Genomic DNA, 72,089 nt, shown 5'->3' on the forward strand with positions numbered 1-72,089 from the left:
GACAACGCTTCGTACCACTGTAAGATCCTCAATAAAGCACCAACGCAGGCTTCCTTACCATAACCCTCCCCACATTCCGACCCAGGCCACTCCCATCCTCCATCCCTCCTCATATGGACCGATTTATGGGCACACACCCCCCCCTGAACTCAAAACATCATCCTCCCTGCCTTCCTATCCATCCCCATCCCCTCTCTTCACCTAGCTTTTTGCCCACATACACAACATTTGCACACACACACACACACACACACACACACACACACACACACACACACACACACACACACACCTGAGCTGGGATCGGCAATCCCTTTCCCATTTTGACCTCTATTTCCTTACCCAGCATTCTTCCCTCTCCCTAAGGACTTCCCACTTCACCTGTCCCTTGTTTCTCTCCGTCTTTGTGCCGTGATTAGAAATCTGGACATAATAGGGTTGAAACTTAATGGCTTGTTCTTTGTTACTTTGTTAAAACGATAAATATAAACAAACACGTTTGTTTAAATAACTGACAACCTACCAAAAAATCTATCATTCTAACAGAATATATATATATATATATATATATATATATATATATATATATATATATACAACTTAGAACTATAAAACTTATATGTAAACTTCAGGAAACTGGCAAATGGGGCCCTCCCCCTTAGAAAATTCCTTGGTGGGCCCCTGCTGGGCACTGATATATAAATAGAGGCTTCACATTGTTTTATTACTTAAGCGTCGTGTGTGTGTGTGTGTGTGTGTGTGTGTGTGTGTGTGTGTGTGTGTGTGTGTGTGTGTGTGTTTTCATAGTGATAGCTGAGTAGCCTAGGGAAGAGGAGGGATCGGATTAACGGGATGGGGGGAGGGGGATTCCACCAGTGAAGAAGAAGGTTTAGATGAGGGAGACATGAATATCGAGTGATAGATAGATAGATAGAGAGAGTGAGAGAAAGAGAGAGAGAGAGAGAGAGAGAGAGAGATTGTATTTTCAATGTAAATTTTAGAATATAATGAATATTTATAAAGGAAATGCTACTGTTGATCCTTTGATCAGTAATACTATTGTAAATCAGTTTATGTTTTTTCATAAAGAATAGTAATAAAACAATAAAATAAAATAATTTTTCTTCATCTTTCATGGCTATTTCATTGGCTTCCTTACCCTAACCCTCCCCACATTCCGACCCGGGCCACTCCCATCCTCCATCCCTCCTCATATGGACCGATATCTGGGCACTGATAGATAAATAGAGGCTACACATTGTTTTATTATTTAAGCGTCGTGTGTGTGTGTGTGTGTGTGTGTGTGTGTGTGTGTGTGTGTGTGTGTGTGTGCAGAGGAAAGAAAACGGAAGAGGGAAGGAGGAAGGTCCAGAATCCCGAGGGGACCTCTTAATCCTTCACACGGTCACTCGTGTTCCGATTTTGGCAAAGGCTTTGTAAAATTCTCTCCCTCATGTTTCCTGAGAAAGGGTAGTCAATATCTATTTGTCTATCTATATACAGTATATACTGTATATATCTATCTATGTCTATCTACCTATCTATCTATCTTTGTATTTATCTATATACATCTATCTATTCATCTATCTACATATATAGAGACACGCACGCGCGCGCGCGTCCCGCTTTTCACTCCAATGTCACCTTATAGTCGGCCTCGCGCCCGTTTGCGGCTGTGGTGTGGCCCGCACCTGTGTACAATGGTGCCACGTTTCCCCAACTTGCGATGTGAAACGGAAGCTATTTATGTACAAGGCATCACAAATTCGATAAATTCAGATGAATAAAACGTACACTTGTGTATTTTGATGGATGAATCAACAGTAATCTTATTATGCATAAAATATTTATACAGTAACACAGAAACATGGCAACAGTGTTGCTAAAAGAAATTGTAGTCACTTTTAATGTTTTTTAGCGTAGTTTTAGGGTGGGTAATAATATTACAGTTATGGATATAAGAGAATGAGCCTGAAAAAAGAAGAAATATGCCAATATCCAAAGTAAAAGAAATAATTCATATAATTCTTGTGAGTGGCAGCACTGACACACACAGTCTGGCTTAAGAAAAAGTACGTACCCCTCTGTAAACACAAGGATAGCTTGTACAGGTGTTGCTAGGGAAAAATGCTCACATTTACTGGCTTTTACCGTAATTTTAAGGGCGAGGAATAATCACATTTATAATCATAAGCTAATATGTAGGACAAAATAGTAGGCATATGCCAATACTGAAGTAAAAAAAAAAAAAAACATTATTCACTCGCGAGCGGCAACACTTCCACACCCAGTCGGTGGCCTTGACCTCAGGGGTGGTGTGGAGAGAGAGATGGAGGAAGGGGAAAGAGAATGAATGAATGAAAATCAATCATGATACTGCAATAACGGGTCATCTGTCGCCGTATACAAAAAATGATAAATATCACTAAATACAACAAAACCAAAATAACAAATGAAAGCACAATTATAAACAACTTATAAAAGAATCAAAAGTACTCAGGGTGGCTCACATCTCCCGCCAGGAGAGAGAGAGAGAGAGAGAGATAACGGTATAGAAAACGTGGCACCACTGTACACAGGTGCGGGCCACACCACAGCCGCAAATGGGCGCGAGTCCGACTATATTGGTAATAGGTCTCTGCTGGCTGTGGGAGGAGGAGGGGAGGAGTGAGGGAGGAGAGCGGGCAGGCAGCTTATCACCAGGCGCTCCTGGGGCGAGGCTATCAAACTATTAACTCATTTGTTTTTTCTTCACCACTGAACACTATATTCATCGTTTATGCTTTCTTTACACTATTCATTGTCTTCAATATCTTTTGCATGTGTTTTCTATTTTACTTGACCACTTATAACAACATAACTTACAGTACATACATATATACTGTTTTACTTGAACAAATATAACACTACATCTTATATATATATATATATATATATATATATGGACTCTGAAAGAACAATAATGGCCCCCAGTCCCGTGCAGCCCTTAAATGGGCAGGGGGTGCTAAGAATCTCACGGTTGCCTCAATTACAATCTAATTCCTTTGTCAATGCAAAAAATACAATTAAAATTGGTAACTGGAATGTGAGAATGCTAAATCATGACGGTAAAATCGATGAGTTAGTGAAGGTTTTTCAAAATTACAGACTTGATATTTGTGCTCTGACAGAAACTAGATTAACTGGAGTCGATAAGTTGGATTTGGAGGATGGTATACTTTTATTGATATCTGGTCGACAGGACGGAATGCATTATCAGGGAGTAGGATTGTTGCTGGAATGTAAGGCAAATAAGGCTTTATGTGAATGGGATCCTATAGATGAGCGATTGTTATACGCACGGTTTAAATCAAATCATGGCAACATCAGTCTGTTTGTGTGTTATGCACCTACTAATGATGCACTCGATGAAAGGAAAGACACATTTTATGAAAAGTTGCAAGAAGGAGTAGGAAGGGTACCTAGACATGATGTTTTGATCTGCGCTGGAGACTTCAATGCAGTAATGGGCTGTTCAAATGAGGGATTTGAGGCATGTATGGGTAAGATGGGTGTTGGTAGTAGGATGAGTGAAAACGGAGTGAGGTTTGGAAGCTTCTGTCTAGCAAATGACTTAGTCATCGGGGGCACACTCTTTCAGCATTGCAATATACACAAGACAACTTGGGTGTCGTCGTGTGGAAAATATAAAAATCAGATTGATCACATCGCTATCAGTAGGAGGCATAGAAGTTCTCTGCTAGATGTTCATGTTAAACGGGGAGCAGATATTGGTAGTGACCATCAACTCAGCATTGCAAAAATAAGGTTTAAACTTAAAAATCAGAAGAAGGAAAAATCTGGTGTTGGTAGATACAATATTGTTAAGCTTAGAAGGGAAGGAGAAGAAAAGGAGGAATTCAGATTAGAATGCAGAAATAGGTTTTTGGTGTTGGAAACGTTGGAAGAGGGGAAGAGAAGTGTAGATGAGATGTGGGAGGATGTGAACAAAGTTTTGCATGAGACTGCTGAATGTACGATTGGAAGGAGACATAGCTTCAGGAGAAAGAAATGGATATCAGAGGAAACGTGGGATATGATAAAAAAGAGAGGTGAGGCTAAATTGAGGAGTGAGATGCAATGCGTTGATGAACAAGAGATTGAATTAGCAAGAGCTGCGTACTGGAGTTTGAATTCAGAAGTAAGAAGGTTAGCTAGGAGAGATAAAAGAAGATGTGTGGATGAAAAGGTTGCAGAGACTGAAATCTTAATAAACAAAAATGATGGACAGAGTCAAAGAATAGCATATGAATCGATTAGAGAACTGAGTGGTAATGCAGGTAAACGCAAGGAAATACCAGTTAGAGACAGGGAAGGAAATTTATTGACCAAAGATGGAGATATTAAAAATAGATGGAAAGAGCATTTTGAGACAGTTCTTAATAGACCAATACCACCAGAAGAGGATATACCGTCTGCTCAGGAAGATTTAAATATAGAAACAGGAGAGTTGAGGTTTGCAGAAGTGGAGAAAGCAGTAAAACAGTTAAAGAATAATAAGGCACCATTGGAGGATGGTTTATTTCCGGAAATGTTTAAAGTGGAGGGGGATAGATTAATAATGATCTTGACCAAGCTATTCAATAAGATATGGGTGACGGGGTTACTACCATCAGTTTGGAAGAATGGTGTAATTGTTAAAGTTCCGAAGAAGGGAGACCTGAGTGAATGTGGTAATTGGAGGGGAATCTCTTTGTCACCGATAGCTTTGAAAGTTTTCAGTAGAGTGTTGTTAAATAGGTTGGAGCCAGTGGTTGAGGATATTCTGAGGGATGAACAGGCTGGATTTTAGAAAGGGACGTGGTTGCAATGATCAGATCTTTATAGTTAGGCATTTGATGCAGCAAGTTAATGAAATGAGAGTACCGTTAAGTCTTTGTTTTGTTGATTTTGAAAAGGCTTTTGATAGTGTTTCGAGAGAGACTATGGGGAAGATCATGAGACATTATGGAATACCAGAGGAGTTTGTGAGGGTCATTATGAACATGCATGAGGACACATTTTGTAAAGTGATGGTTGATGGTTGTCTGAGTGATTCGTTTGAAGTCAAGTCCGGAGTAATTCAAGGTGGTGTTCTATCGCCTTTACTATTTATATTGGTCATTGATTACATTATGAAACGCGTTGGAACAGAAACCGGTGCAGGTATACTTTGGGGAGAGAACAGGAAACTTTTGGATTTAGATTATGCAGATGATATAGTTTTGATTTGTGATGGGCCAGAAGAGCTGCAGAGAGTGTTGGACTGTTTGGTGAGTGAAGGTCGCAAGGTGGGTTTGGTTATTAATTGTGGAAAAACTGAAATAATCAATATGAATATGGAAAATGCGCAGGAATGTGTAATTGGAGGTATGGTTGTAAAGCAAGTTGATAGGTTTAAATATTTAGGTACTTATTTAGCCAAGGATGGTTCTCTGAACTTTGAATTCGAGGAAAGGTTAAAGAAAGCTAATCAGGCAATGGGAATGCTTAAAAATATTTGGAATAATAACAATTTCTCTGTGCATACAAAAATCAAACTTTATAAGGTAATGGTTAGGAGTATCTTAATTTATGGACACGAGTCTTGGTACAGCACAGTGACTATGGAAAATAAATTCTTGGTTTTTGAAAATAAAGCACTTAGAAGAATATTAGGAGTTAAGTGGTGGGAAAGGATACCAAATAGTAGAATTAGATAAATAACGGGAGTGCAGCCGATCGATGAATATGTTAGATTCTCACGATGGAAGTGGCTAGGACATGTGTATAGGAGACAGGGAATAGTACGAGGTACACCAGGGTGGGTGGCACTTGGTAGGAGAGGTAGAGGAAGGCCAAAAGAGACGTGGGTGAGGACAATGAGACGGGAAGCTGGAGATGAGTGTTGGGGAGATCTTGAGGAGTTAGCACAAGATAGGATGTGGTGGTGTGAGTTCATCGAGGCCCTATGCATCCCCGAGGGTGCCACAGGAAATGATTGATTGATTGACATATATATATATATATATATATATATATATATATATATATATATATATATATATATATATATATATATATATATATTCTATTTTACTTGTTTCAAGGCTCGGGAGAGTAGAGGGAAGGACAGTAGGTGACAAGGATGCCTCATAACCCAATTTCACCAATAAAGTAGGACCGAAAATGGCAGGACGTTAAGTAACGTCACCCACCTCCTCACGCACGGACGTTACGTAACGGCGCCCGCCTGTTAGGGGGTAAAACGTTGTGGAAAAACGCACAACTCCTAGTTAGAACTGACGGAGGAGAGTGAGACGGTGATGGTGAAGTTTTCGGAGTTTTCTCAAAGTCCCACCATGGACCAAACCCGAGTGGTCTACTTCTCCACTAGATTTATTACTGCTTATGTCATTTGAGTTACTGTCAACAAGATATTTTGCTGGAGAGTTACATGTGACTTTTGTAAATGTGTTACTGTACATAGTATTTATGCTCCACTAAATAAAAAGGAAAGAGATCTCTGGATTTCCTTCACTCCGGAGCATTTAGTCCCCTGTGAAATACTGACACTCGGCAGTTCGTGCTTCGGATGGTATAATGTTCTCTTTCCGTTTTGTGTTTCAGTTCACTGGAAATTGCAAAACATATTTAGTTCATTAATTTAAATGATTAATTATTATTTTTTTACATCTCACCATCCACTTACGTGAACTTTACCATATGTTATTAAGTTTACTCATAATACCTGACACATCAGTTCATTTATCTAATTATTTGTTAATGTATTTATTTATTTACTTATTTATTTGGGGGTTCATAAGAAGAAAATGTACCCTATAATAATCAGGGTAAAAAAATTTTCGCTGTGTGACGTCTAAGTGAATTGATTACTGGATGGACGGACCTGAGGGGAGGGTCTCGGAGTAGCCAACCTTAGTCAAATAGCTTACTATCATAGTACTCATGTCTGATCGCCTTCCCTGTCTCCTCACTTCTGGACTGACAGACGCTTGGATGTGACGTAGTGGACAAAGGTGCTTATTTTCTTCACCCACAAATGAAAGGAAATACACACCTTAGTCGCGTCTATGAGCCAGCGATGAAGGAAGGCAGGAGAGTATGACTATACCATGTCCCTGTGTCTGTAGAGGTGCACCAACTTTAATGAGCAACAGAAAGTACTATAGAGCGTTCACCTAAACTTGCCCCGGATTTTTATTTTGCAACTTACTTCACGTAGCTCAATAACTCAGCACTACGATTCTCTATCCTTTACATATACCAGTAAAGCTTCTTTACATGTATCATACTCTAGTGTTAATTTCTGGCTACAGCTTAACACTGAAGATGAGGACGTAGCACTTTTACGCCAAGTTAAGGTAAAAAGAATATGCCGACAATATCATTTTTTAAATTAACCCTCTCACTGTCAGCTAACGCCAGACGATATGCAGGTAAGAATGAGTCATAGGAGCCTAAATTAACCCACTCGTGTTTAGCTAACGCCAGACTATGTTATTCAGTTAAGAATGAGTCACAGGAACCTGATACCGTTAACTCTTATGGAAGGGCTCGAGTATTCTCTTCCATCTAACTCCAGACGACTTTACTCATCTGAGAGTGTCATAGAAGCCTGAGGAGATAAACACAGATTTAAAATTTGTGATATTCACCTGACTGAAAATACAGACCCATCTCTCTCTCTCTCTCTCTCTCTCTCTCTCTCTCTCTCTCTCTCTCTCTCTCTCTCTCTCGTAAGCTGCATCATTATAACAGATGATTATATATCACAAGAGTACATTTTTCATTATTCTTTTAGCTTGATGTGTTAAGAATTGTAATGGAGGGTATAAAAAGCCCGCGTTGCTTAGAGTGCGGCCACACTTGCTCCAAACACGTGCTGGCAACATGTTTCTAACTGTGCCCGGAACAATGTTACAGAACATGTATGAAACATAAGTGTCTCGAACATGCTGGCAACTCTGCTGGAATTATGTTGATAGCACCGGTGTGGACGAGGCTTTGAGTTGCGGACATGAATCTAACACAGCAGTAGACAATTACCTGCTACCGATCTGTCTTTGACATCCTGAAGAAATTACAAAATTCTGAAGTATCCCCCATTTGCACCGGTAGCAGTCCAGTGTCATTTCTAACGAGGTCGTTTACAAAATGATGTCCATCATCATAGGGGTTTGCCTTACGTGATGGACGCACCCAAAATCGCCGGCGAGCACGTATTTTTTGTCCCTGCTGTGCACATAATACAACCGTTGCGGCTGCGACAAGTAAGGCGTCCTCCCTCATCGCCATGTTGCTGGGTACTGTCTCTCACAAGTCTGGACCACACGACTACTTCACCTTTGTTTCGAACATGTCAGTGACTTTCTCGAAAACCATGCTCGTGACATTGCCCATAACATGTCTGTGACATGTTGCTAACATGTTCGAGGCATGAATCTAACATGTCACGAGCAATGTTTCCGACAATGTTCGAGGGCAAGTGTGGCCGTACCATTAGAGGCAATGCAGGGATCTTCTCTTTGGCTCAGTGGTAACGTGAGCGCTTATGAAGCGTGAGGGCCTGAATTCTAATCCCGGCCAGACCAGTGATTAAATTGTTAAGTTTCAGTTTGGTTACTACATTGGTTGGCAGCGGTGTGGGATGAGAGGCGAGGGCTTTGAAGGCAATGATGTTGACAGCTTTACATCCCGGGGGTAAGCTATCCGGTGTGGTCCGCAGCGTCCCCATTGGTGGCCTCCAGTGTGCTACGCTACCACGTGCGTTCTAAACTGACCAAATTACCAGGGGGAGAAAAGAGTGATGTAATGGGGTGTACAAAAGCCCGCGTTGCTTATAGGCAAAGCCTGGATCCTGTCTTTGGCTCAGTGGTAACGTGCGCGCGTATGAGGCGTGAGGGTCTGGGTTCAAATCCCGGCCAGACCAGTGATTAAATTATTAAGTTTCAGTTTGGTTATTGCAGAATAAGGATCAAGAAAGGGGTGGGCTAACAGAGTGCAGAGGTACATGAGTACGCAATCCGATCACAAATCCGCACTAAGTAATCTGACATCACACACTACAGACACTGTAGAATGCCTGGTACTCTAGGACTGCTTTCATAATGTTGGTCAGTTTAGCATGCTTGGGTTGCTGTCTTATTTATAGTAAACATTGTTCATTATTCACCTCTTCTTGATAAATCTATTAAACTTTCTTGGACAATCTTAGTTGTGCTGATTATTTAGCATAGCACCAGATCCGTCCTGTGGGATGATTTTTTACTGTAAATAAAATGACAATAAAAGTCAGAGGAACACTAACTTCTGATTCAAACTGCGGTCATTTACAGAGATGTTCAAGAAAAATTCAGAATGCTCCACAGTAGAATTGGAACTACGGGCCATATTCTTGGTGGTTTCGTAAAATCTCTCCTTTAGCGATTGTTTTGCATATTGCACCTTGACATTCTCCTGTTTATACTGCTTCTGCTTCAGTATCGACATGGTTTGCAATAGGAATATGTAAGACGATAAAGAGGTGTTACGGCTGGAATAAATAGCTGAAGAAGATGCTTTGCTGCTTCTTATGCCACCTAAAGGAACCCTAAATCATTTATAGTGTTACAAAAGGTCCCATGAAATGTGTGTGGTGATCAATGACAAAAAGGCCAGACATTTGGAAGCTCTACCTCTTCACCCCGATGATATTTTTTCATTCAATTCTTGCTATTTCTAGACAATTTTATTCAATTTGAGATAGTAATTTCGAACTAGAGGGGTTAATAATAATGTCCACTAACCCCCTCATTATCACGGAGCTCTCTTGTGCTTCAAAAAATCGTTTGGTAATAGCAGGAATAAGATAAATACTACATCATCGCACTAAACGAGTAAAATTATCTATCAGGGATCATATTCTAAGTGATTAAGGATATTATCATCCCTTACTATCGTAATTATTCTGCACATTACATTTGGAAATCCTCTTATATATTATTACCGCAAACGAAGTTGATATAAAATGAAATAAATAACATAAAGGAAAACATCAATCCGTAATATGGAAAACGAATCGTTCCGACTAAGGTGTTACGAAACCCCTTATTCACCTCGAGTACGTCACAGATTCACATTACTGGTAATGGTAAAAATGTGATGACGGGTCGCTGGCAGTATTAGACCACTCACATTGCTAAAACCTTCACTGTACGCTGAAAAATTGTTACAGCTACCCTCTCGTTCAACTAATGTAATGTTGGTATTATTTTTCCCAGGCTCCTTTATTCACTCTCAGCTTAATATAATCACCTGGCGTTAGCTGTTTTAGAATTCTGCAGTTCTCCTGACTATGAGAGGGTTACGGATACCAGTTTAAAAACTCGCAGGCCACTACACTCTAAGTCGGACAAAATTGTCTGGTATTGTTGGAATAAAGAGTCAGAGAAAACAACAATGAGAAGGCTAGGTATTCTCCCTGAAGCTCATTTACAGTCTTCCCACGAGTCATTCCTGCCACGGCTACCTCCAGTGTCAGCCCCCAGCAAAATGTGTGGTCTCCAGTCACTTGCCGGCAGTTTCTATTCACCATTTACCTGCCAACATTCCTTACAGCCTCCAGTCACCTGCCAAAATTTTCTAGTCTTCAATCACCTGCCAGTATTTGCTGCAGTCTCTGGTTACTTGCCAACATTTCCTTCAGCCTTTGGTTATTTGCCAACACTGCCTACAATCTCCAGCCTCCTGCTGACATTCTCTCGTTTCCAGTCATCTGCAACATCCCTGCAGTTTCCAGTCACCTGCCAATATTTCCAACAGCCTCCAGTCATCTGCCAACATTTCCTATAGTCTCCAGTCACTCGCCAACATACCCTTCCTATAGTCTCTAGTCACTCGCCAACATACCCTTCCTATAGTCTCCAGTCACTCGCCAACTTACCCTACTGTCTCCAATCACTCCAACATTTCCTTGTCTCAGTCGCTCGTCAACATATCCTTCAGTCACCAGTCACTAGCCAACATACCCTACAGTCCCCAGTCACCCTCCAGCATATCCTCAGACCACAGTCACTCACTAACATATCCTACAATTCCCAGTCACTCGCCAACATATCCTACAGTCCTCAGTCACTCGCAAAACTATCTTACAGTCTCTGGTGATGTGGCAACTTATCCTGCAGTTTCTGGCCATGTGCCAACATTTCCTACAAAATCCAGTCGTCTGCCAACATTTCTTGTCTCCAGCCTTCCTCCAACACTCTCGACAGTTTCCAGTCATCTGTCACAATTTCGTGTAGTTACTGTTCACTGGTCAACTTTTTCTCCAGCTTCTGGTCACTTGACAATATTTTTTACAAACTCTGCGTCATCTGGCGACATAATCCCTCAGTTACGAGCATCTACAAGTCGTGCTGCTTGTTTTCGTTAGAACATCCGAATAAAAGTAAACTTTTATACAATATCTGCTCATTTCAGTATATCCCAAAAGATGTTATTAGAATAATGTGTCAATCATATTTTTTACAGTATACTGTCATGTCTCATCATGACGTGAAATATTAAAATGAATGGCTTACACCTATACACAGAAACTTTTTTTTTTTTGTTCTCAGTCGTAAAGACTCTCACCTATTCTCACAATAAGAAAATTGTCCAGTATCTGGATGCAATATCCAGATCGAAAGACTCCATAATTCCAAGATTTCAAATAGCTATCCATCTCTCTCTCTCTCTCTCTCTCTCTCTCTCTCTCTCTCTATATATATATATATATATATATATATGTTACACCATAACACCATATCTTCTCTGTATCGGATGGGAAGGTCTTACCAAGATTAAGTAAATAAAAAAAGAACTATGCTACTCTATGACAAATTGGCCTACGTAAGATTTTTTGGTAAATTTTTAGAAGCAACCAACGTTTTATTTTATTATTATTTTTATGGTTTCCAATGCAAAATACTGTGTTTTAATTGGTTTTGACCCTCATTTTGGGGGGAAAATCCCCCTCTTGGAATTCTGAGCAAGATTTCCAAAAGTGGGTTTATCCCTCAAAATCAAGATCAAGATTAATTAAAAACTCACTATTTTGCATTAAACTAACCTAACCTAACCTAGGCCTAATCTAAGGCCTGACATAGACCGAATGCAAAAGCCTGCACCAGCCAATATGGCGCAACATTCATCCTTATCACCTTAACCTGTCCTATCACTCCGGTACGGCCTGTGGACCCTCCAAGGAAACGTCGTCTGTGGCATTTTGGAGCCGCGGACTGGGAGGCCCTCAGGCAGTACTTTTTTTATTTTCCCTGGAATGATTATTGCTTCCATGGCCGTGAGCCATCTGAGTGTGCCTTGCGCATTACGGAGGTTATTCTCTCGGGCATGGAAGCATACATTCCTTTCTCATATCCTCTGACTAACGCAAGAAAGCCTTGGTTTAATCACGCTTGTTCTAATGCTGTCCGCAACAAGGAGAGGGCCTACAAAAGGAACCGGAGCCAACCCACCCCTGAATCACATCATCTTTACGTTTCTGCCCGGAATCGTGCTAAGTCTGTTCTTCGCTCAGCTAAAAAAATTTCATTCGTACTAAATGCTCTCAACTCTCCAACTCGAATTCTTCCCGCTCCTTCTGGCACCTTGCCAAAAACCTTTCTAACAACTTTACCTCTTCATCCTTCCCTCCTCTTTTCTACTCTGATGGTTCTATAGCTACTTCTACTGATAAAGCAGATCTCTTCGCACAGACTTTCTTCTCCAATTCCACCTTAGACGATTCCGGTGCTGTTCCTCCATCACTTCCCCCCTCTGACTTCCTCATGGCTGATATTAAAATTTCTTCAGCTGATGTATTTTCTGCCATCACTGGCCTCAGTACTAACAAGGCATGTGGGCCTGATGGGGTCCCTCCTGTTGTTCTCAAGAACTGTGCTTCTGTGCTTACACCCTGCCTAGGCAAACTCTTTTGCCTTTGTCTGTCAACTTGTACCTTTCCTTCTTGCTGGAAGTTTGCTCTCATTCAGCCAGTCCCAAAGAAGGGTGACCACTCCCAACCCTCCAACTATCGTCCAATTGCTTTAACGTCCTGTATTTCAAAAGTTTTCGAGTCAATTCTCAATAGAAAAATTTTAAGACATCTTTCCTAACACAACCTTCTTTCTGATCGTCAGTACGGGTTCCGTCAGGGACGCTTCACTGGCGATCTTCTCACCTACCTTTCAGACTCCTGGTCATCCTCCTTTCGGGACTTTGGCGAAAGCTTTGCCATTGTACTTGACATCTCAAAGGCTTTCGATCGATTCTGGCATAAATCTTTAATTTCCAAACTCCCCTCCTACGGTTTTTATCCTTCTATCTGTGCCTTCATCGCTAGCTTCCTTTCTGGTCGTTCTATAGCCGCTATTGTAGACGGCCATCGTTCTTCTAGATCTATCAACAGTGGTGTTCCTCATGGGCTCTGTCCTATCACCAACTCTCTTCCTTTTATTCACCAATGATCATCTATGCTGTACATCTAACCCTATCCACTCATACGCTGATGACTCCACCCTTCACCTTTCCATTCGGTTCCCGCAACGCCCATCTCAACAGTTACTTCAACAAACAAGGGATGAGGCTATGGCACACCTAATGTCTGACGTGGCTCGTATCTCTGACTGGGGTAAAAATAACATGGTTGTTTTTAATGCATCAAAGACTCAGTTCTTACACCTATCAACCCAATAAAATCTTCCACAGGTATACCCAATAATGTTTAATAATATTCAGCTTAATCCTGCATCATCCTTGAACATGCTTGGGGTTTCATTTACTCGGGACTTATCTTGGAAAGATCATATTACATCTCTTGTAAAATCTGCTTCCAAGAGATTGGATGTGCTAAGCCGACTCCGCTCTTTCTTTACCCCTGCACAATTGTTGACTCTATACAGGGGTTTTATCCGCCCCTGTGTGGAGTACAACTCTCATGTGTGGGGAGGCTCCCCACATACAGCTCTTCTCAATAGGGTGGAGTCAAATGCTTTTCATCTCATTAACTCTCCTCCTCTAACTGACTCCCTTCAACCTTTGTCTCTTCGCCACACTGTTGCATCTTTATCTCTTTTCTATCGCTACTTTAATGGTCACTGCTCCTCTGAACTGTCTGCTTGCATTCCTCCACTTTTACGACAGGCGCGTAGCACCCGTCTGGCAGCAAACTCTCATACCTTTTCTGTCCAACTCTCTAATGCAAGAGTTAACCGTTACTCCCAGTCTTTCATTTATGCAATAGGTCAACTCTGGCACTGTCTCCCTCTGTCTTTATTTCCTGCTGCCTATGATCTCCAGTCTTTCAAAAGCAGTGTGTCCAGGCATCTCATAATGATCGGATCTTGAATTTGGCTCTCTATTGTATTTTGTTTTTCTCTTGGAGGGAACTGTTACTGCGGGCTCATGGCCTTTGGTTCCTTCTTCCTCGCATAAAAAAAAAAAAAAAATTCATCCGCTACTGAGCGATAGCCTAACCTAAGCCACTATATGACTACCCCTACAACATTTGCTCCCCCAACTCAAACTAGGCCTAAAAGGTAAGTCTTAGAATAGTTCAGGGACGTAATATAACGAAAATTGGTAACGTTGGTTACTTCTAAGTTATACCGATTTTTTCTTTTTTTTCAAAATTAAAATGCAGACGAAACAGGCAGAAGTCAAGCTTGACGACTGGTACCACCTGACCTCAGGATGCCAGCAACAGTATTTGTACGTTTAGACGCAAAACTTCCTTACATTTACTTAAGATGTAGGTGAAAATGCTCTCATCTCACTGTACCCCACGTAGATTCCAGTAACCAAGGAGCGGAGCCATGATGGGAGAGGTGTGGAAGTGAAGATGTGTGGCTGAAAGGACGCCGGGATGTGATGTGGAGTGAAGAAGTGGGCAAGAGTAAGTGTTGCAATGAACTGAACACACATACACACTGGGCTGGAGCAGACCACCATTGTTGCCAAGCAGAAATCTTCAAAAGCGCTAAGCTCAACTTTAAAACGCGCTAAATTATAGGTAAACAGTTCAAATTTTCACGCTAAATTGGACTTCAAAACGCGCTAGATATAGAAGAAAATCTAATAATTTTTGGCGCTAAATTATTATGAAAAGCACTAGATCTAGCGCCAAAAGCACTAAGTTGGCAACTCTGCAGACCACACCTCCCCAGTAATGGTGACTCCACAACAACCTCACCACCCAAGGACACTGCCTATGCAGTCAGTTGTTCTTTTTTTATGCCGCTTGATTACATCTAGGAGAAGAAAAGTAACAAACAATTACAAGGCTGATCTAGTTTCATGCTCAAGTAAATAGCAGTTAAATGGAGCCACAAAAAGCACAGATGTTTCCGTAGCATATGAAACTGAAAACTTGAATGAAAATATCTGCAATTTCCGGGTTATCAATGTTATGTACAGTAATTTTTGTGGCAAATTTAAGTAATAAGTACTGTTTGGATTCATATTCATGACTGGTAATTGAGATCCTAGTCTTGCCACGTATAATTAATAATGATCTTAATGTCTCAACTGCAACTTTGCCCATCAACACTATTGCCTTCCTGGCCTAATCCAGTCGTGGCCTTGGCTTCTAGCTTATGATCACCCTGTTTTTTTTTTTTCTTTACAGTTTATAGATAGATACATACATACATATATACATACATAGATAGATTATTTATTTAATTTTGTTTTACCAAATTATCCATTCAGTCTTTTTTCTTTTATTGGTAAGGAGGCCGAATATCCGCCCACATGACGCATTGCTGCCTTTATGTGACTCAGCACTGAATGCCAAGTGAAAATATATTCTCTTGTAGCAGCAGTATCTCATCATTCCTTGATCTGAGGTAAAAAAAAAATGGCAAATAGATTGTTGTGGGAAGGATTGGAAAAAGTTGCTAAGTTAGGTGGAGATCAAGGTCAAACTTTAGGCGCGGCGTCGTTTGTCTCGTTAAGCTCTTTTGATCTCGTTAAGCTTCGGCTGTAGCCACTTTTTTATGCGTCTCCATGCTGCGAGCCTGAATTACAGACTTATATCAGGATTTTAAATATTTCTCAGTAAATTTCAGGGGTAGCACAGTTCTAATGATTTCATGGAATGGAGAGAGAGAGAGAGAGAGACAGACAGACAGACAGACACTGAGAGCACCGGAAAACAGTGACTATCAAAGATGACCAAACAATGCAGAGAGAGACTGTATGTTGAGTAAAGGAGATAAGCGACCAGTGTTCAAATGATACAACATCTCGGGAGTCAGAAAAGGAAACCAGAGCAATAAACGTAAAAGAACAAGACAATGACAAGGTATAGAGCTCTGATGGTAGTGTGATGGGTGACGATCAAGTAGTTCACTGTCTCAGTCTCACAGTTTCTTCATAATCGATTCTCACCTGTCTGACGCTACCGAAGGCATCTCCTTTTCTTCTTCCTCTTGCTTCCTAAAATTCTGCATTTTATGATCTTAAAATTTAACATGTAAATAACTTTCTTTTCATCGCGACAATCCTGCCATTACGTTTCCTTGTAAGTTCAAAATTTAATCTTTTAAATACTTTACATTTTCACAACGATTAGCTTGTCAATCTCTTCCTCTGCTCAGTATACAGGATGTATGTATTTACTTATCACCTAACTCTACTGACTATCCAAAATTCACTGACATGTCCAACTACTCAAATGAAAGGCATTATTTCCGGTTTTCATTACTCATTTTTTTTTTTTTTTCCAGGATACTTTAATACTCGCCATTACTGTTTGTTCTTCTCACATATCCATCTGCTGAGTATACCTACACGTATCAGTCCTTAGCGACCTAAAGCAGCTTGTACTGCACCCTCCCAAAATATATTACCGTCTTGGCAAGAGTTCCTATATAACATTATTTTTCCCCTACAACTGATTCTCCTGCATACCTCTGCATTACTTTATTTTTTTATTAATTTTATTATTTTAAGCTCCTTTGAGCAAATCTTATCTCCTTATCTCCGTTTCATGTCCAATCAATCCAATAATGCCTCTGGACTCATAAGAAGCGGCATTTTTCTATACCTTCATGCCCTAGTGGCTGCATGTGCCCAAGTAAGCTCACCTGTTGTCTTAGGACCGTCCTCTCATGGATTTAGAAAGCTCCCCAGCACAATTGTATTCCTTAGCAATGTATTTATTAATGATGTATGTATATCTCGCGTATCATACGTATCATATTTCACCCAAAGCATATCGGAGTTATGAAGTTATGGATAACAGAAATGGGGAAAATAAGGTATAATAAGAGCGGTGCTATGAAGCCTCCTAAAGTGATGATAATGCACCCTGTAGTTTAGGACATTCGGAAGTAAAAAAGAAAAATCAAACTGTCCTGAACGTGGGATGCGAAGGACAATAGATAAAAGTATACCAATCTGGTAAAAGCGATTGTCAGGTAGACCAAAGAAAATCAGATGGCGAACAAAGTGCAAGAATTTATTTAAGGTGCCATAAGTACAAGAAACCACTAATGAACCTTATATAATTGTCCATATGATTTTATATTATCAATTAATACATATTTGTCAAACCAAAGTAATTCCTAAGTCACATGGAACGAAATAGCATATTAGATACACCGCATAGTATGAATTTAAATAAGAGTTTATCATAACTGTATCGACAAAATTCTTAAATATTTTTTCTTCAAGTAATGTGTACACTGTATTCACTTATTACCAGGCTGTTAAATGCACTAGTTTCACTGAATCACAGAATGTTTTAGATTAAAATTACCTTCAGCAAAAATGCTATCGGGAACTTCGAATTAATAAACAGAAACATATATCACTAACTTAAAGATTATCTGAAAATTTTATATCTGCGAACAGTTCTTGGATATGGCTCCAGTATATGGGCCATGAAATATACAACTGTTTATTTACTGCGAACCATATGGCCGTCACTTACCAAATAGGAGGTAAGCACGAGCTCGACTATGACAGTGTAGTTTACGAATTGTAATTCAGGAAGCAAAGTCATCGAGAGAACTATTATTAAGATTTTCAGAATGGCTTTCATAGATGACTGCAACAAATGACTTCTGTCAACATTTTATGAGTTCTACTCATTTTAACACTTATTTACATTGTCCTCGTTCCATTCATTACGTGCCTCAGATGGTGCCAGAAATTTTAATTCATTCTCTCCTCCGTTGTTCTGGGCCATGACTTCAGTGTTCCTTTTGGTAACGTGGCCGTGGATGAGTCTCCATACCAACCCATAGAGGCGCGTGCAGGAGCGACTTGACAGCCGACTTTCCAAAGCCCCGGGACGCAACGGACCTGTCAGAATTAACGCCTTCATTGACATTTGTGTTCCCCTTACCCACGCCATAGACGCAGACAACGACGATATTATAAATGCTGGCTAGGGACAAGACACATTCCAGCACCTTCCCCGGTTCAATGGCATAGAAAGTAATGGTGGTTCGAAGGAGACTCTAATATATGCCACTCTGGGGAACTTTTTCATACCAGCATTTGTATTTGTACCTAACATTATTCCACTTTCTATCATTTAACTTCCGTTCACCTGTCTCGCTCTCTTCTTACCTCACTCGCTTCTCTGTCACTCCCTCTCCTGGAAGCTTCTTCTGCACCTGCTTTCTCCACTCATTATCCACACATATGTGTCCTCATTGCATCTCCTACACCCTTAACCATTATGACTTATCCTTGCGGTTCAATTCGGCTACACCGCCTCCTTTTCCCATAGTTAAATGTAAACGATGGCCAGTCACGTCCACACTAGTACCGTACTTTCTTTTAGTCAGTCACGGCTGCTGTGTTCATTTGTCTTAACATGTGCAAAAAACTATCACTTATGTGAGGAAATGAGAGAAGAGGCTGTTTATTTCAACAATCCCTGTTGCATGCTGATTAGTAAATGAACTTAAGTGCTCTGAAAATCTGTCTGCCCCATTATCCTTTCCCTCTTCATCTAATATTGCTGCTAATTTACCTTTCGTTGACATATACTTCTCTCTCTCTCTCTCTCTCTCTCTCTCTCTCTCTCTCTCACACACACTTCCTACCTTTATTCCTTTTCGCTTTTCTCTTCTCACATCTCACTCATCCTCTTTACTCTTCTCCTTTTAGATTCCCTCCTACCCATGCTTCCTAGCCTCACTGTTACATTAATATCTACTTAACCTTATTGTAGCTATGCTTACCACTTTGCAGTTTTAAAGCTTTCTTTCATTTACCTTTCACACATCTTGGTAAATGCTGTCTATGTATAGTAAAGTTGTTGCAAACTCAGAAATTGTTGGAATCACCTCTTGCTGCCTGCAGTGAGTTCACTGCTGCTAGATGTATTATCACAGCTACCTAAGCTTGCCCATAATACCTATGGGTATTTCAGTTTCTCCTCAGTGTATGTAAGTATCACTCTATGTCTATGTTCAGTGATTATGTCTTTCGTTTGCCTTCCTTATCTAATATATTCTTTATTGACTGATTTGTTCAATTTTGCAGAGGCACTAAATCAGGTGTAAGTGTAGACCTACCCCTGGCAAGGCCCAAATTCTTTGATTTAATACGATACGATATTTAAGCTTACCAGTACAAAACGAGATGAGGCTGCTGAAAATTAGAGTGATGAGGATTCCAGACATGCCCACGTAGAACTCGGAGATGTCATACACGGTCCTTCCTTTGATTGTGTTACCCACTGGAACTGGTGTCATTGAGGCATCAATAGAATCACTGTCATGAAAGTAGATGTCAGCCGTGCCCAGTGTGGAGTTGACAAGGATGTTGTCGGATGTGGTTGAGGTGATATTGTTAAGTATGTTATCAGATGTGATCGAGGTGATGTTGGCGAGGTACTGGAGGGCCTCTGGGCAGCCGTCAGTGGACAGTGGGAGGCGGAAGTGTGATGTTCCGCCCCTCAATAACTTGCCCACTACGAACCAAAGGCTATAAGAGAGACCCGACAGGAAGCCCACCACGACACCCTGATAAAAATATACGTTTTTTAGAATAACGTCCCAGCTGAACACTCAATTTCTCTTTAACCACTGAACCAATGAAACTGTGAAGGTTAACATTACATCAGTATTTTGCCCTAGATATACTGGTGAAACATTTTGGTGTTATTATTTGTAACATATTATTACTATGCAGCATTTGTGATCGGAAAGCATTTAAACATTATTTTAATAAGACAACCCTTTTCTCGGTTGTCTAAGTTTAGTTTACCTTAGTTAGTGAAATATTTTATCTGATCTATATGTGAACGTAATCTCTACTTTTTTATGAAAGACAGAAGGAACCAAAGGCTAGAAGGCAAGACTGTTCCCTCCAAGGGGAAAAAAAAAAAAAACAAAGAGCCAAATTCATGATGTATTCATTTCAAGATGCCTGGACACACTGCGTTTCAATGACTTGAGGTCATAATCAATAGGAAATACAGACTGAGGGAGACGGTTCCAGAGTTGGCCTATTGCATACATAAAGGACTGGGAGTAATGGTTAACTTTTACTTTAGAAAGTTCGACAGAAAAGAGATGAGAGTTTGGTGCTAGACGGATGTTACGCGCCCGCCACAGTGATGGAGGAATGCAAGCGGGCAGTTCAGAGGAACAGTGACCATTGAAATAGGGATAGAAAACAGACAAAGATGCAACAGTGTGGCGAAGAGACAGAGGTTGAAGGGAGCCAGTAAGAGGATGGGAGTTAATGAGGCGAAAAGCCTTTGACTCCATCTTGTTGAGAGGAGCTGTATGTGGGGAACCTTCCCACACATGAGAATCGTACTCTACACAGGGGCGAATAAAACCCGTGTATAAAGTCAACAACTATTCAAGGGAAAAGAAAGCACGAAAAAGGTTTAGCACACCTTCTTGGAAGCAGATTTTACAAGCGAGGTAATATGATATTTCCAAGATAAATCCCGAGACACTGAAACCCCAGGTATGTTTAAAGATGATGCTGGATTGAGTTGGATATTGTTAAAAATTAGAGGATACTCCTGTATAAGATTTTGACGGGTTGAAAGATGTAGTACTCTGAGTTTTTGAATAATTAAAAATATAAAGATTACTTTACCCCAATCAGAGATATGAGCCAAATCAGACATTAGGTACGTCATAGTCACATCCCTTGTTTGTTGCAGTAACTGCTGAAATGGACGCTGTGGGAAGTGATTGAAAAGGTGAAGGGTGGAGTCATGAGCATATGAGTGGATAGGGTTAGATGTAAAGATGATGAAGGTAAAAAGAAGACGACTATAGTAGAGCTATGTTATTGTGTCATTTTTTGCTGTATTCTGAATGATTTTGTGAATTTTATACTGGGGTATAGTATTTTAACGGTAAGACGGCCCTGAGAAAGTAAATACAAACATGTGAAGTGAGCAGTTATAACAATAGAAAGCAAAACAGATGTCATGACCAAACGTCAACAAAACATGGCGGGTGGTGGCGCCAAAGATAGGAAAAGAGTGATACACAAGTGCGGGACCTGCAAGGATAATGTGAGTGGGGATGATGATGTAGTGAGGTGTAATTTTCGTGAAATTAGGTACCATATTTCTTGTGAGGGCTTAGATAAGGATATTTACAAGTTTTTGAAGTCATGAAGAGATAAAATCACCTCACTGGTATTGTAACGAGTGTAATGGTATATCAAGCAAGATTTTGTCCCATGTAGCAAGTTTCCAAGAGACAGGATGAAATGGAGGCTAGGCTGACAGTTCTTGAGGAGGATTCAGAAAAGAAATACTGTATGAGAAAGTAATGAGGGAAATATCAGAAGTGAAGGCAAAAGTTAGTAATGGGAATACACCAGATTTGGAGACTTTCAGGGATGTTCTGCAAAAAGAAGACCCCCCCCCAAACAAACAAACAAGCAAACAAAACAGCAACAAAATGTACAAAAATCCCACGTTACAGAAGGTGAATTAATCAATAAAACTGCAAATCAGATTCAAAGTAGGATTGATAGATAGAACAATTTGATGATTTATGATGTACCAGAGCAGGTAAGAAATGACTTAAACTTTAATCTTAGATCAGAAAAAATAAAGCATGACACACTGATTTTTCCGTGGTGTGAGGTGAAATGGGAGTAGAGATTTATGGAGATGATGTCACTGAGGTAAAAACAGTTGGGAGGTATGAAAGTGCGAGCGGTGAAGCAAATGCATGGGTTGCAGGGAATTCTAAGCCTAGAGAGAGGTTTATACTGGCTACCCTTAGAAATGGAGTGAAGGACAAGATGCTGAGAAATATAAGTTAAAAGAATCTTAAAATGAAGTAATAAGGTAGAGTTCTCTCCCATGACATGAATTAGGAAGAAAGAGAGATAAAGAACTCAGGGAGGAGGTAAAACATAAAAATAAGAGAACGGGGAATTTAGTTAGGAAATTACAGTATTATGTAGCGAAAGGATATCCCTGGGACAGATATCTGGTGAGGGTGAGGAGGAAAAATTCGGAGGACAGGACAAAGACATCTGCAGGAAACAGGGTGAAGTCGAGATCAGTCGCAAAGAAGGGAATGGGGACTGATACAGAAGGAGAGCAAGAGCCAGAAAATCTTGATAGCCTGAAAGTTTCATGCTGATAGCTCAAGCCGTTCATAAGATATCTTGTTTACCCACACACGAACAAAGCCAGCCAGCCAACCACACAACTGGAAACATTACCACTCCTCTCGCTTACCAACCGCGTTGCGAAGCGAGCAGAGTGGTAATGTTTTCAATTGCGAGGTTGGCTGGCTGGCTTAGGTTGTGTGTGTTTTACATCCTGAATTTGCGTGAAATCAGAAATGAAGGTGCAAAATTATGTGCCAAGGAAAAACTTTCCGGGTATGCGGGTAGTGAGATCCCATCATGAGATGGCTTCTAGTTGTAATTACTGTTCATTGTTTAATGTAGTAACTATCTGGCAGGTGTATGTCGCGTTTTTACCCTCCACCTGAGAAAGTCAGAGGAGGGTGTTGTTATCACTGAGATCAGTTAATGTCCGTCCATAGAGTTGGGCGGCAGGGCAGTTGGCTGGGCATAGAGATTTCATTTCCAGGCCACAATCCAGAAAGTATTCATTATAGAGTCATAAAATTTCACATAGTTATGTGTCTTGTAGTGAACTGGTGCCTTTTGATAGGTAGAATGCTGTGTCTTAAGTAGTTTTTTTTTTTTAATAATAATAAAAAAAATAGTTTCCGGGCTAGGACTCAGAAACCAATACAGCTATAGTCTTCAAACTCTCCAGGAATGTGTTAATATGCCTTCTGGTACAAAATGCCATGAAATTTTATAATGTTATGAAATTGCAAAAATACATTAAACTGATTATTTTAATGCATTTTTCTATTATAAATTTGCAACTAATTTTTTTGCTTTATATTTTCTTAATATGTCCGACTCTGGACATAGGCTTCACAGCCTGCTGCCAAGGTCCAGTAGTCCTCCTACATACCATACGCCTCTTCATGTCATCGCTTCGGCGCTAACACCCACCGTCCATATTGAATACATGCTAGGGCTGTCTCATACAGGAGTGGTGTATTAGTATTTGCGGGAGTATTTTTACGACTTGTCGGCGGGTCTTCTGGTAGATCAGTAAAGTCTGATTTTATGAAATTCAAATCCTTAAACTGTTCCCTGCCTCAGCAGGGAATTGAACCTGGGTTCGTTAGGACTGCAGGCCACCTCTCTACCCCCGTCCCCCCGGGTACCCCTTTTAGAATATAAGAGAGAGAATATATATATATATATATATATATATATATATATATATATATATATATATATATATATATATCATCTCTCATCAGCCGCTTGAGTGTCCACTGCAGGACCGGCCTATCCCGACCGAAGTGGGGACGATACAGCCAATGTATCTCTACCAAGTGGCTTAGGCTGTCTAGGAGAGATTGTATGTAGGGTGAGAAGTGCTTGTAAGTGTAACTGTAGTGTTGGAGTGGCATTGGATGTGAGTGTAGTCTGTGAATCAAGTGTAATCGGACCGCGCAAGCTGACTGAGTGCAAGCATACTGCAGAGTATGCGACACTGGTTCAACCACAGCACCCCTTGTGTCCGCCAATGCAGTACGTGGCCAGAAGAACGCTCCCAAAGTTTATTACCCTGGAGGGGCGCGAACCCTCGTTCTTCAGTGTACGAAAACGCACACTTTACCACTGAGGCTCCATATATATATATATATATATATATATATATATATATATATATATATATATATATATATATATATATATATATATATATATATATAATGTGCGTGTGTGTGTGTGTGTGTGTGTGTGTGTGTGTGTGTGTGTGTGTGTGTGCAGCGACAATTGGAGAAATGAATTTGATCAAGCTTATCAGGATTATTGGAATTGGGTCCCGTACTGTCCAGTTTAATTTGAAGTCAACTGATGTTTTCTGAAGTGGTGTTTTAAACCCTATTAATATTCCCCACTAGTACCACAAAACACATGTGGAAGAGGAAGTGTGGAATTTCCGTGGAGTGTCGTCCATCTTTAGAGGAGAGAGAGAGAGAGAGAGAGAGAGAGAGAGAGAGAGAGAGAGAGTTGTACAGCTACAGTACAGTGGTTAATACTTCACTGATAATAAGAACAGGCGATTTTCTTCAGAAGTAGATGGTGATAGCTGTGGTGGTGGTGATGGTGGTGGTGGTAACTGTTACGGTGATGGTACTGGCCGTCATGATGGTGATGGTGGTGATGGGGGTACTAGCTATGATGATGGTGGTGGTATTGGGAATAGTAGCTATGATGATGATGGTGGTGGTGGTTGTAGCTGTGATGCTTGTGGTGGTGATGGTAGCTGTGATGATGGCTGTGGTGGTGATAGCTGTGGTAGTGGTACTGGTGGTAAATGTGATGATGGTGGTGGTGGTGGTAACTATGATGATGGTGGTGGTGGTAACCATGATGATGGTGGTGCTGGTGCTGGTAGCTGTGGTGCTGCTTGTGGTGTTGGTGGTAGTTGTGATAATAATGGTAGTGACAGTAGTTGTGATGATAATGGTAGTGGCGGTATTTGTGATGATGATGGAGATGGTGGTAACTTTGTTGGTGGTGGTGTTGGTGCTAACTGTTCAGAAATGGCTTTGGTTTGAGCAAGTGCTTTGGGGCCCGATGCACTTGCTCGAATGTGGTTCAGAGACACATCTAATTTGGACAAATGCGAGCTGCTCGATAGGGCCGTGAGGCTAATATATATATATATATATATATATATATATATATATATATATATATATATATATATATATATATATATATATATATATATCCTGATTTTATGCACCTAAGCAATAGGAGGAATGAACGCAAAGATAGTACATATCTCTGTGTATTAAATACTCAGAGAGAGTGACGGTGACATGAGGGTGTAGGTTTTATACACACACCTACAGCAGGGATGGGCACACAAAACAAAAGGGGACCTGACGACCTAATCTGACATGACCTCACCTCTGATCTCACCTCGGCTGAACTTACATCCTACACAATTGCATGCCTACACAATGACTGTTAGTCTGGGGGTACTGATCAATAATAATTTCTATCAACGTTTAGTTACACTTAAAATGGCCATAGCTCAGGCTAAAATTATTCTCTTATATCCCAGTTCCGTTGCATTTCTTTCATCGAAGCATTTTGATCTAGCAGGTAGGTGGGGACGCCCATCATCCACCCACTTAGTGCAGTGTTGCACTGTTTTTTTTTGTTTTTTTTTAGGGTACCTCTACATTGATTGGCAAGCTAAATGTTTTCCTGTAAACCAGGAAAGCATTTACAACGCTGGGTGGCAACCTTATAACCAACCAATACGTGTTCCCTAAGTGACAACAAGTGGGTTGGCGGAGGGTTAGTGCCCCTCTCCGGAAAACTATCTAAAAATACGAACAAGAAGCCTCGGACCAGAACTGACCAAAAGGTGACGACAAAGGACCGAACGAATGACATGGTACGGATATCTACATGGAATGTAATGGGTGCGGATGATGAGGTGAAAAAGTGAGAGATTGTCCAGGTGCTTGAGGGTGCGAAAGTGGATGTATGTGGATTAACTGAAACTAAATGGCGAGGTGAGAATGTGAGAGAATGGAAGTATGGATGGGAAGTTTGCGCTGGAGTAGGTGAGAATGAGAGGGCAAAAGAAGAAGTGTGTATTGTTGTATGTAACAGATGGAAGGAGAATATAAAAGAGTAAGGACCAGTTGGCTCAAGGAATGTATGGGTAAGTTTGAAAGTTGAACTACAAATGTGGGCAATTGTGTGCGTGTATGCGCCAACGCAAGATCGTGCAAGCAAAGTGAGAGAAGAGCTCTGGACAAATGTGGAAGTGTGCATGGAAAAGTTTGAAAGGAAAGGATGAGAGAGTGTTTTTGATTGGAGATATGAATGGAAAATTAGGGAATATGAAGGAGGATGGAGTAGTTGGTGAGAGGGGTGTGCCTGCAGAGATGGGTGAGAATGGCAGTGCTTTAGTGGACATTTGTGCCGGGAGGGGGTTGGTGATAGCCAATACCCTCTTCAGGCACAAAATGATCCACAGGTATACGTGGCGAGTGATGAGAAGGGTGGATGGTGAACTAAATGAATGGATGGCAATGACTGATTATGTATGTGTGGATGACAGGATGAGAAGGTGTATAATGGATGCAAGAATGTAAAGAGGTTGGGGGTGTGGACTCTCTGACCACCACTTCGTGATGGTCAGAATCAGTGTCCAAACGAAATGGAGAAATAGAAGAAGGGAAGGACAGGAGGAGGTAGCTCATACAAGGAGTGTGGAAAAGTTACAAGAGGATGAAAAAAGGGCAGAATATAAGAGGGAAGAGGAGGAGCAATTGGGGAAATATGGACTGGAGCAGTTGGGGGACATGGAAGGTGTGTGCAAGATATTCACAGAAGAAATCTGTGCAGCATGTAAGGTGGTGTATGAGATGAAGAGAAGACGAAAGGGGGTGCAGGGAACAGCATGGTGGAATGAAGTGGTGAGAGAGGCTGTGGCACAAAGAAGAAAGCATATAATGAGAGGATGAGAAACAATGGCGTGGAAGAAGTTGAGAGACAGAAGAGAGAGTTGTATGTAAAGAGGAAGAGAGAGGTGAAAAGATTAGTAAGAGAGAGTAAGAAGAGAGTGGATGAGGAATCTGGAAGGGATTTGAGTGTAAAGTGAAGGGAGTATAAGAAAATATTCTGGAAAGAGGTAAAGAGAGTTAGACAGGGTGTCAAAGAAGTAGCTGGGGAGTGAAAGATAAAAATGGTAGATTACTAGTGGAGATTGGAGAAAAAGTGAGTAGATGAAGAGAACACTTTAACGAATTGTTGAACACAGAGAATGAAAGTAATGTGAGTATAAGTGGCTGGGGAATGGCTGGGAGACGGAGGGATGTGAGAAGAGAGGAAGAAATCAGTAGGATGGAAGTTGTGGAAGCGATGAAGAAAGTTAAAACGGGGAAAGCCCCAGGAATTGATGAAGTGTGTGGTGAAGTGCTGAAGCATGGGAGAGAGATAGTAGTAGAATGAATGTGGAAGATGTGCAGATTGGCCTGGGAGGAAGGCAGAGTCCCGGAGGATTGAACGTCAGGGAAGATTATTCCCCTGTACCAAGGAAAACAGCAAAAAGAAGTATGTGGTAATCATAGGGGCATTTGTCTTCTTAGAGTAATAGGAAAAGTATGTGGTAGGATACTTATTGATAGAATTAGGGAAATAACAGAGGAATTAGTTGGAGAATAACAGGGAGGTTATAGGAAGGGAAGAGGTTGTGTAGATCAAATATTCATTCTTAGATCTTTAGTGGAAAAGTTTCTAGAAAAGGGAAAAAAGTTGTATGCGGCCTTCATAGATTTGGAGAATGCATATGACAGGGTGATAGGCAAGAATTGTGGAAAATATTAATAATATATGGAGGAGATGGGAAGTTGTTGAAGGCCGTGAAGAGTATGTATGAGGGTGCTAAGGTTGCAGTGAGTGTAGATAGTGAACTGAGTGAATTTTTCTATTTGAAGGTTGGATTGAAACAGGGATGTGTCATGTCTCCATGGTTGTTCAATCTGTATATGGATGAGGTTATACAAGAAATACAAGGTAGGGCAGTGGATGCTGGAGCGGCCTTAATGAGAGAGGACAGTGTTTGGAAACTCCCTGTACTGTTGTTTGCAGATGATACTGTGTTGTTAAGTGAAAACGAAGGAGAGCTGCAAGGCTTGGTGGATGAGTTTGGGAGAGTATGTAAGAAATGGAATCTATAGGTGAATATAGGAATGAGTAAAGTTATGGTCTTCGAGAGAGATGAAGCCAGTGAATGTATAGTGAGGTTGGATGAGGAGGAAATGGAAAATGTGGGTGCGTTTAAGTACTTGGGTAGTGTGATGAGTAAGGGTGGAAGTTTAGAGGGTGAAGTGCTTGATAGGGTACAACAAGGAAGAAAGGTTGCTGGTTCCTTGAAAGCAGTGATAAGAAACAGGGAAGTGAACATGGAAGTGAAAAGGTTACTACAAGACAGTAATGTGATACCAACTCTAACGTATGGAAGTGAAGCTTGGACCTTGTTGGATGGACAGAAGTCAAGAGCGAGAGCTGTGGAAATGAGTTATTTGAGAGAAGCATGTGGAGTCACATGGAGAGACAGACTGACAAATGAGGAAGTGAAGGATCGTTGTGGTGTGGATGTGGATGTGATAGGAAGCGTTAGGAGAAATACACTGAGGTGGTTTGGCCATGTGGAGAGGATGGAGAGTGAGAGACTAACGATGAGAGTGTATGTGAGTGAGGTGGAGGGGGGAAAGGGATGGGGAGGCCAAGGATGAGATGGAGGGATGGAGTGGAGAGGTATATGAGAGATGAGAGAGGGGGGTGAGAACTGGGAGCGGGGCAGTGAAATGGCGGGAGGCAGGACGACGTGGAGGCGATTTGTTTGTGGCCACCCCTTACGGGATTAAGGCGTCTGGCAACAGAAAGATAAATGGATAGGAATCTTAGAACCTGCCCAATAAACGTGATGATCACTGGATGCTTTGTGGTGCTGTGTCTCTGTATCACCATGAAAGGATTTAACAGGGATTGGGAAAACCGTTTCATACATGCTTGGTAATGCAGAATGAGATAAATTTACATTATTCACAAACGTTCTTGGGTTCATCTGTATATAAAAGTTTTTTTCTAGATATCCACAACTCGCGTGGGCTCCAAGCATCTTGCAACGAAACTAGAGTGAAAAATAACATAAATACAACAACAAAGAATAATGATGATGTGTACAGGAACTATTGTATTGTCTTGTGTATTCCCCTCATGAAGACGACGTCTTTCGTGTTCTTGCCGTTTTCAGATTTTTAAAAATTAAACTTATGAATGATTATTGCGAATGAAGTTATATATAGGCATTTAACCCCTTCACTAACAGAGTTCCTTCAGCAGTTGAATAAGGTCAACTGTTGGCATCCTGATTAATATTATAATAACTTCATTGCAGACGGGGAGGAGGTTATGAATGGACTGTATATTTTTTGGGGCAGTCTGACCTTAGCGTTGACCCAGGGTGTGCAGATGCCGGCCAAGTATATGCCAATCAGTGGCCCCTTGACGGCACCCAGTGCAATGATGCTCCCAGTGAAGAGATCACCAAAGTTCTCAAACAGGAATGCCATGCCGATTGCAGAGAGTCCGGCACCAGTGGCTGAGACAAGAAAAGACAATCTTTGTCGTGATATCCAGATATGCTTATATATATATATATATATATATATATATATATATATATATATATATATATATATATATATATCCCATTGGATGAGGCATTGCACTAGGAGGGTACTAAGCGTACCACCTTCCGCCTATCGGCTCATAGGCGCGAAGCTCATAGGTCCCTACCCGGGGTTCCCTACTTTATAGAGACCTGAAAAATCCCAGTTCTGTCCAATTCTCGGGACACTGGGTTCCAATGGGTTAAATATATATATATATATATATATATATATATATATATATATATATATATATATATATATATATATATATATATATATGTATATATATATATATATATATATATATATATATATATATATATATATATATATATATGCCAACATTTCGCTGTCTGAGCAGCATCAGTGACTGGTGCTGATCCGAGCATAGTATCTTAAACATTATAATCTTTTACACCCATACTTAAATTCCCAAGTTCAGTTGGGAATCAGGGGTCTAGAGTTACCTTTTTCATTTCACTGATGATACAGATCACATATAAAGCAAAGTACCGGGTAGTCTTTCTCCGTTTTGTGCAAACCTGCTTGCAACGTCACTGTTGGACTGTGAATCTACTACAACGTCAGAGTAAATGAATTGCCATCTCCATACTTTGCCAGTTTTGCAAAGTGCAAGGAAAACGAGATTAGGTCTCTTCTCTAACCTGACGTATAGTGTCAAAAGATATATTACTTACATAGGACTCTGAGAACATTAGTGGCTGCGACGTCACTCATCTTCCTGAAGTAAGGCAAATCCTTCAACAAATCCTCCCACACCAGACACGCTATCGAGTTGCTAATACTCGATAGTGAACTGTCGAGGAGAACGTTGTCAGTGAGATCACAATCCACATTCTCTGGTATATAACTTCTCGCAAACAACATGAGAATCGTAATGCATCTGCGCAATATATAATAGGAATGGTGCAGGCATGGCTCGAAAAGCTGTGCGACCCGGAGTCAAGCAGCATTCTCCGTCACCAGAAGCAGCCCACATAGCAGCACACCTTAAGCTAATGGTTGGCTGGTGGTTGGTCCATGGTTTGGTTAGATTTAATGGTATGCAGACGCTACGTTTACCATGAGTTTTACCTAGAGTTCGTGGATTTGGGGCAACCTTAAAGTAATGGTTGGGTTGTGGTTACTACATGGATTGGCTATAACAAACGGTGTATAGACGTTAGGTAAAATTTATATACCAAAGTCTAGACTTGGTAAAGTTGAGATACTTATTGTAAAGTTGAGATACTTATTGTAATAAGTCCTAGATAATATACGAGTAAAAATTTGTATGTTCTGTTGATCGTATAATTTATAATATTTTATGTTTCCATTGCTCCTGGGTGTCAGTAATTTTTTATGAGAATCAGTCAACCCCTAAAAGTAAAGAGCTAACGTCCTCATTCTAGCCATTGAATAACTATTACCATTATTTGATAACTGACATATGACGTAATTGGAAATTTGAATCCTACAAAAATTATTAACAATTGGTTACTCGTTCTCTTAGATTACATTAAAAGAAACGCCAGAAAAATATACTGTAATAATCTTCTGTGAGGTGGGCGCAAGTCGATGACATTGCATATGCAGCCCCTACGATCATAATTTTGCAGGTATCTGTCGATGCAACTTGATCTCATCATTCAGAGTAACGGGAATGTACTATGTAATTAAGTTCATCAGATAGTGCGATTGGTAGAGCACTGAGACTGAACAATAGCCTACAATGCCAGACGTATGCGTTTTCGAATCCACGAATCGGTCGTGACTTTTTTTTTTTTTTTTTTTTTGTACGTAGACACTATCAGGGGAAGCTTAACCTTGGCCTCTACTCTCAGAAGTGGGTAAAATTTGATATGGTAGTTTGAGCAAAACGAAATTTATGTTTTATCGGTATCTGTAAATACTCTGTAGTCATTTCGACGATTGCACAATAAAAGAGACTAAATCAACGTCAGTGTCAGACAGTTTTATCCAAATTATTTTCATCTTTGAACATCTAAGCATCATTATGTTCCCAGCCAAATACTGCTCACCTGAGATTACGACCATATGCAAAACCCATAAGCAAAACCCACGAGACTCCATGTAGAACTGGGAGGTGACAATGTCTGAAATCTAAACATTCTGTTTATGGCTGCCATCAGAACTTAATGTCCTACTGTCAAGTGGCCTTTCATCACCTAGATTTCGGTATATATTTGTTCTGAAACACTGCTTACCTTTTAATATTTCCATAAACACCAACAACATAGACCCCAGGCAGATCCATGATGCTACCCAGGTGATTGACTGTAACCTGATTTATATTATGAACAGCCTCCCAAAATTATAGTCACTTCTGCAGTAGCCAATATTTGATGTGCCTTCGTTCAACACACAACTGACTACATAATGCCTTTAAAAACACCGGCCACAAAGACCTCTGTCAGATCTGTTAGGCTACCTAGGTGATTATGGACGAAAACTGAATTGGTTTATTATGGCTAACGATTATGCCCGCATCTCCGCTGTCTCAATATAGATATGCCCTTATTCAAAACATAACTAACCTTAGAACGCCACCATAAACACTGGCTACAAACACCCCAGGCAAACCCGTGAGATGACCCAGTTTGTCCATCACCAGGTAAGGGATAATCTGGTCGGGCTTCTGTATCCTGGCCGAGGTGAGCGGGTCACACTGGTGGTAGGCTGCGTACACCACCAGTCCGGAGAAGTAGCCCAGGCCATACATTACCAATATCCCCACAAAAGGGCTCAGACACATCCTACAAGATAATCAGTTTTAAAGAGAATACTGTGACTTGAAATAATGTGTCACTAGAGGTGTGGGATAGAGCAATGCAGAGTTTCTGTTATAAATCAATACATGTGATTTACTTTTTCTTTCAATCCTGAGTACATCATGTATGCAATAATAAACACATTATGGTATTATGGATCCTCCCAAGATCTAAAACATAGTGTCTGAAATAATATAGTGTAATACGTGTTCATCTGTATAATTTAAGAAAACATACAGCTTCTGCTGCATGTGCCGTACCATTGTGCTTTTGTGAGACTGTTGACAGAAGCTATCCTTTGGTAGGTTGTTTGGTTAACGCCAATTGCTCTTAGGCAGAATGACACTCCCAAGACAAAGGTGGTCCAGAAGGTGCTGCGGGTGAACGGGCTCGGGTCAAAGCTGGGGATGGATGAGAATATTTGAGATATCTCTTTAAATACAACGGCGTCTTCATTATTTCGTTCTTCCTGCCTTCAGACGGTTTTAATCGGCTTAGGAGATATTTTTCAAACTGGCAGAAGTAATTATAACCTTTGTAAAATGCCTGTGAGTTACAACTTTGCCTGTGAGCAATCGCACACTTAAAGTACCACCTTACACACCCTACTCCATGTGTCATCGCAAGCACAATAAGATGTTCGTTCCACATAGCCCACTAACTTTCAAGGTTAAGAGTGACTCAGATCAGTCACTGAAGCTATATCCCTGTTTCCTGGCCAAGCAGTGGAGCTTTGATGCCCGCCCCACCAGATGGGACATCTACAGACGTTTAACGTGGAAGGACAGTGCCAGGAAAGAGACATCCTTCAGTCCTTATTTTTGTTACTGTCTCAAATTTTTCCATAAATCTGGTATATTGCCAAAATCAGATGCAGATGATCCACTTCTTATACAGCTGTATTACAGTAACCAAGGCATCGCCACTGAAACAGAAGCTAACAATGAAAGTTACACTTGCAGTGAATGTATCATGCAAAGCTGCTGTGCATGTCCATCACACCTAAAATTATATAAATGTGAATGTGGCTGTGGTTTCATCATTGGATGTGACATCCAGACTGACTTACTTAAAAAACTGGATCCTGGAGCCCTGATCAGCAATGGTCCAAATACTGGCAACACCTCCAAGGTCGACGCAGCAGAGTATGACCACCACCATCACTCCCGCGTACATGACCAGCGTCTGCAGCACGTCAGTGTACACCACAGCCTTTACTCCACCCTGGATCGCCAGTATCAGTCTCACATAAGCACAAGACACCTGAACTTACATCGCCAAGTAGGGCATCAATGTACCCTATCCTTGGGTATCAATAAAACTATTATTTACTGTGAGATGCAACAATGATGCGCAGGCTCACTCTAAGAAATCAGATGAGATGATAAATGTTCCCACACCAACCTGTCATGAGCCAATATGTGTGATGTAATCCTCAACTGTCCCTGCCAACAAGGCTGATATGTCAATTTGGAGCCCCTAGTTTCTTGCAGCAAAGGAAAAATTGTCCATATCACTGATCAGACTGGCTGAAGACTAAAGGGTGCCATGAATCGCTTGGGTACAACAAAGGGACCCATTTTTCTCGGATGAGGAGGTTCATATTTCTGTTTAGCCTGTTAATGAGCCCGCATAAGCTGTTTTTAAAATCTATGCTGGCTATAAAATGGCATGAATAACATAAGAGGATAACATGTTGAAAAAGAACATTCATAAATTTATTCTGAACGTCGTTAATGTGGTTAGTAAAGCAAACTATGCTTTTCTTAACGCTGGACAGTGATAACAAGTACTATCATCATAGGTCTTCTTAAGATTAAAGGACCAGGTAAGCTATGCACATTATGCAGTATAAAGAGGTTACATAATGTACTGCAGATGCAAAAATATGAGTAGGAAAGAAGGAAGGAATAATGAAGAACTAGCACCAAGCCATTACTTGGCTACAAGGCACTAAAACTGGAGATGAAGTGGTTTTGGCGATGCAGCGGCTTGTTGATGAAACAGTCTGGCGTTAAAGGACAAGGAGGAAGGGTCAGTGTAAGTAGGAGGTCCTTCTAATACCTACTCGCATGTCAGTACTGAATGTCTAACCTGATAGGAGTAGAGGGAAAATTAAGACTGGATGGAACATAACACAGCACGTCATCAACCAACATTGGCTCGAACCCTTGGCTTTTTCTCACTCTTTCTCCATCCAACATTACAGTACATTATATTTGGGGATTTTTTTTTTTTAATGCAAGGAAGAAGGAACCAAAGGCCAGGAGCCCGAAACCGTTACTTCCAGGGAAAAAACAAACAAACAATACAATAGACAGCCAAATTCAATTTCCGCTCATTTCGAGATGCCTGGACACACTACGTTTGAAAGACTAAAGATCATAGGAAGTAGGTAATACAGAGAGAAGTATACAGTTCCATAGTTGACTTGTTGCATAAGTGAGGGGCTGGGAGTAACGGGTAACTCTTGCATTAGAGAGCTGGATAGAAAAGGGATGAGAGTTTGTTGCAAGACGGATGCTGCGGGCCCGTCGTAGTGGTGAAGTGGTGCAAGCAGATAGTTCAGAGGAGCAGTGACCATTAAAGTAGCGACAGAAAAGAGATGAAGATGCAACAGTGGGGCGAAGTACAGAGGTTGAAGGGAACCAGTAACAGGAGGAGAGTTAATGAGACGAAAAGCCTTTGAATCCATCTTGTTGAGAAGAACTGTATGTGGAGAGCCTCCTCACACATGAGAGCTGTACTGCACAGTCTAATTATACACAGTCATCGCACTCTAGGCTCAAATTTTGGAGTAGCCCTTGCATGACATCACAGGGTCCCGCAAGCCGCAGCCGTCACTTGGCTCGGGGCAGCGGCAGGGGCAGATGTGCCTCCCCTCAGCCTCTTCTCGTGCGAAGCTCAGCTGTGCGGCATTTGAAAACGTGCCAGTTTAAATATGAAATAATTTCCGAGGCTAAAGAGGTCAAAATTAGCTTTAAAAGTTTACCTTTATGAAAAAAATCAAAGATGAATATAAAGTTTTATTAAGCCACGAGTGACGTTTGACGTAAATTATCCACCCTCGGTGTACATCTACGCCCGCATGTTGCACTGTAATACATGACTACATTTACTTCAAACACTCTTATCGTTTTATGAAGCTATAATCAACTGTACAGTAATTTTCTTTGATAACGGTAAACTTTTAAAGCTAATTTTGACCTCTTTAGCTTCGGAAATTCCTCCATATTGAAACTGGCTGCTTATATTGCGAGCAATTTACAAATATATGTTTTAAAATGAGAAGAGCTGTAGATTTACCACATTCCTCAGTGTTGTATTAACCCACCAGCTCCCAGAGCTCCTGTGCAAGGGATTTTGCTGGAAAGGTGCTAGGTGTACTGCCCTCCGCCTATCGGCTCATAGTTCCGAAGCTCAAAGGTCCCTATCCTGGGGTCCCCTTCTTAATTAAGTTCTGGAAATGCCCAGTTCTGACCTATATTGATGACACTGGGTACTAATGGGTTAACCAGTGAGTAGCCATAATTCAAACGTTTCTTAGCTCCAGCTATCATAGCTAAGTGAACAGGGTATACTTGTCACACTTGAGTTATCCCTTTACTTCTCCTTTTCTCTCTATGGGAGACCTTGTGACGTCATCATCTTGCACGTGGGATGACTTGTATACTGTGTTGTACTCTTTCTCAGAGTGCTGGGTCTTATACTGAATGGTAAACAAAGAACTTAAATAAGAAAAAAAAAAAAAAACTTCACAGGGGCGAATAAAACAACTGTGCAGGGGTAAAGGAGGTATGGAGTTGGGTTAGGACACCTAATCTCTTGGAAGCAGATTTTACAAGAGATGTAATATGATCTTTCCGAGATAAATTAAGAGAGAATGAAACCCCAGGTATGTTTAAAGATCATGCAGGATTGAGCTGGATATTACTAGACAGTAGTGGGTACTCCTGTAGAGGATTTGGACGGGTTTATTGGTGTAAGATTGAGTTTTTGACGCATTGAAAACAACAAGATTACTTTTTCCCGTTAGAGATACGAGCCAAGTGGTGTGCCATAGCCTCATCCCTTGTTTACTGAAGTAACTGCTGAGATGGACGCTGCTGGAAGTACGAGTACATGGAAAGGTGAAGGATGGAACCAGCGGCGTATGAGTGGACAGGGTTAGATGTACGGCTTAGAAGGTCATTGATGAAAAAAAGGAAGAGTTGCTGATAGGACAGAGCCCTGAGGAACACCACTATTGATAGATCGAGAAGAGCGATGGACGTCTATAACAGCAGCTATAGAACGACGAGAAAGGAAGCTTGGAATGAAGGCACAGACAGAATAGAAACCGTAAGAGGGCAGTTTAGAAATTCAATATTTATATCAGACTCGATGTATGCATAAAAATTTCAACCCTGAAATATCATGCACAGCAATGGTACATTCACTACTGGAACAATGTGACAGGGAGGTGATTGTAAGAATGTTTATGAATATTAATCCTTAGGAAGAAGAAGAAGGAGGCAAACAATCAATTTTGACTGTTTCGGTCTTCCCACATAATAAAATGCAACATTATATGACAAAACAATGCACTCACCACCGCAACATAGAAAGTACAGACGATTCCCAGAGTGATGGTGGATGTCTGGGAAGATATGTTGGTAAAGGTGGCCATGGCCAAGGAGGGAGTGTATAAATACATTCCCAAGCAGATGAATTGCTCCAGCAGCTGGCATAATGTTCCTAATTTATGCACGATGGATGATTTGTATCGCAACAACAAGTACTGGAATAGGGAAAAATTGATTAAGCCATATTTGTGCACACTAAATGACTCGTATCATAAGATTAGCACTCAGGCTTTTGTGACTCATGCTTAGCAAAATATTATAATCTTTCATCAGCTGGAACAGAATAACAGAGTTGCTTCTTGCTCCCTCACAACACTGCCCTAAAGCACTACACACCACAAACACCTTACTAATGAAACACACAACACGTATCTCATGGTATCATCCTTAACGGTGGCGATGACACCTTGGTCCATGGGTTGGAGCAACGATGTTGTGTTGGGTGGCAGGTAAACCAAGATAATGTCCACCCAGTCCTTCATGCTGTCAGGGTGGTTCAGGGAGTATGCCAGATTTCATTAGCTGGAATAGTCATGTAGGTTGGGGGATTGGTAACCTGCCATGTATAATCAGTATGATGCAGAGGTCAGCCAAGCCCTGGAATTGCTCTTGCATATAACCCTCAGGTTCTCCTTCACATACCCGCCCAGTGCTCAGGGGTTCTCCCAACGATATGCAAGCAGGGGATTCAGCTTAAGGTCCCCTTTGCATTTGCACCAAGGAAGAGGGTGAGGCTATCCTTGGCTGCCTTAATGCCTGGCGTGTCATCCTTTGTTATAGCCCACCTTTACAAGGCTGAGCGATAATGTTTTTGCCAGCCTCTGTGTGTCTGTCGGTATGTGTGTGTGTGTGTGTGTGTGTGTGTGTGTGTACGGTATGTATGTATTTGTTCCCATTATTTCTTATGAACAGCTTAAGCTATCAACATAAAACCTTCAGGGCATCAAGGTATGGCCAAAATCTTAGCCGAGTTCGAAAATGGGCACTCGGGGTCCAGGTCAAGGTCACCGAAATGGCTGCCAAAGGTCTTTAAGCTTTTATTACCCGCCTTGTGCACCATTATAACTCATGAACGGCTTGAGCTATCAACATGAAACCTTCAGGGGATCAAGATATAGCCAAAATCTTGGACTTGGCCAACAGCATATTCTGGAGGGCGATTAGCATTTGGCTCCCGAATGCTTTTCTTTCATTGCTAATGAATTCCTCAATGATTGCTGGCAGCTTGAGAGGGAATGCCTCAGCTGCCACGTCGTCAGTATTAGCAGCCTCCCCATGCATGATCCCATGTCTAGGACGAACACAGGCCTTAAACTGCTCAAATCACCCTGTACTGGCCTTGAACTCCTCCTTTCCCTCCACTCCATTCTTTTCTTTGAGATCCTTCTACAGATCGAGGAACTTTGTCCAAATGAAGCTATACAGTGGCTGCATCGCGCTGTTAAGCTCACTAACCCACAGAGCTAGGAGGCACACCAACTCCTCCTTAATGGATTTCCTTTTTTTTTTTTTTTTTTTTTTAGGTGCTTAGCAGTCAGGGTAGGCACGTTTTGTGACGCTGCTAGGGCAGCATCAGATTTTATTATTATGGTAACAACTGTGAGCTGCGGCAGCTTAAGGGCCTCAGCAATCCTACTTGCACTTTGCTCCTCCTTATAGTGCTTAACAGCGTCCAATCTCACATCAAGGGAAGGGCTGTGCCTTACCCTATTAGGCTTGTCTTCAGCGGCATCAGTGTACCACACTTTCATGGAGGGGAGCGCCAGACATGATTTTCAAGTCACATGTTTCAGTATTTCAAACAAAAAGAGTAATCTCTCCGCCCATTATCGCACACAACACAATTTTTTGCGCACTTTCACTGTTATCTGGTGATAGCTATGGTGTTTTGATAGCTTTGCATGCGTGAGGCGGCTATGTAACACAAGGAACGCTAAGGAGATGATCACAGCCAGGGGACTTATGAGTGAGTGGACGTGCAAGATGAGGTCTTCAAAAAGGTGGAGCAAAGGAGACATAAGATGGGGGTTCTACGCAGGTAAATACTAAATACTGGACAGCCATCTTGGATCAAAAGTCTGTCTGTCGTCTTACATGAACATCATCGTGTCCCATGGGGATGTCGTACAAGGCCATCACAACAATTGTATAAGCAAATTTCGCCATCATTATCGCGAAACTAAATATATCTTTTAGTTCAGGGCTATTCAACAACTGTAAAAGGGGCCGAATTATGAAACTCAGAGTGACAAAAGGGTCATACAATATTTTACCTGTACCTTTCCTTCTATCTAAACACTTACATGCACAGAAAGAAACGAGAAATATCATTCATATATTATTTGTGTTTACGTTTTACGCTAAGTACATAAATCAAAAGAAAAACTCAGAACTTTTTTTTATTGTGCTTCTTTCTTTGTTCATTTTCATCCTTCTGAGTCGGTCAAAGGGCCAAACAAAAACGACTCAAGGACCGCATTTGGCCCTTGGCCCGCCAGTTGAATAGCCCTGTTTTAGTTCATTGCTCTGTCAGTTAATCTCATACCAGACTGCTGTATGCCAACCTTGGACTGTATGTGCGTTTTCATTTTACAGTGCCATGCATTGTTCAGATGGAAGAAATTCATCCATATATAGAAGTGGTTTCTGTGGAAAAGGTATTGTAGAACAGCTTTGGCCAGTCTTGATCATCCTATCACAAACTTCAGACTGCTGTGTGACTCACCTCGCTGATGGAGACTAGCTCGAGGGTATAGAAGATGGGGATGATGAGGTAGCAAACCATGATCCAGCAGGTGATAAAACCCAACAAAGTTACACTGGCTTGAGTTCCGTACATGTACACTTCTGCAGAAGAACCTGTAAAGTGTGTTTCGTAATTTTACACTTCTGAGCTGTTGTCTGTGTGTGGAGAGAGAGAGAGAGAGAGAGAGAGAGAGAGAGAGAGAGAGAGAGAGATGAGATGAGATATATATATATATATATAAATATCTATCTATCTATCTATCTATCTATCTATCTATCTATATATATATATACATATATATATATATATATATATATATATATATATATATATATATCAATCAATCAATCATTTCCTGTGGCACCCTCGGGGATGCATAGGGCCTCGATGAACTCACACCACCACATCCTATCTTGTTCTAACTCCTCAAGATCTCCCCAACACTCATCTCCAGCTTCCCGTCTCATTGTCCTCACCCACGTCTCTTTTGGCCTTCCTCTACCTCTCCTACCAAGTGCCACCCACCCTGGTGTACCTCGTACTATTCCCTGTCTCCCATACACATGTCCTAGCCACTTCCATCGTGAGAATCTAACATATTCATCGATCGGCTGCACTCCCGTTATTTCTCTAATTCTACTATTTGGTATCCTTTCCCACCACTTAACTCCTAATATTCTTCTAAGTGCTTTAATTTCAAACACCAAGAATTTATTTTCCATAGTCACTGTGCTGTACCAAGACTCGTGTCCATAAATTAAGATACTCCTAACCATTACCTTATAAAGTTTGATTTTTGTATGCACAGAAAAATTGTTATTATTCCAAATATTTTTAAGCATTCCCATTGCCTGATTAGCCTTCTTTAACCTTTCCTCGAATTCAAAGTTCAAAGAACCATCCTTGGCTAAATAAGTACCTAAATATTTAAACCTATCAACTTGCTTTACAACCATACCTCCAATTACATATTCCTCCGCATTTTCCATATTCATATTGATTATTTCAGTTTTTCCACAATTAATAACCAAACCCACCTTGCGACCTTCACTCACCAAACAGTCCAACACTCTCTGCATCTCTTCTGGCCCATCACAAATCAAAACTTTATCATCTGCATAATCTAAATCCAAAAGTTTCCTGTTCTCTCCCCAAAGTATACCTGCACCGGTTTCTGTTCCAACGCGTTTCATAATGTAATCAATGACCAATATAAATAGTAAAGGCGATAGAACACCACCTTGAATTACTCCGGACTTGATTTCAAACGAATCACTCAGACAACCATCAACCATAACTTTACAAAATGTGTCCTCATGCATGTTCATAATGACCTTCACAAACTCCTCTGGTATTCCATAATGTCTCATGATCTTCCCCATAGTCTCTCTCGAAACACTATCAAAAGCCTTTTCAAAATCAACAAAACAAAGACTTAACGGTACTCTCATTTCATTAACTTGCTGCATCAAATGCCTAACTATAAAGATATGATCATTGCAACCACGTCCCTTTCTAAAACCAGCCTGTTCATCCCTCAGAATACCCTCAACCACCGGCTCCAACCTATTTAACAACACTCTACTGAAAACTTTCAAAGCTATCGGTGACAAAGAGATTCCCCTCCAATTACCACATTCACTCAGGTCTCCCTTCTTCGGAACTTTAACAATTACACCATTCTTCCAAACTGATGGTAGTAACCCCGTCACCCATATCTTATTGAATAGCTTGGTCAAGATCATTATTAATCTATCCCCCTCCACTTTAAACATTTCCGGAAATAAACCATCCTCCCCTGGTGCCTTATTATTCTTTAACTGTTTTACTGCTTTCTCCACTTCTGCAAGCCTCAACTCTCCTGTTTCTATATTTAAATCTTCCTGAGCAGACGGTATATCCTCCTCTGGTGGTATTGGTCTATTAAGAACTGTCTCAAAATGCTCTTTCCATCTATTTTTAATATCTCCATCTTTGGTCAATAAATTTCCTTCCCTGTCTCTAACTGGTATTTCCTTGCGTTTACCTGCATTACCACTCAGTTCTATATATATATATATATATATATATATATATATATATATATATCATCAGCCATAACTAGTCCGAACAAAGGCCTCCCCCAACTTTTCCACGAGTTCCTTGACTGAGCCAATCTTTGCCACGTTTTCCCTGCAAATTTCTCTGTCTCATCTCTCCATCTCCTGTCTGGCCTTTTTCTGCTACGCTTACAATCTCTTTGTGTCCAGTCAGTCAGCCTCTTGCTCCATCGGTTATCCCTTATTCTTGCTATATGGCCTGCCCACCTCCATTTCTGTTCTTTTATAACTTCTATAATAGCTTTGACTTTAGTCTGCTCTCTCACCCAAGTTCATTTTTCCTGTCTCTTAAAGATATTCCCAAAATTGACGTTTCTTATTGTTGTCTGAGAACGGATTGATTTATTTTCCATTGGTTTTGTCAGTTTCCAGGTCTCACAACCATACGTCATAGCTGTAATTATACATTCGTTATATACTTTTCGTTTCATACAAACTGGCAAGCTACTTTTCATGATGTCTCTATGTTTACTGAAAGCTTTCCATCCAATTGTAATGCGTCTTTTTATTTGGCTATCATGATCTTTCGTTAATTTTAGTATTTGTCCCAAGCAGTTGTACTCCTCAACATCTTTAAGAATCTCATCGCTTATTCTGATGACGCTCTTTGGTGTTTGTGGATTAAACATTATTTTAGTTTTACTCCTGTTCATCTTCAGTCCTACATTCAGACTTTCTGTTCAGGTCATTTAACATTTCTTGCAATGCCTCCGCTGTTTCTGAGATTAGGTCAATGTCACCTGCAAATCTTAAATGGATTAGTTTTTCTCCATCTACTGTATATATATATATATATATATATATATATATATATATATATATATATATATATATATATATATATATATATATATATAATAAAGGGCTGAGTGTAAGAAGGGCCAGTGTCAAAAAATGAGGTTTTGAGAAAAATGCATTTAAAAGTTTGCAGACTTTACTAAAATTCAGCTAAGAAGAAGAGACATAAAAGCAATATTTTCACTGTTGTTTAAGCCAAGTAGCAATCACATAGGCCTTTTTCAGTAACTGAAAGCTGCTTTGCATTGTAAAAAAAATAAATATATGTGAAGAATATTTTCCTATGACATTGATAATTTTTTCCTATTCGGTAATAATTAGGACATTTTTTAAACAATTATTTTGTTACATGTTTTTAACTGAACATTAAATTTACCTAAGTGTAATTTTCTTATCTTAGTTAGTGTTTCCATTCATTATAAACAGAAATGTGAAAATTATATATATTTTGTTCATAAAAATCATTCCTGAATTGAAACATTAGCCACATCTCCAAAAATGTTAAGATAATTTTTCAGTATTTAAAGACTAATGAGAAAGTGCACTCTGGTGTCATCATCTAAATAATCATCATCTACACCATCTGCTGCCTGATGCTCCTGTAGAAATGTCTGTTTTCAGCAGAAATCAGAGGAAAGAGATCAATAAGGTTCTTCAGATTTTTAGGCGCAAGTTTCGGTGGTCCGTCTTCTAGTTGTTACAGCATCCTCCCTAACACTCTGGCGACATTGGCCTTTGTAACACCGGAAGACCTTTATTTTAAGTTCCCTGCTAACCTTATCTCCATATGAGCAATATTTGACATTGGCCCTTCTTGCACTCACGCCTATATATATATATATACTGTATATATATATATATATATATATATATATATATATATATATATATATATATATATATATATATATATATGTGTGTGTGTGTGTGTGTGTTTGTGTGTGTGTGTTTGTGTGTGTGTGTTGATAGATATATAAGAATATAGATTGAGAGAGAGATTGATATATAGCTACGAAACTTAATAGCGATATATATAGATATAGATAGATAGATAGATATATTGCTAAATATATACATATATATATATATATATATATATATATATATATATATATATATATATATATATATATATATATATATATATATATATATATATATATATATATATATATATATATATATATATATATACATACACATGTGTGTGTATAGACAGAAAGATAGATATATACGAATCTTAAAAACGATAAATATATACTGTGTGTGTGTGTGTATATATATATATATATATATATATATATTGCCAGACGCCTCAATCCCGTTTGGGGTGGCCACAAACAAATCGCCTCCAAGTCGCCCTGTCCCCCGCCATTTCACTCCCCTGCTCCCAGCTCACACTCCCCTCTCTCATATACCTCTCCACCCCATCCCTCCATCTCATCCTCGGCCTCCCCCTCCCTCTTTCCCCCTCCACCTCACTCACATACACTCTCTTCGTCAGTCTTTCACCCTCCATCCTCTCCACATGGCCAAACCACCTCAGTTTGTTCCTCATAACTCTTCCTATCACATCCACATCAACACCACAACGTTCCTTTATATCCTCATTCGTCAGCCTGTCTCTCCATGTGACTCCACAGGCTCCTCTTAAATAACTCATTTCCACTGCTCTCACTCTTGACTTGTGTCCTTCCAACAACGTCCAAGCTTCACTTCCGTACGTTAGAGTTGGTATCACAATACTGTCATGTAGTAACTTTTTCACTTCCATGCTCACTTCCCTGTTTCTTATCACTGCTTTCAAGGAACCAGCAACCTTTCTTCCCTGCTGTACCCTTTCAAGCACTTTACCCTCCAAACCTCCATCATTACTCATCACACTACCCAAGTACTTAAACGTACTCACATTTTCCAATTCCTCACCATCCAACCTCGCTGTACATTCACTGACTTCACCTCTCTCAAAGATCATCACTTTACTCTTCCCTACATTCACCTTTAGATTCCGTTTCTTACACACTCTCCCAAACTCATCCACCAAGCCTTGCAGCTCTCCTTCGTCTTCACTTAACAACACAGTATCATCTGCAAACAACAGTACAGGGAGTTTCCAAACACTATCCTCTCTCACCATGGCCACTCCAACATCCACTACCCTACCTTGTACCTCTTTTATTACCCCATCCATGTACAGATTGAACAACCATGGAGACATGACACATCCCTGTTTCAACCCAACCTTCAAAGAGAAAAATTCACTTAGTTCACCATCCACACGCACTGCAGCCTTCGCACCATCGTACATACTCTTCACAGCATTCAACAACTTTCCATCTACTCCATATATTCTTAACACTTTCCACAATCCTTGTCTATCCACCCTGTCATATGCTTTCTCCAAATCCATGAATGCCGCATACAACTTCTTTCCCTTCTCTAGAAACTTTTCCACTAAAGATCTGAGAATGAATATCTGATCTACACAACCTTTTCCCTTCCTAAAACCTCCCTGTTCTTCTCCAACTAATTTCTCTGTTCTTTCTCTATCTCTGTCAATAAGTATCCTACCATACACTTTTCCTATTATACTAAGAAGACAAATGCCCCTATGGTTACCACACACTTCTTTTTCCCCTTTTCCTTTGTACAAGGGAATAATTATACCTGACTTCCAATCCTCCGGGACTCTACCTTCCTCCCAGGCCAATCTGCACATCTTCCACATCCATTCTACTACTATCTCTCCCCCATGCTTCAGCATTTCACCACACACTCCATCAATTCCTGGGGCTTTCCCCGATTTAACCTTCTTCATTGCTTCCACAACTTCTATCCTACTGATTTCTTCCTGTCTTCTCACCTCCCTCCTTCTCCCAGCCATTCCCCAGCCACTAATACTCGCATTACTTCCATCCTCTACGTTCAACAGTTCCTTAAAGTGTTCTCTCCATCTGCTCACTTTTTCTCCCTTCTCCACTAGTAATCTACCATTTTTATCTTTCACTCCCCTGCTAACTTCACTTCCACCCTGTCTTACTCTTTTCACCTCTCTCCAGAACATTTTCTTACAGTCCCTCCACTTTACACTCAAATTTCTTCCAAATTCCTCATCCACTCTCTTCTTACTCTCTCTTACTAATCTTTTCACCTCTCTCTTTCTTCCTACATATAACTCTCTCTTCCGCCTCTCAACCTCTTCCACGCCCCTATTTCTCATCCATTCATTGTATGCTTTCTTCTTTTGTGCCACAGCCTGTTTCACCTCTTCAGTCCACCACGCTGTTCCTTGCACCCCCCTCCGTCTTCTCTTCCTTCCACACACCACATCACATGCTGCACATATTTCTTCTGTAAATATTCTACACACACCTTCCACGTCTCCCATCTGCTTCAATTCATATTTGCCCAATCGCTCCTCCACTTCTCTCTTATACTCTGCCTTTTTCTCATCCTCCTGTAACCTTTCCACTCTCCTTGCAACTACTCCTTCCTCTCGTCTTTCCCTTCTTCTATTCCTCCAACTTTCTTGTACTTTAATTCTGGCCATCACCAAGTAGTGGTCAGAAAGTCCACTCCCCCCACCGCTATACACTCTTGCATCCATTACACATCTTCGCATCCTCTCATCCACACACACATAATCAATCATTGCCTTCCTTTCATTCAGTTCACCACCCACCCTTCTCATCACTCGCCATGTATACCTGTGAATCATTTTATGCCTGAAGAGGGTATTGGCTATCACCAACCCCCTCCCAGCACAAATGTCCACTAACGCACTCCCATTCTCATCTATCTCAGCAGGCACACCCCACTCACCAAGTATTCCATCCACCTTCACATTCCCAACTTTACCATTCATATCACCAATCAAAAACACTCTCTCATTCCTTCCAAACTTTTCCATGCACACTTCTACATTTGTCCAGAACTCTTCTCTCACTCTTCTAGCACGATCTTGCGTTGGCGCATACACACACACAATCGCCCACATTTGTATTCCAACTTTCAACTTTACCCACACAATCCTTGATCCAACTGATCCATACTGTCTTATGCTCCTCTTCCATCTTTTACTCACAACTATACATACTCCTTCCTTCGCCCTCTCATTCTCACCTACTCCTGCACATATACCCCATCCATACTCCCATTCTCTCACACTTTCTCCTCTCCATTTTGTTTCAGTTATTCCACATGCATCCACTTTCGCATCCTCAAGCACCTGGACAATCTCTCTCTCTTTCTCCTCATCATTCGCTCCCCTTACGTTCCAGGTTCCAATTACAATGTCCTTTGTCCGGTCCTTGGTCGTCATCGTTTGGTCAGTTCTTGTCCGAGGCTTATTGTTTGTTTTTTTAGTTAGTTGTTTTCCGGGGAGGGGCACTAACCCTCCGCCAACCCTTTTAGTCGCCTTTTACGACAAGCAGGGATACTGGGGGAGTGTTCTTGAAAACCCCCCCTACCCCCATGTGAGTCTTCATGCCAAAAATTGGGCTGCTGGGGTACCCGGCGTTGCCCGGTCCAAAGAGCCGCGTTGTTTGTTTGTTTGTCCTTCAGTCACTCTCAAACCAAGGGCCAGAGACCCATACTCTGAATCAGGGTGGCCGAGGGATGGTTTTAGGGGGGACCAGTTTCAGATCTGGGTTATTTGAGGTCACCGATAGAGCGTTTGCCTTTTTGGACCGGGCAACGCCGGGTACCCCAGCAGCCCAATTTTTGGCATGAAGACTCACATGACCTCAAGTTCGGACACAGGCTATGTGAGGTTGACCTCTGAGGCCATTTGAGGTCACTGGTAATACACGCTCGAATGACTGGATCCAGCAGCCCAGGCTTTGGCATGGAGGCTCGCATGACCTCTAGTTCGGACATAGGCTATGTGAGGTCATTAGAGGTCACCTGTAATACACGCCTTAACGATTGGACCCAGCAGCCCAATGTTTGGCATGGCGACTCACACCTCCAGTTCGGACTTGGGCTACGTGAGGTTGATCTCCAAGGTCATTTGAGGTCACCGGTAATAGTAAACAAGTGTTCGTAAATACTGTACGTTAGTCTGCGAAAGCTGAAACAGAAAGTTCCAGGACCTCTTATAATCCCTCTTCAAAAGTAGAAGGGGTTCATTTTGGAGTAGAAAGAATGAACTAGAACAAATAGATTTAAAGTGTTCTCCTTTTTGGCCCGGCAACGCCGGGTGCCTCTGCTAGTATATATATATATATATATATATATATATATATATATATATATATATATATATATATATATATATATGCAAAACTTAAAAACGATACATATATACGAAATTTAAAAACGAGAGAGAGAGAGAGAGAGAGAGAGAGAGAGAGAGAGAGAGAGAGGAATGAATAAGTTGCAAGAGGCAGGAGTTAACTACTTCAGTGTGATGTCTTCTTGAGTTTTTATCAAAAAATGTTGATATATCACCTTACGATACAAATATATAGTTTAATGGAGGTCGTCCCTAGTGTAGGGGATAGAAACACTGTCCATCATCTTCTTCAGTGCGAGCGTCAAATGTTAAAAAGGGTTAGAAAGACTTACCAAACACAGCAACAGCCGAGACAATGCCTCCGGTGAGCGAGATAGCCACGGGGAAGGGGGACATAGCGCGATCCCCCAGCAGGTAGGTCCGGGTGTTCTCTCTGCCCCGATTCCTGACCCCGTTGTACACCCCGATACCGACGGAGACCAGGAGCATGGTGACGAAAAAGGCATAATCCAAGGTGGTGAACTTTGACCCCAACGAGTCTCCTTCTCCCACAGTGGTCATGATCTGCACGACAGATTTTGATGAACTCTTTCAGTAGAGCGACTGAATTTCTATTAATATTTGTTATATTCTCGACAACCACAAATAATATTTTAACACTAACACCACCCAAGTCCCTTCTACTCTATGCGTCTGCATTACCTGACGTGCGTGACGTAACTGTAATTTACCTCTTCATTTACATGACTGTTTTTTATGTTGTCCTGGCCAACAAGAAGAGTATTCGAGAAGGCATCTTGTGTAATAAATGGATCAGAAAGTCACTGCTATATATTTGACACGCTTACACATTTTTACTTTGCGGTTATGGAAGGATTTTGTCAATGCATTATCGTCAGTGCTCTCTCTCTCTCTCTCTCTCTCTCTCTCTACTCTTGCCTCCCACAGCCATTTTTTAAATCTTAAAATGAACCTCTCGAAGGGAATGAATCACAAGTGCCCAGTAACGCTTCATTACGATGTTGACATTTCTAAATACAGCTGGTTTTATAACACAGAATGTCCTTCGAGTGAACAGTTTATAAAGTCTTGTTTAACCCCTCCATTGTTAACAACATCTCTGTTTTGCAATATTAAAAATACATTTTATAAAATACATGGAAAAGTGTAGGATGGCTTCGTCTAAAAACGGTAGAAAATTGATGGAGGCACTACGCATGTGCAATGATATGGACATTTAATCCCATTCCTACATTTTCTTACCAGTGAGGGCGATAGCCGGGCGAATGAAATTTTTTGCCCGGCATGTGATTCCTTGTGTCCGAGTGGGGATGAGGCAATAAGCACATGTAGCTCCTTCCCCTTCATCGTTTTCTTACATCCGTTCCGATGATAGTCCAGAAGATGTAATATTTTGCCCGCGTGCATGTGTGTGTGTGTGTGTGTGTGTGTGTGTGTGTGTGTGTGTGTGTGTGTGTACGCGCAAAATAACTCAGTTTTGATCCAGTTTTAACCAAAGTTAATGGAAGGACTCAGGACCAGCTATTTTCATGAGTAACGCGGCAAAGGTCCAGCTCACATGGCAAGGTGATCTTAAACAGCTTTTATCCGATTTGGATGAGACTTGGTGGAATGGTTGACGGCAATGTAAGAGCGAAAGCGGTTCGACTGTGAGAACAATCAGCCAATGCATAAGGTCATAGGACAAGATAAAGGTTCGGTCCACGTGTGCCTGTGGAAACAAAGTTAGTAAAACAGTTTTGTTTCGATTTTAATTGAACTTAGTAAACGGCCTACTATCAGCCAAGGAATTTACTTTTGGGGGGAAAACAAAGGTCGAAGCTCAAGTTACCATGGCAAGGTCATCTTACACAGATGTTCCACTTTAGGTCAAACTTGGTAAGAGAGTTGAGAGTAAGGCAAAGACGATAGCATTCGATTTTAAGAACTCAGTCAACAATAAACGTCGCAAGAAAGGACATTGTTCAATCCATGTCAGTCCGCGTGTGAATAAAATAATTAAAACAATTTTGATCTGTTTTTAACCAAACTTGCTGGATGCGTTGAAGGTCACCCAAGGGTTGATCTATCGTTTTCATGTACAATGGGTCAGAGATCAAGGTTACATGCCAAGATCAAATGAAACTGAGTTTATCCAATTTGGAAGTGTTGAGGATAAGGTGGGGATAAAAGGATTCGGTTTCAAGAACAGTCCGTCTGGGGCCAAGCTCAGAGGAAAAGGTCAAAGGTCAAGGTTGCAGGGCAATGTCAAAGTTCAACCAGTGTGTTTGTCTGTGAACAAAATAACTACAACAGTTCTGATCTCATTTGGATCAAACTTCATGGATGTTTAAGGATTACCCCAAGGGATGACTTAGGTTTTTTATACAAGAACTCAAAAGTCAAGGTCACGTCTTAAGGTCAAGTTCAACAGTTTTTATCCAATTATGACTAACCTTTGCAGAAAAGCTACAGCTGAAACGAAAATAGAGATTTATTCTGAGTGCAATCAATCTCAGGTCAAGATCACAGGGGAACGATCAAATTATCAAGATCAATTGGAAGCAAATCACTTTTGATCTGATGTGAATCACAGTTGGTGTTATGGTTAAAAGTTGAGTAAGAATAAAGCATTCGATTTTAAAAGTAATCAGTCAGATTTCATTATCACAGGGTAAAAAAAAAAAAAAAAAAAAAAAAATCTTAAGTCCGTTGGTGGGCGCCGATGTTGCCTCTGCAGGTGTTGCGCCTGCTGGTTTCTTTAATCTTATCATTTTCGTACTTCCAAGAGCTAGTAACTGTTTCTTACATCTTTTCCAGCATTCAGAATTTTTTCCATAGACCGTATATCTTACATTTTTCCACTTTGATGATTTCCTTCAGTAGGTATTTTAGCTGATATTGTCACTGCTGAGTCGTTGTCGCTAAGCTTGTCTATATACTCCTACAAATATCCAGATAATTTTTCACATATGGCATTCCTATTACAGTTAATTGTTTTGCTGCCTTATTTAGTTTATTCTACCACAGAGATACTGCTCAGCTCATCCCCGCCAGGTCTGTCAGTAAAATCGCGTGTCGTTAAAACCGTAAGGCGTTAACCAAAGCAGAATAGATGAGTCGTTTGCCGAGTTTTACGGGTTAAATGATACCCTTACACGCATTGCCTTTGTAGAATCGTGTTACCAATATACTTATATTGGTATGAGTGTTATCGCTTCATCATAATTTACCTTGACTCCAGGAACGATGAGTGTCTGAGAAGGGTAACCGTGCTCTGTGGTGTGGGAGACAGAACTGATGTTAAACTGCCTGTGAGATGTCACAGGTACGCTCACCATGCTGATGTGTTGCCACTTCAAGCTGAGTACGTGTCTATTACTTCCTTCTAATGACAGGCAGGTGGTTTTAGTATGGATAGGAGAGATAGTTTGGAATTGCAGGTGTGAGAAAAAGCCATCTTTATTCCCCATCACTACTAGGGTGGTCTATTAATGCAAATTTATTTCTTAAAAGGGTGAATATATTATAAATGACTTCCTTACGAGAAAGATATAAAAATTTACCTCAGATATAACAATTACAGAACTTTTGAGATTTTTTATTAGTTTTAGCCCGATGGGAGACAAAGTTGCACTTGCCATTGTTATTTGGTGATTTGATATCCACGTGATTATTTTGGGTGTGTTCACAACGATTTTGGCATCCCTTGCGTCTTTATAAAATTACGAAACTGGTACACAATCTTGTAAGCTGGGCTGTAGTAGGCCAATGGAGCTTGTACTGGTGAAGAGGGTCTGTACTTTGTGTTCTCAGTGTTCACATTTCAAGTCGGAAAGGGTTTTCACTGGCAAGTGTCTCTTTGCCTTTCCGGGTAGGAGTGACTTGTATTTAGTGACTGACGTACCAGCAAGGAGAAGGATAGTAATGAAATACACAAGCGTCATGTTCTTTTTGCGTGATGAATTGTGTCCAGATATTAACATTAAACTTGAGCTCGTGTACGAGTATAACGACGTGGGGCGTGACGTAGCTGTTAAGCTCAGCAATACCCATTACAGAAGAGAGAGAGAGAGAGAGAGAGAGAGAGAGAGAGAGAGAGAGAGAGAGAGAGAGATGTAAGAGCAATATTTCAAAAATTATAAGTACAAGAAAATTAATACAATGTTGCTTTTATTCCGTTCACCTTCAGTTGAATATGTAAACAAACATCACCATAAAAATTATGAAATGTATGAAAATGTAGTGATGGTAGTGCGTCAAAAACCACAGAAACAATGTCAGGGCATTAAAGTGACATGTAATCCCATCCCTATGATTTTTCTTTCTTTTATTCATGGCATACTTTTGTGCAGTACTTGGTTGTTCAATAGTTATACCATTATTATGACACTTTCCGTGTGGATTTATGCTACGCCATAATGGCACGTACTGAAGTACAAAAAATGCAAGGATGGAATTACATGTCTTTTTAATGCCTCGAGCTTGTACTGATGGCTTTAGGCGCACTGCCGTCCTTATGTTCTGTTATAATTTGCAAATTGTGTTTTACACTTGCCTTATTGAATTTTTTAATGCGTTTGTGTAAGAAGGTTCCGTTTTTTTTTTTTTTTTTTCTTTTTTCATTATTCAGCTTAAGAGCTTCGTAGTACTGATGGGGATTAATGTACGCTCTGACCTAACAACTCCTGTTCGAAAAATCTCTCTTGGGCTGAAATCTGGAGATAATAACAAAAAGAAACGCTAAGAGATCGCATCAACCACTCCCTGCTATCGGTCTGTGACCGAACTTAAGTCGTAGCTCTGTGACCTTGACCTTTCACTGATTCTTCTCAAACTTGAAATGCTTCATCCTTTCGTGACTAGTAACACCCCGACTGAGTTTTACCCAAAATGTATTGAAAATATTTTGGTTTACCTTGCCGCGTGCCCTTAACCTTTGATCTATTATTCTCAAAATTGAGCAATTTTTTTACTGGCTGAACCTAAACCATTTCATCTAGTTTAATCCAAACTGAAAAGAAACTTTTTTTTTTTCTAGATGAAAGGCTGAATGTTTGACACTGTACTGCGACCTTTAATTCTGACGAGTGTTCTTACAATTGAACCACTTCACCTCTCCCTCATCCTCTACCCTTCTGTTAAGTTTGGCTTGAATAGGAACAAATCTGTGAAAACTGATCTATTCCCCAGCTCATACATTTCTTTTTCGGACAATAACGTGCCGCCGACCCAGTGGGTAATGAGGCCCCATGTAAAAAATTAAAAAAAAAAAAAAAAAAAACGTGATCGGCTTTGCCATTTTAGAGATAGAGAGGATATAAGAAAGACGAAGAAGAAAGAAGACAATAGAGAAACCGGGAATTCTGTCGATTGTGTTTTAGTGTTTTAGAGTTATGTTTTAGCTGCATTAGGAGATGTTTTGGGTATAGAAGAGCACGAGGACTAAGGCTTGTGTAGATGCTTTAAAAAATGTTACTTTCGTGTTTGGCCGTTGCGAAGGATTATATTGTTATTTAAACATACTGTAGCGATTTAAACATATTGGAGCGTCGGAACCATCCCTACATAATGCCTTTATCAACACTCTGATATTTAGGGATGGTTGACTTAGATCTGTGATCCGTATTTTTTAGCCTAATTAGTCCCCATCTCTCTAGATCCTCCGTATGGAGTGTAAAAATCTCCATGCTTAATTATGCAAATATTCTCTAAGCATCTGCATGGCATAAGTAGTCAGGGAACACTTGCGATAATTATTAGACTTGAATCATTTTCTTGGCACAGATGTCACTGTAGTTGTTCCTCAACCCCGGTCCGTCTGATAGACCAGATCTATCGACCGCAGGTAAGCAAATATCCCTATGGGGATGTTCATCGGTTCCCCATAGTACGGCCCTAAGGGCCGTACTATAAAAACCAGGGCCTGTATTAATAAAAACTTTTAGGAGTACTCCTAAAATTGCTACTAAAAGTGGTTGTAGCTGAGAGTTGCTTCTAAAAGTTCATCCTAGGAGGACTCGTAGTAGTAATTTCGCTCCTACCATGAAGTGTTACCAGCACAAAGAATCTCTGCTTAATATATTTAAAAAATTACCATTACAAAGCCTTAGAATATCAGTATGTAGTTAAAAAATGAAAAACTAGTTTTTGTATATAGAAACAACATCTATTTGATCATATATTATGATTCTTTACGAATGTCGATAACATGGATAAAATGTAAACACATCGTGTGGTCAGCTGATCGTACCTGCTACCATCGGGGCATCGTGTGTACATGGTACAATGACCGTCACCAATGGCACAATTTCAAGATTCCAAGGCTGCAGATAAATTCAGGAGAAAGAGAAACTGGACGGAGGGAGTGTACGAGAGACCTTTACAAACCTCTTAACAATGTGTGGAGCAGTTAGAGCCTAGAGTGTTTCCGTTATCACATTGCTCACCGATGGCTGCGATGGTCCAAAGTCATCACAATTACACTGCAGCATTTTTCCAGTTGCAAGGTATCTAAATAGTATCAACAGTTTCATCTTGGATGTGAGAGGATGGTTTCGATGTGTGGGCCTTTCCAGTACATCTCTTACTAAATCAGTAATAAACAGAATGCTCTCACGATCGAAACGGTACCTTCTTACAAGTTCTTGATCATCATATTCCATGAATGCATCCTTCCGAGCTCGAAAATTTCTGCGTGGTGGATGGTGTCGGTCAGCCATGGTCTATGTTGTCTTGTCTCTTGGTGTTTGAGGGACCCAGCTACTGTGTTTACTGTCACTAAAAGCTCTCCTAACTCTTTAAAAGTCCTTGTGGAGGACTTTTATTTTTTAGCGATTTTACGAGTAAACTTAGGAATTGAAAGTAACTTTTAGGAGTACTTCTAGAAGTTAGGAGCCAAATTTCACTTTGAGAGGAACTTTTACTCCTAGGAGTTTTTATTAATACGGGCACTGGACCGTCAGTCTTCGCGAAACCCAGTTCTGTCGTTTGAATGCCGCGACAGTCGCTAGACTGGGCGAGAATGCGTTGCAAGGGCGCCAACAGCGCTCGAATTTTGAATGCTTCTTCTGTTTGATAAAGCAGACACTTCGCTAACCCATTGTAAACTGTTATTTTTATGTAAGAACTAAGTATATATGCGCTTGAATTGGTAACAAATGATGGTAGAACGGATAAGAGGATGCATTTACAAGCAAGATCCAGTGTACTGTATTGGCTAAGAATGAATCATGATTTATCCTCCTTTTGCAGTTATTTGCATGAAATAATTATAGAGATTATCCAGATTTTAATTTATATGAGCAAAGTGGATGTATCATTGCATACTTCATAGATTTCAATGTTATGTTTCTTGACATCTCACGTCATGAATTATGCAGCAGTTTATCCAGATTATATACCTCTACTCATACAGCAGTATATAATGTGTTCCTCACTTTATATTGCAAGACGTAAAGACAGAGTTACTGGAGCATTATATTTAGCATAGAGACTGTTTTACTTCTTTAAAAAGATGGTTGAATGGTTACATTCATCGCAGCAACAACACAAGAGGGTTGCATTAACACTCCTCCATTCTTTTTCAGCAATTTCCTTCCACACCTATCATCCAGCCATGACCAGCAGACCATATTGGAAAATATTGGTTATCAGATGTGTGTACTGTAACACATGTTCACTCAGTTTCTATATACGTAGCTATAATTTTTTCCTCTACATTATTGTCACCTTCCCTGTTTCAGGTATTACTAGTAAATTTCCAGTTTAGCTCAGTCATTGTACTACTCTTGTATTCACATTTTTTATTACCTTTCCCTGCAAGCAGTATGCAATGATTTCCTAAGCTACATGGTACAGTATTTCTTTTCCTGTCCCAGTCTGCTAGATAAGCTTTCCTCTTTTCCCAGATATCATTCCACCCCTATAGTAATTTCATGCAGTTGTTTTATATATTTTCAGACTGTTTACTGTTCTGTTATCCTAGCTTTCTCCTAAACTGGTCGTATGCCTGAAGTTTGTCTCCTTCACTAAATATTTATCCCATTACTTCCTGTTTGTCAGTCATTGCTTAACTGCACCATTCATGCTTTTCCATAACCCACCTTGACCAATATTCCATGCCTTTCCTACATCCACCTACTCCCCCATTACAATAACTGTCATTTCTTTCTAATTAACTGTTGTTTATTTTATACAGGCCATTTCCTTAAGCCTGTAGCTATTTACAAGTAAAACAAGCTCTTGGGATAGAGATGCCTCAAGATGTTTTTTTTTTTCTGTTAATCTCATGAAATAATCTGCATTTACTAACAAATTATACCTTTAAAGTCAGCACACCTATGCTGAAATCTGAGTGCTTAATTGAAACAGGTGAATATTTCAGCCAGCATCCTATCAATCAATTCTCTCATATCTGGTAACCTTAAGGCAGCGTCACACTGGACCAAAACTGGTTAACATGCGAGCAGCTTGTGTGAGGCAAAACGTCTGGCAGAGTCGAGTGCCCGTCACAATCGTGTGTTTTTGCAAACCGAAACGGCTAACAGTGTGGTCTGCCTTGGTGCCTGGTGCTTATTTGTACACAAACCATCATGGCGTACCCACTCCCTTTTCCTCAGTTTCTGTAACCACCTTACATACTTTAGCAACTCCAAAGCCACAAAGCAGCCAACTGTAGTTTTCCTAGCCGCATGATCCATACCGAATACTGGTCACAATCTGATTTCCATTTGTTGTTTGGAAACAAAGAAGACAGCCTCAGTGGCCGGTCACCAGTGTGTCCGAATACTGATTTAATGTCACAAGAAAAAAATTGAAATGAATAAAAAACAAAAATTAAATTATTTTTACAAAATTTTAAAGTTTCCTTCTGTGAATAACAAAATATTTTCTCACCAGTTACAAAACTAAAATAGGCTCATTTGGGTTCAGATCCCACCAACAAGCTGTGAACGAAAATTGTTGTCCATTTCACCTCGCAAGCGAAATCTCTCTCACCGTTGGTCAGTTTGGCGGTTCACAAAACTGGCTCTCATGTTAGCCACTTTAGTCCCGGTGTGACGCCACCTTTACCTAACCATCTTTACTACATCAGCTTATCAATTTGTTTTGATGCAAAAACGAATTACATTTCTCAATAAAGGATTTAAGTGAATGCACATACTTGTTGGTACTGAAGATTTTTTTTTTTTTTTTACATACTTCTGCAACTTAGCTATGTAAGAGTACACTAAAGCTAGTGAAAAATAAACCTATCTAACCATTTACTAACACTGACTCAACTCTATGAGTAATTTCTGCCATGTAATATAATATTCTATATACACTTTTCTTATTCGTCATTTATTTCATGATTTTTTTATGGGCAAGATTGGCACACAATGATGTTGGTTAGAAGCAGCTTACTGGCTTGCCCTCAAACATGGTAACTACAGCACTGAACTCGCTAGCACCCAAACTTACAAACATTTGCCTTTTAAAATAATCTCTTGAGGAAGTACACAGGTAGTCTGAGGTAAACCAGGAAGCACAATCTCTTCTCCTAACTCCAATATTACCGCCACGTCGTCACCATGGAAGTTTTTGTTTACTCGTATTCGTTACGGAAACGTTTAGTCTTGTAAAATTTTATGAACAGCCTTGTATTTCTCATATATATTAGCCTGCTAAGGCAAATTCCATTCCTGAACCATGCAGTGTTTATAAATCGCAAAACAAGCTATGGTATTCTATAGTATTTATGAATATTTAAGTTTGTTGCATGAAAGAGGGGTCTCTTGTGGCGTTTATCTTCCTGTCACATTGCAAATACTATTTTACTCCATAACCAGCAGACGACCGTCTGGCGCACTGAGCTCTATAGTATGGAAAGGCTTTCTCATGGGTAGCACAGCGTAATTTATGTAGCCGCCGCCAGGGCGGCGCTGGTGTAGTTGCAGCCATGTTACACCACACCTGATGCCCGCGTTTTTGTACTGAGCTACTCTGGGTTTTTGAAAGCAGCTGATGATTCCGGAAAATATAGTGCCATGGTCCACTGTGCAGCTTACGGATACGAAAATGGGCACAGGAGTTCATCGAAGAGAGATGGCGTTACATTTCACAAGTAAGAAATATATCTTGTTGCTAATTCTATAACATTACTGCCCCCTGAGGAGCGGCGGGAAGATTCTTCCCCAGTATCCCTGCATGAATGAGGCCACTAAAACGGGCCCATTTATCTCCAGTCTTTCTCTCCATGTCTTTTTCTCTTCTGTTCACACTCTCTTGTAGATATTTCTGTTTCTTCCGGCCTTTATCAATCTGGCCATTCGGTTTCATGACATGGATAGTCCCATAAAGGGTAAGTTCTGCACTGCAGCAACCTATGGCGTTGTTTTATACTCACTGGCTAAATGTACCCGATATAATTAGTTGAACTAAACAGAAAAAAAAAAAAATCATAATCCATATATGTTTTTGTATTATAGGCGACGAGTGTATCTTTGTTAATAACCACTGCTTAGTGGAAATAAAGTATATGAATTTGAATTTGAGTGCTGGTGTTTAAACATGGCGGCCAAAATCACACGCCCGCAGCGGAGATTGCCTCTCCATACTATAGAGCTCAGTGGTTTGGCGTGGACAGCAAATTTATTTATGGTACCAAACACGGTAACGTCAGACGCTCACATTCGGCAATACTGGCGCTGAGTTTTCATAGTATGGTCTTTAGTGTGGCATGTGCTCTGCATTCCTTCATGTGTGTTATGCTGTATGGGCTTATTCTACAGAATGAACTCGTGTCATCTGTGATTCTACGCAACCCTAATCTAAGCTGATCACTGAGGAGGGCTGGATGATCTCCTAATCTAAGCCTGTCTAGATATCTATTTAAGGATAACTCAGACCGGTGGATGACAGGACAGGGGGATTGTAATATAATGTTCTTTCCGAGTGTTGCACTGCCCTTCGAATGAAATGACTGTGTTAGAAATAATGGTGGTGGAATGTTTTTGTTGACAGTTTGATGATGTATTAGTGATGATAATTTTATGCGCCTAAGTGTGATGTGTGCCTCTGTCATGTAATGACAGGGGTGTTGTGTACTAGCATATTGGCACGGGCTGCAGCATAGAATTGTGTGCTTCTCATATCAAGGTAGTCTCTGACAGGGAGGGCTTTAGTTTCAGAATGTAAGTGAGCTGTGGGTGTGTTTTGGTGCAGCCAATGGTGATGTGTAGAGAATTGTTATGTATAGTTTGCAAGATGTTGCAGTGAGTATTAGATAGGTTGGGAGCCTATGATAGGGAGGTATGAGACATCATTGATGTACTGTATAAATTGTAATGAAGGAGAGTGTTTCTTTTTGTTGACCAAAGCCTGTCCCTGTAGCTGACCTGAATGTACTGAGTCAGGGGGTGCATCCCCTCTTGATGTCTTGTATGTGGTCCTTGAAGGAGTGTCCAGTGTCCTATGTCACTCCAAGGATCATAATGTAGAGCGTGTATGACACTTAATTTGTTAAGTGTGATTTAAGGGGAGTACCTTTATTCATGTTTACTGCTGCTGATAAGTTTGGCGATGAATTTGGCTGGGGTGATCGCCAGCCTGTTGTCGTCAGTCCAAATCTACCCTGGGTTGAGGTAGTCCTGTTGCATTGTGTTGACTCTGTTTGCTGTATGGGGTTGTTATGGTGATGTCATCTGCATATGAAGCAATGTTTGTGGGTGGCCGGGGAGTAGAAATGTCCTGCATGCATAGATTGAAGAGTGTGGGTGAGAAACTGGAGAGCTGTGGAACTCCGCTCAGAAAGTTTAGTTTTCGTGATGACTTGTCCTGGAATGCAACATGTGCTTGTCTACCAGATAAATAAATGGCAAGTCAGCATTTGCTCTTGTTCTCCATGTTCCGGGGTATGGTGTCGCAGGCTTTACTTATATCTAATGTGAGAGGTGTGCGTTGTGCTGGTGTCGCAGAGTTGATGCCGTCAGATGTTTGTTGTGTGAAATTAGTCAGTAAGGTATTTGTAGAGTGTAGTGTTGTAAAGAAGCAAAAATCGGTGTTGTAAAGAAGCAAAAGGAATTTGCGGTGTGACGTTGTTGAGAATATGTTCAGCCACTTTGAATGATGTGCAAATTAGTGTTATGAGTCTGTACGGAGAAGGGTGTGTTGGCTCCCTGTCTGGCTTAAGTATAATGAAAATGGTTGCATGTATCCAAATGTTGGGAACGGTACATTGACGCATGAGTAACTGTTGATTGTAAGGGTTTGAATGCTGTGTGGCCCTAACTGTTTCAGGTGCAAGTTGATGGTGCCGTCCAGTTCTGTGCTTGTAGAAGGCTGTGTGTATTTGATAACGTTACGTGTCTGATGGTAAGTGAAGGAAGCTGGATTGTAATCGAGTTAAAAGGACTGCTTACGTCGAGAGGATTGTTTTTCAGACTCATTGCATGTTTTGTTAGGTGACTTACGTTTCCATTACGGCTTACGATTTTGTTTGTTTGCTCATTGTAGGAAGGGATGCGTTGGATGTTGGAGTTGATGGTGGCGTGGGCTTTGGAGGTGTTTGTTTTCGATTTAGTGATACTGATAAGAATGCTGTATAGCCGAGAGGGTTCTGTGAAGTGAATGAGTGCTGTTACAAAGGCCTTCCAGTTTTCCATTTTCTTTGTACTAACTTGTTATTGATCTTGGAGCCTTGTGCTGTCTTATGTGTGTAGCAGAGGGGAGTCGTGGTTAAGTAAATCGCTTTCTTATGAGGCAAGCAATCTCCAGTATAAAGTTTGGTGTAATGCTTTCTATTGCCCCATGTAAAGTGGTGTTTGTCTGCGTTGTGTATAGTATTGTTGAGTTTTATGATGTGCATATTAATGCTGGCAATGGGTGTGTTGTTTAGTGAGTTGAAGAGTTCGTCTTTTTATTCACTGAATTTTGTCCAGCCTGCTTTCTTTTATTTTGTGCGTGAGACGTGATCGTTGTGGTTTGGATTGTGTTGCTATGACGATAACGATGGGAAGATGATCTGTAGCGAGTTTTGGTTGGGTTCACCGGGGGTTGCTGCGTGCAAGTGTTGGCGAACATTATGTGATGTCTGCAGAGGAGGGCGTGAGGTTTGCCCGGTGTGCCATAAAGGTGTACTGTGGGGTGTCACTAAGAATGTACTGTTGGCCAAGTTTCCAGCTTTAATACTTAGCGTTGTCAACGTTTTCCTTATGGGAAAAGGTCTGAACTTTGGTCTGAATTCCCGGAGTTTCAAAGCATGGATTGTCGAATCATTCACAACTGAAAGGACTGGGGTGCAAGGATATGAGTGGAGTTGTCAGGTAGTGTTGTGTAGAGGTTGAGAGAGGGTTTGGGTATAGCAGGAAGAGGGATGCAAGAAAGCAAGGGAATTGCTTTTATTTATATGCCCGTAAAGCATAATATATGGTGAAAGAAATATAAATAATTGTAGTATATTACTGGACAGTAGGGTATCACCGAAAGCTTGTGATGCATGTGCAAGCCATTCTGTGTTTAGTTACGGCAATGGATCACGGAGAAATTTTGCGACGGATCACGCCACAACTCTTCCCCTCCTTAACCAACCAACCCAACCTGCCACCCACATCATTACTGTAAAAGCACTCGTTGTCCACCCTGCTGCTTTTCTCCTGCATCCTTTCCCCTTAGGTATTATAGTATTAGTCGTTCAGATAACACTTGTGTTTTTACGGTAATGTCCTTACACCTCTGAGTATGGTTCCATTTATGAACGGGTGGGTTACCTGGTGATGAGTTAGGTGTGTGTTCATTTCTAGTTACCCAAGTAATGTAGCATACATCTTGCCTGAAAATGCAACGAACAGTTGGGCAACATCCACCTTTATATTTCCATACCGTGACTCGCAATATGAGAGAGAGAGAGAGAGAGAGAGAGAGAGAGAGAGAGAGAGAGGACCTAGTGTGAACAAGATGTGATGCCTCATCCCGTATTAAAGTGGTTAATCTGTGTGGTAATATTTGTGAAAATTTTAACAACCAATGCACTGTTTGTATAACAGGAATTTAACAATGTCCCACTCGCTATTGTAAGGATGAATGAATCTTCAAATGCCAGTAATACATATCCGTACTTTGAGCCAAACTGTTTGGTTACCACACACACAACTGTGCATGTGAGGAACGTACTAATGTAATATATACTGTATAGTTCAGAAGCTGTGTTACTGCTGTTGTATAATAAAGCAAACACAATTAGCTCAAATTCGCCTTCGTCTATTGCGTAACAGTTGAGGAGATTAATGTAATTACCATTAAGTTTTATATTTTTCATGTTCCTTTTGGGGGTAACTAAGCTCCGTTATTATTCTGTTTATTTACTTATTTACGTGTTTATTCATTTGTTCTCAACCTAACAGGAAATTTTGATGTGCATTTCTTCAGTTTTTCTCTCTTGGAGTCAGTTAATATTGTCCTGAGGAGGAAAACGAACAATTTTTCACTTAAACCTATTTTCTCCATGAGTTTTGTGGCAGCTTATCCAGAAGGGGAATTGTTGTAATAACGTGACAGTTGGACTAAGTCATCTGGTGTCACGTTTCCATGAATAGGAATCAGACTTGGCTAGTTTAATGAACTTTAATGGTCGTCCTTCGTAACAATCCTGTCACAGCAATTGGACCTTGTTTACACCACAGTATAGTGATCAAGTGGATAAGGAGACGATAAAAGTGGATATACGACAGACCTGGATATACTGGTATTTTTTAGTCATAATTATAATAACGTTTCAGTATATATAGATACATCAAATGAAAATTTACGAGTAAACCAAAGGTCACTGCTTTTGTAAGTTCAACATACAGTACATGCCCCTTGCATCACGGCGAGCATGTAACCCGTCTTGCTATTCACTCGCGCGATTTTTGTGCCCCTTCCTGTAATGCAAGAGTTATCCGATGTTCTTACTTTTTCACATGCTCAGACAATCATCTTTGGAACTTTCATTAACCTGCTTTTCTAGTGTTTAAGAAGTGTCTCGAGGAATCTCGTTACTGATATATCTTCATTTTGCTATTCATTTGTTGATTTTCTTAAGGAAGATTATTCCACATAATTCCAGACATTGTTTTTTTTAATACCAGTGATAATAGTAAAACAAAAAATCTCACATTCATGGCATCACTCTCGCACTTTCACTCACACTCACATAATCTCTCTCACCTTATTGTCACCTACTCTCTCTCTCTCTCTCTCTCTCTCTCTCTCTCTCTCTCTCTCTCTCTCACACACACACACACACACACACACACTGGGCATCGCTCTTCTGAACTCTATGAATCCTTTAAGGCGATAACGCAACACCCAGTTATCCACATATACTCTCACCATAATATCCCTTCAGTTATGTTATGCAGCGTTATCTGGTCACCTTAGACATTCATACACTCGGCAGGTCTTGCAGTACAGAATTATTTCCCTTTCTTTACGGTCTCCAGTCTTCCAGATTAAAGCACCCTACCATCCTATACTGAAAAAAAATAATCTTGAAACTGGCTCTTAATTTTCCTGAGAGCTAACCGTTTCTGTTTTTTTTTTCTTTTGTTTTCTCTGTCTTGGTACTATATTGTGGTAAGGACAAAGCCCCCGGTCAGTCAGTTCTGCTATATACATGAACATATTTTACTGAGCCAGTGCAATGTTATCAATGGGAACCTTAAGACGCGGGAGAGAGAGAGAGAGAGAGAGAGAATTCTCTCCAGTGTCTTCCTTACTTGGACAGAGAACCAGAAACAGATATCTGCACCCTGTACTGTAAATGTAGCCTCTAGGAGGGGCAGAAAAATAACAAGATGTTCTTTTGAAGACCTGCTTTATATTCTCGAGATAACTGCCGGTACTACTGGCATTGCAAGTCTAAAAATCATATAACCCCGAGCTGGGTTTATTAAACTGTTATGACATCTACAGTATAGGAAGTAACAAAACTTGAGTTAATAAGTCATATTTGCGTACTTAAAACAATCAGGAAAACAGAGCAGTATCAGGTCAAAAGAATATGTAATACCAAGGACCACAGTAGTATATTACTGGTTGGCAAACTTGGCGGAAGGTCCGTTGATTGGCGCCTTGATATACCTTGATGAAGCCACATACTTCTTGATGGTCGGCAGGGTTTCAAAGCGGTGGTGGTACTCCTGCAAGTTCTTGAAATCCTTCAGGCACGAGGGGTCCAGATGCAGGTTGATGTCCAGGAGCTCGTACAGGAGGAAATCAGGCAGCGTCACCTGAGGGTTAAGGTGAAAGAACTTGCTTCGACTATTCACATGCTAAACTTGTGGTTAGTTTACTTATTTATCCTACGGATATTATTTACGTTTGAATTTCACGATATGTACAGTCAAAGCACATTTCAAATTTGTCCTCTTTCATGCCAGATCAACTGTACATTAGGATACAATACTTTTGCAAAGATCACGTGCAAATATAAGTGACAGGTGAATGTATGATGCAGGACAATAAAGATGTTTAACAGGTATGTTTAGGTGCGAGAAAGTATAAAATCATGGTGCACGAAGGTCAAAGTCAAGGTGCAGAACAAGTAAGTAAGAGTCAATGCGCAATACACGTAAGCGTCAAGGTGCAGGACAATTAGGAGTCAAAGAGTAGGACAAGTAAGAGTCAAGGCGCAGGACCAGTAAGAGTCAAAGTGTAGGACAAGTACAAGTCAAGCCACAGAACAAGTAAAAGTTAAGGCGCACGACAGGTAAGAGTTACGGCGCAGGACAGGTAAGAGTTACGGCGCAGAGCAAGTAAGAATCAAAGCACAGAACAAGTTAGAGTCAAGGCGCAGAACAAGTAAGAGCTAGAAAAATCAAGGGTCAAACTGGAGGAAAATATACCTTTCCACCAACAAACCAGGACTTCTTGCCAAGGAAGTCTGAGAGTAGCTTGAGGTGCTCTGCCAGTGTCTCCATGTACTGTTTCTTGGCGTCTTCTGAACCCTGGAAAAATAAGGACATGGAACGATCATGGAGTAAAGCATATCTCGGTGTTCTTAACCTTATAACTTATACTTTGTGGAATAGTCTTAGAATAAGGTGCGTCTCTATTTTTAACAGTACCTTCTACTTTATCTCATGATCGCAAAATATCAGTATTCTCACATATACCTTCTGCTGTAACTGTGGGTTCTCTCTAAACAAACGGAAGAAGAAAATACAAAAGTAGAACTATTATCAGACAACCCATCAAATAATGAAATGCTTCCCAATATTCTTAACTCTACCTTTCACTCTAACTAGTGTGAACAGTATGCGGAAACACACACACACACACACACACACACACACACACACACACACACACATGGAAAATGCAAAATCAGGAGAATTTTCACAAAGATCTAACAAATATTAACATACTTCCCGATCTCGAACCCCTTCAGTCCGATTACGTATAATTTATTCATATATTGCTTTCTAGACCATTCGAACTAAAGAGACTACATAGACCTTTCATTTGTCTAAGGTAGCAAAAAACATAAAAAATTGAAAACTATCATCAGACTAGAGGGAATAACTTCTTCCTGTACTGGAGGTGGGGAAGGATCCAGATATTTGAGAAAAACGCAAAAGTAAAGATATGAGAAGAGTGTCCAACGATTATAAAGGGGATTCTTCATACACTGATCCCTACCATCAACCCGACGATATCATCCGGAGTCTAATCCTGCTGCCGCCAGACGATTTTAGTCAGCGAAGAAGAGCCCCGTTGTTTGTGGGGGGAATAGTGAATCCTGTATCTAACCGGTCCAGTTCGAAGTCTCTCCTGGGCTGAATAAACTCGTAAGGAGGCGCTTGGGTTCATTTTGCATCTAATCCCTTCAGTTCAAAAAGTATCTCATAAGCCGCATAATCTCATAATGTTAAAGTGAGGAAGTGAACTAACTTTTAAAAAAGGGGGGAGGGGGGGAGATAGCCAGTCCTGATAAACTTTCAGATATAAAGAACTTACGTATTGGTCGTAAGTATAGCCGGCCCATTTCCTGCGCATGTCCCCCGCCACTCCCACCAACATGTTCACGTGGATTCTCTCCTTCTCAGTCTCGCCACACAGGTTATGCTTCTCGGCCAGATAGTACAGAATGGCGTTGGTCTGGGTGATCTTTATGTCCCCGTCGATGTAGTACGGCAGCTGAGGGTGAAAGAAACAACTGAAGAAACCACAAGCATTAACTCTTTTATTAGTCTTTATTTACCATTCACTCGAAGCTCCCAAACTCTGGGAACGATGTTGCTGAAGATCAAGCAGAAATAACGAGCATATGACAGTAAGCTTAAAATAGCGACATTCTGTAACGCATATGCTTCTAAACTTCCCCGCCTGATAGTTTGTGACCAAAGGCCCCAGTCGAGGTGCAAGTCACGCGCCGTGAACGCATCGATCAGAATCGCTTAGAGGCAGATGGAGGTTTTTCAATCGTGGCATGTCACAGTGGCAAGAACAGATCACCTACCTTTAACAATATTGCATTTTTTCACTCTACTTCTTTGTCTCCGCGTACCCTTCTCGCCCTTCTTCCATGCTCCTCTATTTACTCTTCCATCCTACAATTACATAATAGGACACTCCTCCGCATCATCCTCTCGCGATTTTTAGTGAAAGATTAATATTACATTTAACAATAACATGCATATATTACAAAGGACTTAAGCTTACAAAGATAAGTGGAATGTGAATTTTGTACCTCTGCTCTGCGAGTTTTGAATATTCAAGTAAAGGAAATATGCAAGTAAAGGAAGAAAGACCATAAATCACTGTATACTTCCTAAGTTTCTTGTAGTGACAAACGTGTCTAAGCTGTTTTCACGAGACTTAATAAATCATACAAGGAAACATAGTCTGATACGAATAGGCTATCTCTTTATACGTTGTTCACTGAATTCGATGACAATAAGTGAAAAGGAAGTTCCAATATTTGCCAACAAAGCACTGAAAGATAGTAGTTAATATACATAAACATGAATTAATGAGTTTATATATAATTGTTTACAGTGCTGGGATAAAAAGGAAACATTATTACATTCTTCATGTATTAAGAGAAGTATTGTCTTTTTGTTAATGAAGACCAATATTCATTCCATGTAGTGTTGCCCTCAGGTAACTCTACAATGAGTGACAAGCCAAATGGTTTCTTGCAACCCAGGAAACCATATACTGCATTGGATGATAACTATTGTAATCAAATAGCGCTAGTGAGTTAAGGCAGTTGTACTGGCTGAGGCCCGAAGGATTAACAGCCAAAGGGTGGTTAAGATTTTGTTGTTCACAGAAATTCACTCAGGGGCAAGCGAGGCGGGTCATTCTCGCCATTAATGCCAGGACTGAGTAGTCTAGCCCCCGGCTCCAACGCCCCTGATCGGGAAAAATTTTGGACTGTATGATAGCCAGATAGAAAATGAAACCTAAAAGGGGTCATCAATTATGTATATGAATGTGTTATGTTTTTTAACATGTTCAGTCCGATGACGTAGTTTTAGGTTTTCAAGTGTGATGGAGAACTACTGTATTTGCAGTTTCCTTTTTTTTCTTCCTTCCAAACACTTTTTAATTTGGTATCATTCTTTTATTTCTTTATCAGTTTGCTTCGACTTGGTACAACCATTCCATGGGCATGTATCGCCAGACACCTTTTTAACTATTTTTCTTTAGGCCTTTTAAAGGGATTTATGGTGTCAAGGGTCAAATAATACAAACACAAATTTTGGTATCCCGTATTCTGTATGTTAATTGATAATCTTAACAATTCGCACAGAAGTATGTCAGTGTACTGCAGCTCTGTGGGATCATCCTGCATTCCCTTTGTAAAAGCGCCAGCCTTTAATATATTTTGTCTGTCCAGCCTTCAGTCAATTTTATTCAGCTTAGGGAATGAAATCAGGCAGTGAAGAGGTAAATGGGGACCTAACCCCGACAAGCGAGCCCTCCTAAACACAACAAATTCGTCTGGAGTGACCAAGAATAACATTATGAAGGGGTCGTCGAGGTGAAGTGATTAAACTTCTTAGGCTGATGTTCGTACTTTCACTTTTCTTGCCACTATTCCAGACAATTTTGTTTTGTTTAGGATAAGCTTTCGAACTGGAGGGTTAGATACATTGTTAATAAACCCCCTGCAGCTCGGGAGGTCTTTCTTCAGTTTGATATAATGGTCTGGTAGCAGTATGAATAAGCAAAAAAAGGAGTCCCACACGGGGTTAATGAACACCACTGGCCATACAATGCAACTTACGTTGGGAAAATCAAGGCCGAGAGTGTACTTGACAGCCTTCCATTCGGACTTGGCGAAGCGGTGAGGTGCGGGTCCCAATTGGTAGATCTTGTTCTCGTACTCGGTCTCTGTGTACTCCAGCATCAGCCTTACCGCCTGGGCCAGCTGCCAGCACACAAACACACATTCAGTACTCTATGTTTACACCATCCACAGTCACAGCACCAACTAGACTGCTGTACCTAGACAACACTTAATGGATATTTCTAACATCACTCACCATGACTGCCGACACTGATTATTTGAACATCAGAATTTACCAACATTAAAAGAACCATTTTAATACCATCCACCATCAGGGTATCAAAACTGACTGCCTTGACTAATATAGCTTACCAGTATTGTTGACCGACTAGACAGTTTTAAAACCATCTGCCATCAGTGCACCAGTACTGACTGACTGATTGGCTAAATTATTTTAACCACATTAGAGCGCCAGTACCAACTCACTGAACTACTGTGTTTCAAATATCCAACACTGACAGGCTGGAGAATTATAGACATTTTATTTTGCCTGGCTGAAGTATACAACTAGCATACGTTGAATAGTAAGTTGTGTTTGCCTGAAATCCGGTGGGTTATAACTGAGGGAGAGATGAGTCTCTCTGGTTCCTAGTCTAAAATCGGCCCTCCAGTCTGACAACATTTTGCCATCAAGAGAACTGAAAGGGGTTAGGAACCTTCGTCATATTTATAAAAAAAAAAAAAAAAAAAAGTATCATGCTATCAACTCATTGGACTAACTAATCAACACTGACTGGGCTAATATATCTGAACAACTCTAGACTAGTATAACTGGCCTAACAAACACTAACTGGACCAACACTTACTGATATGACTATTTTATGTAAACAACAATGACTGACTGGACTGTCTAAATCACACTGACAAGGTGAAATAATGTAACTAACCAACAATGACTGATCGGGTTTTGTCTTATCAGCACATTGATAAAATACTCTGCTCTTTTACCCCACGAACGTCTGTGATGCAGGGGTGAAGGCTAGACGGTATAGTGTATGCTTGAGGGACGGTGGATGGGGGAAAATGTTAGCAGAAATTGGTAGGAAACTTATAAGAACGCCCCTATTTAGTATTGACCTATATCAAGACGCCTAAATCTCAGAGTGGGTGGCCTCGAATACGCCTTCTCGTCGCCCTGTCCTGCACCATCAAGAGGCTTCACTTGTCCCACACCACTCTTAGTTTTATACACCAGTACCGCCTCCCTCCACTTCATTCTCAATCTTCTTCCCCTTTACCTTATTGACACAGATTCTCCCACTCAGTCTCTCACTATCCATGCCAGACTATCTCAGAGTATTCCTCCTAAAACTTTCCAACACGTCCATGTCTGCATCAAAACACACCCGAACTTCCTCATATGTCTGTCGTCTCTCAACACAGGTCTACACTCTTCTCTCAGATAACCCCTTTCCACTCCTCTCACTCTTGTGTCCTTACAGCAAAGTCAAATATTCTCTTCCATGCGCAAATGTAAGGATCATAATACGGTCACAACACGACGTATTTACTTTCATATTCACCTTGCTATTCATAAGCCATATGATAGAAATGATAAAAGTAATGGATAAAAAGTTATAACGTACTAGTGTCTTACCCCACGAAGATTCCAATAGGCAAGGACAGCAGGCATGGTGGCTGTGTGAGAGAAGGTGGACGCCGACAATGTAAGTGCTCGGTGGGACTGTAAGGACGTGAATATTGGAAAACTGTGAGTGAATGAATGATGTGGCTTTGAGGATGTGGAGCCGGGATAGTGGATGCTGAAAGAGTGGTTGGAAGGTGACGAAGGTGTGTGAGGGAAGGTGGATGGTAAAGGAGTGGGGAAGAGGGTGGACTGCGACAAAGCTATGAAGGATGTTGAGTGGGGATGAGTTAGCACTCCGGACCTATCCTCGATATTCATAAAGAACTGCAACTCATTCACTACGAGATCGTCTTTTTCATTTATTCTTGTTGTATCTCACTGTTTTATTTACCTTTGGAGGAGGCCTTTAATTCTAGGAGACCCTAACACTTTCACTATGATGACATATTCTTTAGTTTGTTATTGCTACCTCCTTGATAATTTTGCTGTGCTTAGCTGAGACTTTTCGAAGTGGAGGTGTTAGGTATTGTTCCCTCACACCCAAGGGGCTCGGGGGTCTGCTGAGATGAATAAAATCCTCTGGTAGCAGCAAGAGTATCATTAAAAGTAGATGTCGTAGTATAAAAAAAGTGTAACCAGGCTTTACGATAAGCAAGTCCACAGAGAAGGGAAGAAGGCCTGACATCATTATATGTAATTGTTCTACTTCACTTCGATAATGACTTTTAGTTTGGTTGTGAAGTGTTTGGTGGCTGTAAGAATGACAGTTAATGTATGAACAAGCAGTTTCATACACCACTTAAGCTCAAGGTCTGTGAAAACGGACCAAGGAACTTGCCACTGGTCCAAAATCCAACACCATTTATTTACCGAATTTTCTACAGGAACATTTAGGGTAATCGGTCATTTATCTCTTCTAAAATGCATAGCTGTCTTGTCCAGAGGGGCTGAGTGCGGCGATGATGAAATTAATTGGGCAACGATATTTATTGTTAGAAAAAATGGCAAACTGGTCACAGCCAATACCTACTAACTTTCCCATCCACGTACTGTTCTCCTACCCTGTTTACCTGCGATCCGCCGCTGTCCACTGTATATACAGATTCCACACATCGCTTTATGACTTTACGTGCGCCAAGGCCTAGTTATCTATTCGAAAGTTGGCTGTATTGATCGTGCAGGATCTGAACGTAATCTTTCAAGAGGGAGAAGCGATTAAACATTAACGATAAATAATGACGGGGCGATGAAAAGAGCTGGCTGCATGCTAACTCATAATGATCAGTCCATCTATCCGTATATCTGTCTGCTTGTTTATACTTCCATTTATCTATCTACCTACCTATCCATTTACCAATTTGCCTCTCTCTCTCTCTCTCTCTCTCTCTCTCTATCAGTCATGAACAGACAGACGGACAAATGCAGAGACTGAGAAAGGGACAAAGAAATACAACCATAAATAAACAACTACAGAAAAAAAATCGAATTCATTCCAGACGTGAAAGGAGGCTGGTATGTCACCGATCATCAGAAAGCAGAGAGCCGTGCAAGAGAACCCTGTCTTTTCTGTCATTGCTGCTGTTTCTGCTGTTGTCCCAGGCTCATCCAGACATAATCAAGTGGACTGTAGGCTCAAGTTGCTCTTCTCGTACAGTCCACCATCCCCTTTTTGAGAATATGAAGGGACTTGGGTGATGTTTAAAAGCTGGGCAGAGTATCAATGCTAGTAAATGAACGCGACTTTCCTCAGCTTCCCTTGTAACATAATGTGATGAGACTGACCTACCGTGACCTGTCATAACGCTGGCCCACATTCTCCTGATAATCCTGGCCAGTTGTAGTACTTAAGCCTAAATGGGTGGGTTATAAGTGGCTTTGGAGATTTCGAAATATCTCTTTCTCATCGATTTACTCTGTACATCACACCTGTCTACCCTCTTGTAAGTTACTGATGCACACTTTGTCGAAAGTAATAGGATATAAACAACACACAACACAACGATAAAATATACTACACAAAGTAAATCACTAAGGAACAGGGATCTCGAAGTCTCCCACACCACCTAGAATCC

At 40.7% G+C, this 72,089-nt stretch overlaps 3 protein-coding genes across 4 annotated transcripts in view; all 3 read right to left on the reverse strand.

Moving 5' to 3' along the window:
- LOC145419127 (glutathione S-transferase Mu 4-like) overlaps window positions 1–14,891 on the reverse strand; it is a 64,450-nt gene extending 49,559 nt beyond the window's left edge. For both annotated transcript variants that reach the window (XM_080287370.1, XM_080287377.1), the window contains exon 1: window positions 14,819–14,891. In XM_080287370.1, coding sequence (XP_080143496.1) covers window positions 14,819–14,854 — 36 coding nt within the window. In that variant the 5' untranslated portion in view covers window positions 14,855–14,891. The remainder of the gene's footprint in view (window positions 1–14,818) is intronic.
- Window positions 14,892–18,236: 3,345 nt separating this feature from the next.
- On the reverse strand, window positions 18,237–48,667 carry LOC145389909 (sodium-coupled monocarboxylate transporter 1-like). Its single transcript, XM_080265027.1, has 9 exons — window positions 48,439–48,667; window positions 39,953–40,086; window positions 33,672–33,826; window positions 32,863–33,003; window positions 32,369–32,587; window positions 30,509–30,627; window positions 29,583–29,737; window positions 19,689–20,024; window positions 18,237–18,506 (listed from the first exon to the last, which is right to left on the reverse strand). Exons 1-9 carry the CDS (start codon window positions 48,665–48,667, stop codon window positions 18,237–18,239), a joined length of 1,758 nt encoding a protein of 585 aa, XP_080121153.1.
- A 15,491-nt stretch (window positions 48,668–64,158) lies between these two features.
- LOC145419155 (glutathione S-transferase Mu 4-like) lies at window positions 64,159–70,062 on the reverse strand. The gene is made up of 5 exons (XM_080287395.1): window positions 70,027–70,062; window positions 68,367–68,510; window positions 66,085–66,268; window positions 64,975–65,066; window positions 64,159–64,359 (listed from the first exon to the last, which is right to left on the reverse strand). The coding sequence occupies exons 1-5, from the start codon at window positions 70,060–70,062 to the stop codon at window positions 64,159–64,161; spliced, it is 657 nt and encodes a 218-aa protein (XP_080143521.1).
- Between the last annotated feature and the right edge of the window lie 2,027 nt (window positions 70,063–72,089).

This window comes from Coenobita brevimanus, chromosome 14, assembly GCF_032717465.1.
Source record: "Coenobita brevimanus isolate Jiangsu-jjx chromosome 14, ASM3271746v2, whole genome shotgun sequence".
NCBI lineage: Eukaryota > Metazoa > Arthropoda > Malacostraca > Decapoda > Coenobitidae > Coenobita > Coenobita brevimanus.

Bases quoted from the DNA above. Each gene is read 5' to 3' on its own strand.
- LOC145389909 (XM_080265027.1), bottom strand. From the start codon at position 48,667: ATGACCACTGTGGGAGAAGGAGACTCGTTGGGGTCAAAGTTCACCACC. The intron at 40,087-48,438 runs GTAAGTCTTTCT...CACACTTTACAG, and splicing joins CTCGGCTGTTGCTGTGTTTG to GTTCTTCTGCAGAAGTGTAC. The intron at 18,507-19,688 runs GTGGGCATGTCT...GGCATATATTAG, and splicing joins ATGACATCTCCGAGTTCTAC to AGTCTCCTTCGAACCACCAT.
- LOC145419155 (XM_080287395.1), bottom strand. From the start codon at position 70,062: ATGCCTGCTGTCCTTGCCTATTGGAATCTTCGTGGG. The intron at 68,511-70,026 runs GTAAGACACTAG...GTGTGCTGGCAG, and splicing joins CCTATTGGAATCTTCGTGGG to CTGGCCCAGGCGGTAAGGCT. The intron at 65,067-66,084 runs GTTCTTTATATC...AGGGTTCAGAAG, and splicing joins TACTTACGACCAATACGTAA to ACGCCAAGAAACAGTACATG.